We start from the raw sequence: 72,089 nt of genomic DNA, 5'->3' as shown, positions 1-72,089 counted from the left end.
TTATTTGAGATAGGGTCTTACAAACTGTGAAGTTGCCCACCTGGGCTCAAACTTCCTCCTCAGCCTCTCAGAGTGCTGGGATTGCAGCCATGTGCCACCCTACCCGGCCGCAATCCATTCCTTTTAAACGTTGCATGAAACAAGCATTTGCTTCAATTAACTTTTCCTTGAACCTCCCTACTCTGATAGCAATATTGTCAACTATTGTCCTTTCGGCATGCATTATTATCATGCATATTTTTGGGATGTGAGGGTGATCTGCCTGTGACATCTGCCACACCCTTGAGCACAGGGTTGACTCAGCTGATCTCACTTGCTAGGCAGGTGCCCCCTCTTTCTCCTTCAATGCTCTGTGTGTGTCCTTCCCAAAGCTGGGCTCTGGGCGGAAGAGGACAAACACTCTGACAGAGGAGGACATTCCTTGGTCAGGGGTATAGGAGTAGCTGTGTTTCCCTGCTAGAAATGCCAAATATGTATATTTTTGCCTGTCCCCTTCAAGAATTTATTGTCAAACTTTCTGTGTTACTTTAATTATGTCTCTCATAAAATATGGATCTTTTGAACTATATCTAAATATTTTTGTCTTTTGCAGCATTTAAAAATCATTAATAGTTGTGAAATTAATATTCCTATTCTCATCACTGTGTCAGTTTTTCTGTCACGCATGTGCTTGCGGTCTCTTCTAAATCACGATGTAGCATATTATAAACACTGAAATCTTAACCATTTCCAAGATTCATGGTTGTCCCCAGTGGACAAATTTCCTATCTTTGCTCAACTTTGGAGAAATACTGAGGCCAACTAATTCCAAGTGACATTGTGCTACTGCTTCACAAGCGTGCTGGAACAATAGCTACCATTAAGCTAACCTCATATGAAAAATAGAAAAAGCATAAAAAATGCATTAAAGTCATTTTCTCTCTGAGACTTGGTTTTGGTGAGATAAAAGGGGATATAGGGGCTGCAGAGCTAGTTTATATAAGAATTAAAATGTGCTTATTAATTTCTCTTTTTTTTTTTAATGGTACCAGGGATTGAACTCACGACTGCGTGCTTGCAAGGCAGGCACTTATGCCACTGAGCTAAATCCCCAGCCCCAAAATGTGCTTATTAATTTCTTATGCAAGAATTAGAGTATGCTTATAATGGTTTCAAATCAGTTTAACAAGTTTTCTCTGTCTAGGACTAGCATCTTTGATTACTTAATCACTTCTCTGTTACCAACCTTGACATGCACGATGGAACACCATTCAGGCACAAAGAAAGAGCAAATTGTGTCATTTGCAGAAAAACAGACTGAACTCGAGACCATGATACTACATGAAATGGGTTAGACACAGTAAGTATCATTTCTCTCAAATGAGAAACCTAAAATGCAAACAAATGAAAGAGTAAAGCAAATGAGAGATGATAGGAAACAAAAATGCATATTTGTTGGAGATGGGTAGGGGCTAGGAAGATAGACAGAGGGATAAAAGCTTGAAAATTATCAAATTATCGACATAATGCCAATTCCTCAAAATGATGCATTGTGAACACACACTAATAAAACAATAAAGTTCATTAGAAAAGTTTTTCCAAGTTACCACCATTGGTTTGCACACTTCTTGGATCAGCTATGAGCAGTTGAACTTTGGATGGTTTGAAGGATGTAGTCTGCCCAAGAAGGCTACAAAGACCTCCAACCTGTGCCTCCCATCCAGTCTGGCCATTGTCTCCTACCCCATTAGGCTAACTCCCTGATCCCTGGTCCTCGACCAGCTGCCGTGTCTGTTGTCCCCACTTGCATTACCATCTTAGGCAGCTGTGCACACTGTAGGTTTACAAGAAAAGCCAACACCAGGAGCACTGTGACATCGCAAAGCAATGACATTCTGCCCTGTCTGAAGGTTAAAGACCCTTTCCCCTCCTGGGGACAGAGCCTATAGGCAGACAGCGAAGGATCCTGGAACTGAGGACCTCTTCAGTTGTCTGATCAGATGCCAAACTACAGTTTTTAATTTAGAAATTCTGGTCGCCATCACAGTGAACCTGAATATTCAAAGGATAAAGACACTGCTCCTGTGTAAATGGGATTGGAAAATGGGTCGAGATGTTACCTGACTCAGTCGAGAAGATTTGTAACATGTTGGCTGGTTCACAGGAGAATTTGTAGGAAAGAGATATTGATAGGTAGTCAAAAATGCTGAAATAAATTTGCTAATCAATGAAAACCGGCTCAAACCTGAAATGGCAGTAAGACATAATGACCTGGGCTTACGTGTTCTGCCTGTGCTGGATAGAATACTTCCCTGGCTGTGGAGAAGAATCTTTTGCATTATTTTGTCAGGTTTTATACAAGTTAGAGTCTATCCTGATGGTTATAAAATAGCTTGCTAAACAGAAAGTCCATCAAAGCCCAGCATAATGGCTAATGCTTGTAATCCTGGCACTCCAGGAGGCTGAAGCAGGACTATCCCAAGTTTGAGCTCAGCCTGGGCAATTTAATGAATGAGTGAGATCCTGTCTTAAAGTAAAATATAAAAACACAAAAGGACATACAGTTCAATATGCAGACCCTGGGTTCAATTCATACTACAAAAAAAAAAAAAAAAAAAAAAAAGCCAATCTAAAGTAGCATATGGCTGACAAAAATACTCAAGTTACCTTTTCCTCTTTTGCCCATTAACTAATTTCCCTAATACATTTTTGTTTGGTTTTGGTTTTGGTTTTTTGAGGCAGGGTTTAACAATGTAATCCAGACTGGTTTTGAACTCATGATTCTCCCACCTGGGCCTCCCAAGTACTAGGATTACAGGCCCACACTACCAGGCCCAGATTCTTAACACCTCTTAAATCATGGAAAAATAATTCGACATGGTTTCCAACAAAGTGCTTACCTCTCTCGAGTGGATGAAATGCATGTGAGCCGACTCGAGCTCTTTGAATACGTGTCTCTGCTTCCCTGTCTGGATTTCTCTGATCCCTTGTGAATCCTGGAAAGGTCACCCGGCCTCACTCCTGCTATCAAGGGTAACACATTCAGCAAATTCTTCAGCCCTGTCCTCCCCCCAGCCTTCTGTGGTCCCCTGGCAGCCTGCTGGACAGTGTCCACCGGCACAGCTCTTTGTCGTTGGTCCCCTGCCAGCCCTGTCACTACCTTGTTCCCGAGGCGGCTGCTTTTGATGGGCCCTCTACCCTCTCTCTCCGTACGAGGGCGGCATTTGGAGAACTTTCTGGCACGGAGGATCCTGCTATTAGCTCAGTCCCACGGATCTGTTGAGAGCACTGTACAGACGTTCCAAAGATATCACAGCACTCTCCTCGCTGTGCAAGAGCTTGCCAAGGTGAGGAAATGGCCATGCGCAGGAAGCAAGGGGCAAAGGCCAAGAGGAAGCCCTGGAGAAAGACTGGTCCAAATCCTACTCTAAGTGCATGGTCCGGGGCAAGTCATTTGAACGTCCCTGCAAATGTAGCGTTAACATCACTATACAGTAAGCATGCTGTGAGCTCTACTCACTATGACTCTACAGCTAGCTCTTGTTAGGAGACATACAGAGCTGTGCAAACAGCACCTCAGTCCCATCTGAAGAAGTTTCAGTCACCTGTAAGTCCCTCCACAACGCCCTTCTTCTCATTTTAGCTCCTCAAAGCACAGACCTGCTTCCTGTTTCCAGAAGTGTCATGTAAATGGACACCTACAGTTCATACTCATCTGTGTCTGGCTTCTCTCACTTGGCGAGGCATTTTGGAGCTAATCCATGTTCATAGCGTGTATCAGCTTGAGCTCATTCCTTCTGAAGACTGAACTGTACTGCTACATATGCGTATAATTCCTTTTATTTTTATTTTTATTTTATTCTCCTCCTTTTCTTGCTCCTTCTCCATCTTCTTTTTTTTTAATATTGAGAGTTGAGCTCAGGGAATTTGCAGCTACACCCCTATTCTTTCTATTTTACTTTTTAAAATTTGAGACAGAATTTTACTAAGTTGCCCTGGTTGGGATCAAACCAGCAATCCTCCTGCCTCAGCCTCCCAGAGTCCGGGGATCATAATTGTGTACCACCACACCTGGCTTCACTACATGTCTTTATTTACCAGCTGATAGATATTTACACTGTTTCAGTTTGGGCCTTTCACGTGAACACATAAACTTCCGTGTGGACAAATGTTTTCATCTCTTGGGTGGATACTGAAGACTGATGTGTTGAGTTATACCTTGTCTAACTTTTAAGGAAATTGACAAACTCTTTCCCAGAGCAATATTATCATTTACCATTCCCACCAGCAGTACTGGTCTCTGCAGCCTCACCAACATTATCTATCATTTTCTGTCTTTTTTTATAGGAACTATTGTTCTGATCTGTACTGCTAGTGGTTGGTAATGAACACACTGTCATGTGCTAACTGGCCACCCATGCATATTCTTAGTTAAGATGTCTGTTCACATCCTGCACATTTTAAATGGGATTATCTGTCTTCTTCCTACTGAGTTGTAAGACTTGTTAATATGATCTGGATACCGGGTCTGCATGGGATACATGACTTGCAAATATTTTCTCCCAACCAGTGGCTTGCACTTTCTTAAAGAATATGTTATTTAAGTTTCTTGACTCTCACCTCAATTGTTGCATATACACAATAGGAAAATTGATAACACCTACTCTTATGATTATGGTAAGGACTAAAAGAGAATTATATGTTTAAAAAAAAACAAGATTTGGGAGATGCTTGGAGATTTATTGAGTACGCAAATGGAAGAAATTGCACAGAAAGTGTCAGGTTGTCGTTAGGCAACAGGGCGTCCCTTATGTGGGGGGGAAAGAAACTGAGCACGGACTGAAGACTACAGTAGGAACAAAACCCTGAGATGTGTGTGGAGAACTTCATAAAGCTGTATGTGAGATAGCAGGCAGCCCAAACAGGGAAAAGAGCCAATCAAGGTGGACAGGCCAGAGCACCCTGAGATGGAGAGGATAACGCGGAGGCAACGCCTTGTGACCTGCAGGGGTTACCTCCATGGTGCTCTCCATCCAGAGCCACACAGCACTCAAGCGGGACAGACTCCATGCAGAAAGCAGGCCTCTGCCCAGGGCTCCGGCTCTCAGGGTATAGAAAAGAGATCCATCCACTTTGAAAGTGATACAGGAGAAATACCACTCCTGACCCTTTAGATGTCAGATATGCCTAGTTCGTGTCTCACAACATCAGGAAAGAAGTCATGAACCAAACAGGAAGTTAGGAAAGTTGTATTAGATATAAGGAGAAGGAGAACAGCTCCTGAATTTCTGGAGGATCATGAATGGGTGGCCACAGAGTACCCTTGTTAGGGGTAATTTACAAAACAAAGTCACAATGTCGGTACCATATGGATTAAACTACATACAACCTGCAGGATTACAAATATAGGTCCTTAGCTAATACTGATCCAATATTGATATACTTAGCAAAAGTAGATGGAAAAAATAAAGGCATTTTTAGGAAGGACAGGGAGTATGGGTCCCCATGTTCTGGTCACCCCCCTATGGGTCTGATGCCCATCTGGGCCAACTGGACTAGGTGGCGTTATTTCCAGTATAATCTGAAACTGTTGTTTATCCCTGGGGAGGCAAGCAGGCCTTGTTATTGCTTCTCACCTTAAGGCCTAGTAGCCTCCAACCACAGTTTTTTTGTTTGTTTGTTTGTTTGGCTTTGTTTTTTTTTTGTTTTGTTTTGTTTGTTTTGGTGCTGGGGATCGAACTCAGGACCTCACACTTGCCAGGGCAGGCGCTTACACCACTAAGCTAAACCCCTGGCCCGCCATCCACAATTATGATGTTTTTATTTTCTGTGCTGACTTCCTTGAGGCCCTAGTCTTTCTGGGACTGTATAGTAATGGCTATCTAACTTAGCTGCCTATAATAAAAGGAAAAATCAATGAATTAGTGAAGATTCTAGCTGACATAAAAACATGTCACCAGTGCTGAAGAAAAGTACAAAGCCATCATTTAATATGAGGATCATTTAACATGGGGATAAGCATGGAGCCTGGCAAGCACAGGCAGCGTATAGAACCCAGCAGCACGCAAGGACTGGATGTGGCATTGTCAAGGTCGGCTATCCCACAGCATGGACCAGCTAGGGAGGTGGTGAGAGACACCGCCATGATGTCTCATAAGCTGCAACCAGTTTAAACCTGAGATCATTCACTCATGGAATGAGCTGCAAAACAGAGATTGAGAAATCAGGAGCACTAACCCAGGAAACCCTGGCTGTCATGAAAAGCAGGTATAAAGTTGGGTATGGTGGTGTATGCCAGTAATTCCAGTACTCTGGAAGGCTGATGCAGGAAGATCAGCTTGAACAACTTAGCCCTGACTCAAAAAGGGGAAAAAAAACCTAAATAAATGAAGACTAGGTGTGTACGTTCATGCAAAGACCCTGGGTTCAATTCCCAGTGCAACAGATTGTGAAAAGATAGAGACACAAGAAAAGAAGATAAGCCCAAATGATTAAAACACAATGCTACTAGTTGGTGTTTATCTGGCCTTACCACACACCAGTCACTGGGTCAAGCCTTTACATGAATTAGCTTATATAGTCTTTGTGGTTCCCAGTTAAATAGGTCCTATTATTTCTCCATTATATATGTGCAGGAACCACCTAGCTGCAGGGAGATTAAAACACTTGGTAGAGCTGGGGTGGAGCTGAGTGATTCAGCCTAGATCCTTGCTCTTAAGCACCACACCATGCTGGACTCAGTCCCGGCCTGGCTCATAGCAAAGGTGGGAACCATTGCCTCCTGCCCTCAAATCGGGCACAGGGCCTGGCTTACCAGAAATGTGGTCATCAAACGGCTGGGACCCAAGCTAAAGCAATACCTAGTGACACAGAAATAAGCCAGCCCTCTGTGTGAAGTATGATGGAGAGACCCAGTGGACATACTAGTTAGTCAGATTTTCCATAGCTGGAACACAGTACTGACACCCACATCCTAAAGCAGCAGAGGTTTAATTTGGTTCACAGTTTCAAAGGGTTCAGTCCATAGTCTGCCAGCTCTAAGACTGGAACATCATGGTAGAAGGCTGTGTTGAATGAAGAAACCTGTTTCTAGTGGTGAGGAGCAGAACAGGGGACTACAGCCAAAGAGGAAGGGATCAGGAACCAAGTATAAAACCCAAGGTCACTTCTCCATGACTCACCCAAACACACCTAGAAGTGTTCCACCTACCCCTCACAGATCCGAAGCAAATCATATCGAACCTCCACTCTAAGCACCACAAGTGCCATATTCAACCAGGCATGAATGACAGAATATCTGCATTAAGCTTTAAACAGAAGTTAGAGCAGATCCAGGCTTTTCCCAATGGAGGAGCAATTATCCACATGTCTTTGTTTTCCTGGATTCTGCTGAGTGAGTCCCTTGACTGGGCCTGTGCATGGGGCTGCGTGTACACCGACGAGCTCCAGGACAGGACCATCATGTCTGCACTGGTACGGAGTGGACTTGCTCTTCCCACCTGCATAACTCAAAATGCAGAGACACATCAGCTTCTTGGTAGGCGGGGAGGAAGTCGGACATGGTTTTTAACCTCTCTGGTCTCATGTAAAGTGTAAATAATAATTATTCCTGTAAAGTGTAAATAATAATTATTCCTACTCTATAAGAACCCCAAATAGACTCATAAGGAAGTTTAGTAAAATATTACCTTTAAAACCATGAGCAAAGGGCTGGCATTAGAAAAGGGTACCCAGTGGGGAATGGCTTGTCCCAAGATATCCTTGTCCTCAAACATGTCACTTCCTTCTTCCACTGTGCAAGCCCCGACAGGATACACAGGAGGCCAATAGGACTGAATCTTGTCATTCTCCTCCTATGCACAGAAAGACTACATCTCTCAAGATAAAACATCTCTAATTCCTTCCCTTCCTTTCTCATTCTCAACCTCCTATTTTCCCTCTTTCCAGCCTAATAGACACAGAATGAGAGTTTTGGCCTCTAGCCAAACTAGCAGGAAGTTATGAATGAGGATTGCAAAGGATAGCTGACTCTCCGAAGAGATAGGCTCCAAATGAATCCTGAAGCCTGGGCAGTGACCACAGGAAATGTGGAGCCATGCGTGTGCGGCCAGCACTTAACACTTACGTAACTCTGTCTGTCCAGAGTGTTAGGCAAACAATAGCATAATCCCCTAACAGCCTGCAGAAGGTATTATTAGCCATGGAATATTGCAGATCAACCTTTAGGGACACTCTGGCAAGGCCAGAATCTGGCATCTGGGGTCTCACTCTGAGACTAAGATCTCCACACCAATCTTGAGATTTTGAGGAATGTCACAACAGATTTCCCACAACTGGTTAGTGTCCACTGGAGCTTAGCAAATTAGACCTCTGTTGATGTGTCAGTGCCCCAGGCGCTGATTTAGAGAACTGCGTAATTAGGATCTTGCAACTCATCAAAGAGGCATTAAAGAGAAAAGTACTAGCTTCAGAGACTAAGGAATACACATAAGCACAGCTTGGTGGGAACCTCCTTTGGGACAGCAGCCATCCATTAAATTATCACGGGATCCTTTTGTGGGGCCAAGCCTAGTGCAACCTCTTCTGTCATGTCTGCTTTCTCCTTGTGTTCCCTTTTTTCCCTTCAGGTGTCTGAAACTAGCTGCTCAGCTGAAGGCTGGGAAGGACCCTGGACAAAAGAAAAGGCTAGGACAACCTGCCATGGAGAGGCTCTAGGAGTAAATTCCTAAGACAATTTGCTCCTCTAGTGATGGTTCTCTGCTTCTGTTGCCAGTATGTCTTAAATATACAATTGCCATTTGAAATCTCCTTAACAAGTAGGTGCAGTTTTCCGTATAGTCACATCTGGCCAATTCAAATCAGCCTTGCTGGTGACAATACGTTACCATAAATATTTTTACGTGGTTTAATCTCCAGCACCACCAACACATGCTCTGTGACATGGGGAATGATTTATCTCTTTACAGATGCCTTCCTCATCTGCAAAGAAGGGACACTGATGCTGCCTCTTGTCTTCTGGTGATGTTGAGAGATCCAAAATGCAGACCATACTACAGAGACACTTGATAACTGTGTTTATTGTAGCACAATTCCCAGTAGTCAAGACATGGCGCCAGCTGAGGGGTCATCAACAGATGAATGGTTAAAGAAAATGTGGTAAATGATGATATACACCATGGATATTATTCAGCTATAAAGAAGAATGAAACTATTTCATTCGGAGGAAAATGGGTGGATCTTGGAGATCATTACATTGAGTAAAATAAGCCAGAGTCAGAAAGACAAATATCACATGTTCTCTCTAATACGTGGAATGTAAAAAAAGTGACATGAAAGGTGTGAGAGGAAAGAAATAAGAGGGAAGAAAAGGGAGAGTATGGACAGGTAATGAGGGGATGGAAATAATCAAAATATATGCATTGAAACCCAATATTGTCTGAAGTTAATGGGCACTGAAAATAAAAAGAAAAAACAAAGACCTAGGGGAAGGTGGCTCAATGTTTGAAACTGTTTCTACCATCTACAAGGCCCAGGGTGTGATCTCCAGTCTTGAAAACAATGCATGCCAAGTCTGGTACATAAATAGATCTTGATGAGTATAATCACTGCACTTGTAATACTATACGAAAAGGATACCCAGGTGATCATGGGTATATAAGAGATAATGATGAACAGGTCTCTCCAGAAGCCCCTTGTCACAGTTCAGGTGCAGAATGCTTTTCAGAATATCAAGAAGCCTTAGGAGGCCTCAGATATGGAACATCTTACAGGCCCAGTGCAATCCTATGGTTAGCTAATAGTTTAAGTACTCATTTTGGTTGACATTGAAAAACATAATGTAAACATCACCAATCACCCATCACAAGTCACCATGGCTCTTTGGAGAAGGCTGATTTGAGGGCTGGGAGGAAGTGCACAGGGTAGCTCTAAAGCTTCTCATCATGACATCTGTCAAGTTTGCCAGGACCATCTATCGGCTAAACCCAAAGGAATCAAGAACACAGAGTCAAGCCATGAAAAATCATGGAGGAGCCTTAAGTGCACATGAGTAAGTTAAGGGTGCTCGGCTGAAAAGATTATTTCCTGTTTGGATCCCACTGTGTAACATTCTGGAAAAGACAAAGCTATGCAAACAGTAGGTCTCACAGCCCCATCAGCCCTTGGTATTGGTTGATTTCTTAATGATAGCCATTTTTTCTGAAATGAGATGAAATCTCTGTGTTTTAATTTGCAATTCTCTAATGACAAATGATGTTGAACATTTTTTCACGTATGTATTTGCCATTTGTATTTCTTCATCTGAGAAGTATGTATTCATCTCAGATGTTCATTATTGAATGGGGTCTTTGAATTAGGGGGCCTGATTTTTTTTCAATTCTTTATATGTTCTGGATATAGGGACAGTGACAAGTGGATAAGATTTTTTCCTACTCTGTGGTTTTCTTTTTACTCTATTAGTGATTTATTTTGTTGTGCAAAAGCTTTTTAATAAGACCCCAATTGTTGACTCTTTGAAGTATTTCCCAGGAAGTCTGCTTTATATTCATGAACTCTCTGCCTATTCCTATGCCTTCAAGATTTTTACCTATTTTTTCTTCCAGTAGATTTAGTGTTTCTGTTTTAATATTTAGATCTCTGAACCATTTTGACCTTAAATTAGTTCATGGCGATAAACATGGGTCTGGTTTTAGTCTTTAGCATGTAGAGAGCCAGTTCCTCCATCACTATTTATTAAGAGGCTATTTTTTCCCTCAGTGGACATGTTTGGCCCTTATGTCAAAGACAATGGTAGCTGCCTATATTTGTAGTTAAGTCTGCATCTTTTAGTCTATTCTGCTAGTCCTCCGATCTTTTTTTGGCCAGTACCATGCTGACTTTATCACAGTAGCTTTGTAATATAACTTCAAGTCAGGGATTGTGATGCCTTTTGCCTTGCTCTTTGTTGCCCAGGATTGCTTTTGCTATTTTAGATGTCTACTGTTTCCAAATGAATTTTAGGTCTATTTTCTCTAAATCTAATGGTATTTTGATGCAGATTGCATTAAATATATATAAGTATTGGGAGTATGGCCATTTTCACAGTGTTGGTTTTTCCTATCCATGAGCAAGGGATATCTTTCCATTTGCTGACATCCTCTTCAATCCCCTTTTCCAGAGTACTGTAATTTTCAATGTATAGATCTTTTATTTCCTTTGTTAGATTGACTCCTAAGTGTTTCAATTTTTCTGGATGCTATTGTGAAAGGTGTGGTTTCCCTAATTTCTCTCTCAGTGAGTTTGTTGTGTGTGCACAGGAATGCTATTATTTTTTAGTGTTACCTTTGTATCTAGCTACGTTACTAAATTTGGTTATTAATTTTAGAAGTCTTTTGGTGGAGATTTTGATGACTTGCATTTAGAGTGTCATGTAATCTGCAAATAATGATAGTTTGGATTCTTCCTTTTCTATGTTTATTCCTTTTATTTTTCTCTCTTGTCTAATTGCTCTGGCTAATGTTTCCAGAACTATATTGAACAGGAGTGGTGACAGTGAACTTCCTTGTCTTGTTCCAGATTTTAGAGTAAAAGCTTTCAGGTTTTGTCCATTTAGTATAATGTGAGTTGTTGATTTGTCATAGATGGCTTTTATCAGACTGAGGTAAAGGCCATCTATTCTGATTTTCTGTAGGATTTTTATCACGAAAGAGTGTTGAACTTTATTAAAAGCTTTTTATGCATCAATGAGATGATCACATGATTTTTGTCTTTGGCTTTTGTCTATATGGCTTTATGTTTATTGATTTGCAAATGTTGAACCATCCCTGCATTCCTGGGATGAATCTTACTTGGTCATGGTGTATAATCTTGATGATTTTCTGCATTCTGTTTGCCAATATTTTATTGAGAGTTTTTGCATCCATGTTCATTAGGGAGTTTGGCCTGTAGTTCTCTTTTTTGGCTGGTCTTTCTGGTGTTGGTATCAGGATAATATTTCCCTCCAGAAATGAGTTTGGGAGAATTGCTTCCCTTTTAATTTAATTAAATAGTTTGAGGAGTATTGGCATTAAAACTTCTCTAAATTTCTTGTAGAATTCAGCTGTAAATCCATCAGGACCTGGGCTTTTCTTTGTTGGTAAGTTTTTAAATAACGTTTTCAATCTCATTAACTGATATTAGATTATTCTGAATTTTTTTAACTTCTTGATTCATTGTTTTGTTTTGATTGGTTTTATTCAGTTTTTATATCTGATAGCATGGGCAGCTATTTCAAAGATAACAGGACATATTATGGTAGCCATTGTTCATTTCCTATTATCTTGTTTTGAAATCCTATATCACTTTCACTGTTTTTATTGGTTTTATTATGTTCTGTTTTATTTGATTTTATTAGGCCTGATGGTATGAGCAACTATTCTGAAGATAACAAGAGGCATTGTGGCAGCCATTGTTGATTTCTCATTATATTTTTTGAAGTCCTGTATTGCTTTCACTGTTTTGTTTTGACTGGCTTTACAGTGTTTTATTTTGTTTGGTTTTATTGTCTTAAAAATCAAAAACAGAAAAAAAGATTTATGATCTGAGTTTCTGCAGGATCTGTAGTGGTTTTACCCTTTTTATTCCTCAATGCATGAATTGGAGTCTTTCCTTTTTTATAAGATTGGCTAAGAGTTTACCAATTTTATTTATTCATTCAAAGAACCATCTCTTCAATTCATTCATTTTGTATTGCTTTCTTAGTCTCCATTGCATTTATTTCTGCTCTGATCTTTATTATTTGCTCCTTTGTATGGCCTCTGGGTTGTCCTGCTCTTTTTTGTCTAGAAATTTGAGGTGGAACATTAGGTTGTTTATTTGTGCTCCTTCTGTTTTCCTGATGTAAGAATTCACCACCATAAATTTCCCTCTTAGGACAACTTTCACTGTGTCCCATAAGTTTGGATATGTTGTATCTGCATTCTCATTTAGTTGTAGATATTGTTTAACTTCTTGTTTAATTTCATCCATGACCCATTGGTTGTTTTGGAGAGTGTCATTTAATTTCCATATGTTTATGGAGTTTTTGCAGTTTCTTTTGCCATTAATTTCCAGTTTCATTGCACTATGTCAGATAATATGCATGGGATAATTTCAATTCCTTTGCACTTATTTAAGCATGTTCTATGGGCTGGTATATGGTCTATTTTAGAGAATGCCCAATGTGCAACTGAGAATATTTATTTTGTTGATGTTAGGTGGACCACTCTGTGAACATTTGTTCACATATTTTGCTCAGTTCTCATGTTTCTTTGCTGAGTTTTTGTCTAGTTGATCTATCTCTTTGTGACAATTGTATTACAGCCTTCCATTACAATTGTGTTACTGCTTGTTTTATTTTTTGTATCTGTTAATAATTACCTTATATACTTGGGTGCGCACATATTTGGTGTATACATATTTATGATTGTTATCTCCTCCTCTTGAAGTTTTCCCCTTACGACTGTGTAGCAACCTTCTTTATCTCTTTTGATCATTCTTGGTTTGAAGTTCACATTGTCTGCACACAGAACAGCTACCCCTTCTTCTTTCTGGGTTCCTGTTGCATGAAGGATTATTTTCCAACATTTGACTTCAGTCTATGAATTTCTTTTTGAGTTAAATGTGTTTCTCACATACAGCATATTGTTGGATGTTTCTTGATCCATTCTGCAAGTCTGTTTCTTTTGATTGGTGAATTTACATTGAAGTTATAAGTGATATGTATTGGCTTGTCTTTGTCATGTTTTTTTCTGCTCTTGTTCCCTGCCTTCCCCCTCTGTTTAACTGCTTGCCTTGCCTGCTGGTTTCTTTCAATTGTTATTCTTGGAATTGTGGTCATTTTTATTTCCATGTAGAATATCTTTCAGTACTCTTTGTAGGGTTGACTTGGTGGTCATAAATTTCTTCAGTTGTTCTTTGTCATGGAAGTACTTACCTTATTTATCCATTAACGTTGAAAGATAGTTTTTCAGGGCACATCAATCTAGGTTGGAAGTTGCTTTGATTCAGGACTTGAAATACTTTACTACCAGCTCTTCTTGACTTGAGGGTTTGTATTGAGAAGTCTATTGTGATTCTGAAGGGCTTTCCTTTATAGATAATCTGTTTCTTTTCTCTAACAGTTTAATATTCTGTTTTTGTATTGGATTTCTTGAATCTCTACTATTATGTGTCTTGGTGTAATTTTATTTTGGTCATGGCTGTTTGAAGTTTTGTGTGCTTCATTTCTTTGTATGTCAAATTCTTTATCCATTCTTGGGAAGTTTTCTGTCATTATTTCTGAGAAGAGGATTTTTAATAGCATTTACACATTCTCCAGCTTTCTCATTGACCTCAATCAATTTTATGTTATTCTAGTAGCTGTTGGATTGGCTTTTCACAGTCTCTTCCTGTTTTCTTATCATTAGTCTCACTTCTGTCTTCAAGATCTGATAATCTGTCCTTGTCTTCATTCAATTTGTTGTGCACACTTTCAGTGGAGGTTGTAATCCCTTGAATTTCTGTTAGGATCTATTTCATAGATTCCATTTCTTTCCTGTGTTGTGAATTTTTTGTTTCCATAATTTTTCTAAGTTCATGTATACTTTATCTGTTTCTTCCCTAATGTGTTTGATTTCAAGCATCATTTCTTTTTGTACCACATAGACTATTTTCTCTATAGCTTTTTCCACTTGTTCTTTAACTTCTGTTGCTATCATTTCAGAAATTTGCAGTGTTTGACTTCCAATTTCATCTCTTTCATTGTGCTCTGGATTTGTCCTGGGGCTACTGGGGTCTGGGTCTTCTGCATCTTGTAATTTTCTATTTTATCTTTATTTTGTTGTCTATGTTGCTTGTTGAAATTTTCTTATAATAAATAGCTCTATCATCAGTATTGAGGCTTCCCTAGGAGATATCTGTTCTTCAGGGCTGTCTTCTACATGTGGATGATTCTTTATACTGATCCCAAGAACCTATCTTTCCAACTTGTAAAGGATGCAAAGTTACTATTTGGATCAGCACCCAGTCCTTTAGTACTACAGTGATGATTATGACCCCCTGTGGTAACTCCAGAACATATACCCTATACTTGTGTGCAGTGATTTTCCCCTTATTGGAGTGATTTTTACCTTTCTTCAGATGGTAGGGGACAGGATAAAATGATTAACGAAGTCAAATATAAGATTGACTCCCACACACGCCATGCTGGAGTTTAGGACTATGGGAATCCAAGCCAGCACCTCCCCTCCCTGGTAAGCGGCGGTAGTTTAGCCCACTGCAGCCCTTCCAGGGGGAGAACTAGCAGTGTCTCCTGAGATCCACGCCATGTTGGAGCTTATCTCAATCTCTCCCTTATTCTTTAAAAAAAATTATTTAGTTATTTCTTATGTTTGTTTTAATTAAGGGGAAAAATTTTTTAAAAATTAGAATATATAATAGTAACTCTCTTTGATTTCCTATTAACTTGTTTTGAAGTCCTGTAATACTCCCACGATCTTGTTTTGACTGATTAGACTCTGTTCCATTCTGTATGATAGTATCAAGTTTGAGGGTATAGGCAACTACTTTGAAGGCAATAAGATTCACTAAGATGCCCATTCTGGTTTGACTGTTGTCTCCTTTGGAAGTCCTGTAATGTTTACAATGCCTAAGTTTTATTGGTCTTGTTCTCTACTGTTTTGTACAACTTTATAATATCTAATGAGATAGACAATTCTTTTTAAGGAAACAAGAGACAACATTGATAACCATTGTTGATAACGTTGTACTCTGTTCTACACCATGTGCTATGTCTATCCTTGGTTTTGACTGACAGCTTTGTTTTCCATATTTGACTTTATTCTCTCCCCCCCGAAAAAGTAATAAGAACTAAGGAGTAATAAAATCCAAAATGTGTAAGTTTTGTTGTAAAAAAGAGAGGGGGAAAAAAAAGAACTCTAACGGATATAACAGCAAGTGTGTTTAGGGGTGTTAAATAGCTGACTATATTAATGTTTTTGGATCATTGAACACAGCTGTTTGCAGTCTGTCTGTTTGAATTTGCAGTCTGTCCACTTTGTATTCTTTGATACTGTGATTTGAGCAACTATTTCCAAGATGATAATATGTAATCTATTAGCAGGTGATTTCTTACTATTATGTTTTTTTTTTTTTTTGTAGTTCTGTATTACGTGTACCCTTACACCGCTTTGTTTTGTTTTGTGTTTTTCTCTTTTTCCTCTTAAATAAAATTAAAAAAAAAAAAAAAAGATTGACTCCCGCTTTGGGAGAAAAGCCTTTACAGGTCTTGTGATTCTCACAGTGCTGAAAGAATCTGCAGAGGGAATTAATACCTGCTGTCTCCAAGATTTACTCATTCCAAATAGAAAGAATGAATATAAACCAAATCCCGGACAGTTATGCATGTAACTTCTGGAGAGTAGAAACCTGCTTTGGGAGAAGTACCTTTACAGTTCTTGTGATTCTCACTGTGCTAAAGAGCTTGCAGTAGGAACGGATGCCTGCTGCTTCCTACAACCCGGATTTCCTCATTACAGATAAAAATTATAAACAGAAGACAACGTTAAGACATTTGTTCACATAAACTCTTAAGAGTAGAAAACTCGTTTATGTAAAATGCCTTAACCATTTTTATACAGGCATTTCTGCCAGAGCTGGTTTTCTACTCTTAAGAGTTTCCAAGCATAAGTGCCCTGCCATTGGCTTCCATTTATGATTTCAATGGGGTCTGAGGAAAACCAGTTTCTAGAAGAATGCAGGCATCCATTGCTACTGCAGGCTCTTTCAATATCGTGGCGTCGAGGCTGGAGGCCAAAGGATGATCACCCAAGTTTTGGGGAACTGGAGGACAAAGGATGGAAAGAATGAAATAGAATGTGAAGGAGTAATCAGAAAAGGAGGAGACAATACTCACTTGAAAGTTTAAATTTAAGAAGCAGTTGAGGGAAGAGTGAAAGAGGATCAGTAGAAGAAAACAAAAAAAAAAAGTTAAGAAACCTAAACAGTGAGAAAAAGAAAGAAGAAAGGAGAACAACAACAAAAAAGACCAGAAAACAGGAGGAAAAAGAAGAAAAAACTCACAAAATGCAAAACAAAACAAAAGGACATCCAACCAGACAGGAAAAGGATAGTCAACCAGACAAACAAGGGGAAATAAAAAAAGTAGTAAATACCACTGATGTTTACAGTTCTGTAATAGTGTCCATGTCAGATCCAAGAAACGTGCTGTGTACTACAATCAGTTTTGCCGTGGGAACTGTGCTGGGTATGGAGCTGATCTTGACCTCTGGACATGAGGGCTGGGCTGGTGTTTTGTTGGTGGAGCTTTCCAGAGCCCAGCTGCTAGCTCCTTGTTGCTGCTTCAGACACTTCCACGTTGCTGGTCTCACTGATCACTCCATCTTCCAAAGGTGTGTGTGCACCTGCACACCTGTGCCCCAGCTGTCCTAAGTCTCAGTGTTTCTTGATTTTTCTAGTAGAAGTAGCCCAATTTGGTACAATGAAAAAATCGGATTTTCAAGTTTGGGAGGATGTTGAAAGTGAATCATCAGATCACTTGTGCATGGATGATGGACACGATAATGTTTTTGGCATTGGTCATGTGACACTGAAATGGAGCAAGAATCAACTGATGAAGACACAGGGAATAAGGACCTCCTTGATTTACATGGTGAAGGGAATAGCATATTTGACTAGTAGAAATGGTGCAAAATGGTGATACAACCAAATGGAATGATCCAATGTTGGGACTAGGTCTGAAAATACAGCAAGGATCTTTGCAGGAGTGAAACCTATTGGATGGAATGTCAGCATTGCCATTCAATGTCAAAAATTGTTTGTGACAGACGAAATGCTACAAGATGTCGTGAAGTACACAAATGCTGAAATACAAGTGAAATGTTCTTTATGCACCAACATCTGCACTCAGAAATGTATTTATTATGACACTTTACTATCTGAACTGAAAGCATTCATAGGTCTGCTGTGCTTAGCAGAGTTTTCCATTAGTCATCACAGAAATATAAAAGACTTATGGGAAGGCAGTGGGTGTGGGCTTGAGCTTTGTAGAATAAAGATGACACTGAGATCTGGTTTCCTTTAAAATTGCCTGAGGTTTGATGACAAAAACACCTTCCAACAAAGAAAGAGAATTTATAATCTGACTGCTCATAATTTGAGAGATTTGTGGTAATTATCAAGCAATTGACATGCCATCTGAATACACAACTACTGATGAACATCTTGTAGTATTTCATGGTCCCTGTAGCCTCAGGCAGTATATTCCCCAAAACCTTCAATATATGAAGTAAAAATTTTTGCCCTTGTAGGTGTGAAGATACATCATACTTTCAATTTAGAAATTTATTCTGGAGCTCAGCCACCAGCATCACAAAGACCTACTATGATAACAGAAAAACTAAAAAGATGTCAACTGTGTTCTACAAAAAAGGATAGGAAAACAAAACACACGTTATCAGTGTGATACTTGTATATGGAACATGCAGTTTTCCTGTATGAACACTGCCTTGGGGGTGACAGTTGAAGCAAAGATTGTTTCCATGGTGGAGTTTTGTTTGTCTTAACATGGTAGTTCACATAGCCTTTTTAAAAATTTGTTTTTATTTTAAAGAGATTAAGACAAAAGAGGACATAACAAAGCAGATCAGAACAGAACAATGTAAGCAACACAGTATTTCACTACAAGACAACCCGTAATTAATGGTAACTACCATAATGTCTCTTTGAATGTCTCTTTGAAAGAGTTGAGCATAACTTCATATACAATAGTATCAAACATAATAAAATAGTATAAAACCATTCAAGAGAACGAAAGTATTACAGGGCATTCAGAACCAAATAATAGAGAATGAACAATGGCTATTATATTATCTCATTTTCCATAGAAAAGTTGTTTATACTATCACACATAATAAAATCCAATAAGATACAATATGATAGAACTAATGGAAACAGAAGAACAAAAGCATGGTAGGATTCAGAGTAAAATGATATTAAATCAGCACTGGCTATTATAATGTCTTGTTTTCTTCAAAATAGCTGTTCATACTATCACAGATAATAAAATCAAACAAGCCAGGAGAAAACCATTCCAACTAATGAATGCAAACAATATAAGGCTTCAAAGCAATGTAATGGGGAATCATGATTACCATAAACTCTTATGTACTCTTACCATTTTTTTACACAAGGGAGACTATACGGTATTTATACATGTGAGTTTGATTTATTTTGCTTATGAGTATGGTCTCAAGTTGCGCCCATTTATCTATAAATATCTCAATGTAATCATTCTTTATAGCTTAGTAGTACTCCATTGTCTAAAAATACTACAACTTTTTTATTCATTCCTCAGTTGATGGACACTTAGGTTGTTTCGAAGATCTGGCTATTACAAACTGTGCTGCTATAAACATGGATGCACATATATCACTGTGGTATGTTTTCAGTTCTTCTGGGAATATGCCTAGACTTTTATTTCTGATGTTATCTTTTAGGTTTTGCAAGTAAGTAAACAGCTGATGTCAAAATGTTGATGTCTATCCTAAGTACTCATTACATATTTGATATTTTATTTTGTGTCTCTTTTTTTGTACTGAGGAGGAATTCACAACTTTGCACTTGCCAGGAAGGCACTTATGCCACTGAGCTATAACCCCAGCCTTTATTATATCTTATGTGACATATTAGATATCTTATTTCCTGCTAAGTGCACCTTGTATGATATAGTAGAAAGTTCTCTCAGAATAGGAAGATAAGAGAGGTGACAAGAATGGCCTGCCACATAGGAAAGGAAAGCTAAGCTCATGTGATGTCAGTGTGAGTGAGATGTATGTGTGGAGCACACAGTTGTCATGTGTGAAGATGCCTTGGGTGTGACAATTAGAGCAAAGATTATTTTTGTTGTAGAGTTCTATTGGCATTTTCATTGTAATTCATATAGGAATTTATTTCTGATGTTATCTTTTAGGTTCTGTAAGGAAGTGTGCAACTGATGTAAAAATGCTGACAGTTATCCTAAATGTGCAATACTTATTAAGAATTAATATTTTATTTTATTGATATTTTATGTTCCTGTTGACTACCCATTGTATAATATGATAAACATCAAGACCTGAAGAAACAACAAGACCAATAAGATATCAAGTGTATTCTTAAAAGAAGTTCAGAAAAAGAAAAACGTGTGCTGTCAGTGTAAGCCATATGTGAGTATGACATCTGCTGTTGTCATGTAATCAAAGTAAAGATTATTTTTATAGAGTTCTATTGGTATATTCATTATAGTTCATATAGCAATTTAGTTCTGTTGTTATTTTTAGACTTTGCACCAAAGTGCAAAGACTGTGCACCAAAAAATATTCAATACTTTGTTTTTGTGGTTCTTACTGTTAAGTACTCATTTTTCACTATAATAAAACTCATAAAATTAAAATTAATAATTCATCAATAGAAATTTTCAACAAATAGACATGTATTATACACCCACAATAATGCACCTTTCTGACAAAATTGGTATTATGTCATGCAACTTAAAACAATCTACGTGAAAATTCAACCAAGTAGTGTATCAGGCCTTATTTAGCTCTGTTTTGAACAAGCTCTCTAGATCTAGGTCTGAGAGAAATGTCTGGGGGAAGAACTGACTACATATTAAATAATATTAAGAAGTTATTGTAATAATTTTTGGAGATGATAACTTACTGTGGTTATGTTTGGGAAAATAGTTCCTCTCTTTTAGAGCTACATATAGAAATATTTATATAATAATAAGTTTGTGATTTACTTTAAAATATTCTCATATGGAAAGCAAGTGAGTCAAGACATAGATAAAACCAGAGTGGCTGGATCGTGGCTCACAAGGTTCATTACAGCATTCTGTGTCTATTGTCTATGTTTGACATTTTCCACAACAGGAAATCAAAAAGGCAGCACCAACCAGGATACCAAGGCCAACCTCAAGACACCATACCTGACTTCATGGACAAAACTCTGGAAAATTAAGTAAGGAGACTGTCTCTTGACAGTGGCCTCACAGGGGAAGGGGAGGATCATACACTAAGTCTCATCCAAATGTCAGCCATGAGGGTTGCTTTGTCTCCCTTAAACACAGAGGAGCTAAAACAGGGCAGGGAGAGGGGTTAATACCTTCCCATTTTGAGCTGGCAATACTCAAGCCTAGAGATGTTGATTGACCTGCTCCATGTCACTGAGCTAACAAGTGGCTGAATTCTGAATCTCGGCCATCTAAGTATAGTGTACAGAGTTTTAATCTCCATTCCATATTCTTTATAGTCTGTGGAGTTGCTATGGACTGGATATGGCTTGAGTGCTCTCAACACTTCAAGTGTTAAAATTTCATTCCCCATCATGAGGTACCAAGAGGGTGAAAAACTTCATCTGACTCTGATGTGCAGACATGGGTCCTCTGAGAGGCGATTAGGATTCGATAGGGTCATCAGTGTGGCCCCCCATGGTGAAATACTGTTGTTGACTTGTATTCCTCTCTCTCACCATCACATCACCTTCTTTCTTCAAGGTTCTGCCAGCAAAAAGACCACTACAGGGGTCACCACCAGAGGCAGCCAGCCCTTAGATCCTGCACTGCCAGAAGTTGGAGCAAAATGACCACTTTTCTTCATAAAGGAGCCTGGCTCAAATACTTCATTACAGTCACAAAAAATGGACTAATGCAGGAGTAAATCAAGATTGAATTTTAAGCATGACTTAAGAATATGATAAGTCCTACCTTTGTTAGGTGCTAATTCTTGCCCTCTGTCTGTGTTGTGCTATGGTAGAGTCTGGAATGGGACTAGAGGGATGGGTGTGCAAATGAAGGGCAGGTGTGGCCAGTTGGCCAGAGGCAGGCCGATCAACCATACAAAGCAGAGAGTTAGTGACCAGGGGTCAGATAAAAACCCTGCACTTAGTACCCATTCAAGGGCTGTGCAAGAGCTGGTGCAGGGCCATCTCCCCGGAAAACAGAGCTTGAGGAAGGAGAGTAGAGGGGTCTGAGCTGATCCTCTGAGCCAGCTGACACAGCATCACAGGGTCCCCTGGCATCCTGGCTGGAGGCTTTGTGGGCCTCATGTTTGGTAGTGCTATACCCCCACTCCGCTACTTTTTCACGATGCCAACTGCACCACAACTCTCCTGAGAGGAAAAACTTAGAAGGTGAAGGGGTTTGGTTGCAAGGCCACAGTTATTAAATATCTTCCTATATTTTAAACCTCGGAGGCAAGTATGATTAGAATTTCAGACCTATAGAAATGTGTTTTGTCTATTGCCTAAAGGGATAGACATTTTACAGAATCTGAGTGTAAGATATGTCTAAAAGAATGCTTTGTGCATTTGCTCCTAAATGTTCTAAAATAATTTCTGGAAACTCTCAAAGCTAATTTTATACACAATCACAAGCGGTGTATATCATTTTCCAGGTTGGATAAATTAAACATTTTGATTCCATCAAGTGAATTTGGGTGGAGCAATGTCTGCTGGGGTTGTTATTTTTGCACCTGAGGATCTCTGAGATAGCAGCATGCTGGGATGTCCCCACAAAAACAGCACTAAGAGGAAGATGGACTGGTATCTGCTGTGGTTTGGATAGGAGTGTCCTCTGCAGGTCCTCCGTTGAAGCCACTGGGAGGAGGTGATGCCTTTAAGAGGTGGAGCTAAATGGGAAGTCTTTAGGTCATTGGATGTGCTGCCACTTCCCTGACCCACAGCAACAAAACCAACCAATCATAGCCTAAAGCTGCCAAGACTCTGAGCCCAAATGAAACTTTCACAGTTCTCAGGTATTAGACATAGGAGTAGACAATTGATTAACATCATATCCACCCTAGAGTAACTGAAGTCTAACTTACAGGTGACAGGAGCCCCAGGCAAGACTCAAGAACCCCACAGCTAGGTCTGTCAAGGCTCATATTAGGTCTTGATTAGACTCAGAAATCAAGTTCATCTCTTCTTTGAGTTTAAACCCCATCTGCTTGCATGAAAAGCATAGATTGCCTGGTCTGAAAGATTCATTGTCTAATTCTGCTGGGGAGGATACAGATTGGAAAAGTGAGGAGATTTGTCTAAGGTTACGGCAAGACTAGACAGGCAGTCAGGACCCCAGCAAAGTTCAGAGCCATCCCTCTTCCCCATTTCTATGTTCACTTTTACCCTCTGGTTTTCTCACTCCTTTTCCTTTCTCTGGGTGCCGTGTCTATGTGTAAGGCGTCCTGTGACTCCAAGGATGAGCTCAGACATATTTTGATCCTTCTCTTCTTCCCTCTCCTCTCTTTTTATCCCATCTCTGACCATGTAGCTGCTAGGATGGGGGTGCATAAAAACTGCCAGACAGAGACAAAAGATGACAGCAGCATGAAAGCTGTGTTAGATCCTGTATTGGTCACCAAATTCTCAGCACATCCCTTTAAAAGAAGCATCCCATACTGGAAAGGAAATCCAGGCACAGTCACAGAACCAGGAGACTGTAGGACAAGGCTTCAAACCCAGCTCCAAATCCAGAACCCAAGTTCTAAACACTAGGACTGAGAAGGAACCAGAAACCACTTTACCTCCTTCCTATGTTCCTTTCCATCCCCACGTCCATTTATAGGGGCATGTAGGCTCAGTGGAACAGCCTGGAGCCTTCTCAACAAAGCCTTACCCTGGGCACCCCCCAGCCACTGTGTGGCGCCCTTCTCAGGAGCGGGGAGCCCGGGCTGTCAACCCAACTAAGTAAGGCCGGGCTTCAGGGACTACACTGAAATCCTATTTCACAGCTTCAGGGCTGCCACTGTGGACGCAGAACAGGTGATGAATGTGCCAGCACTTCACCACCCTACACTGATATTTGCAGGATTTCTACCCTTGGGCAGACCCCGTGGTGTAGTGTTACCTTCTCCTGGCCCTTGGAGACTGGAGCTGATGCAGGTGGACCACCCACCTGCATCTCTCTCCACCTACCTGATGCTGTCTCCTCTGTCTCTCACAGTAGCCCCAGGTGCATGCAGGACTGTAGCCCTTCCCACTTTACAGACAAGGCAACTTAGGCACAGACATGTTATACTATTTATACAGGTCCTAGAGCTAGTAGATAACAGAACCGAGACCCTCCCTTTGGACTTCCTCCCACTGCTCATTAAAGCAAGAGAAACAGTCCTTATTGTAACTCACGGTTCTTTGTCTTCTTATGGGACCGGGGGCTTCTTAAGGAATCCCCATTAAAACATGACTGAGCCATAGCAACAGGGTCATTCTCCCATGGGAAAGTCAGCTGCTAATAATTCCCCTTTTCTCCAGGTTGCTCCCTTTTTGGCCCCTGCTCTTGCCCCAGTTCCTACTCATCCATTCCATGGCCTGCTTTGGCCACTACTCCCTGAGACAGGTCCCAGTGTCCTCCCTCCCTGCGTCCCCAGAAGGAAAGCATCTTGGAGAGGCCCCCTGGGACACAGCTGTCAAAGTAGGAGAACCTGGGAAAGAGGAGGAATGGGGAGATGCGGGGAGCAGCTATCCTCTCTTCCACGGAGCTGGGGAGAGATGCTTCCTGCTCCTGCAGACACCCAGCTCTGGGGGAGGTTTCTTTTACATCCACTAGGCAGGGACAACTTAAGTAAGCCTTGACGACTCTCTTTCCCTGGAGACTAGACTAAAAGTATTGTTTAGAAATCTAATATATGGTTTATTTACTCAATTTGTGCTGAGCTCCACAGTTCCTTCAGGCCAGCTTCACTTGCCCATTACTCTATTAATGCTCCATTACTGAAATTAGTGCTGTAATTGGAGGGGGAAGGGCCGCGGAAGGGGGCGCTCCTTAAAGGCACAGGTCTCACATAATCACATCACTGGCAGAGGTATGGAGAAACCAGCACGGGGGTCCCACAAATGTGGGGCTAAAGAGATGCCTTCAAAGCCAGGGACAGTGATGAGGCTTCAGCAGCCAACTGGTGGTTTGGAGACTAGTGGGCACAGTCTAGCCCTACGCAAGTACAGCACACACGTGCACACTTGTCCTCAAGGGGCGGAGCGTGCAGGTGCACACTTGTGTCCAGACTGCAGAATGCCCAGGTGTGCATCTTCCCTGGTGAGGAGAACGAGGGAATCAATGTCACTGTCCTCCCTACAGCTGGACAGACTTGCAAGCTCTGACCCCATGGAAACACTCACACCATATTTACCTTACCCAAACTCACCCCAACTGCTGCCAAGCTCACCTCCAATCATGCAGCCTTGAGATATGTGGTCACGCCATGTGTCCTCAGCCTCCCTGGCTGCCCTCTGCCTTGTTTCTTCCCTGTGCCTCTCACTCCTTTCTCTTTGCTTTCAGCCTAAATGGAACCACAGTCCACTAAGGATGCCCCATCATCCTGCCATCCCCACTCCCTCTCTGGATCCTTCTTCTCCACATTCTGACTTGGCACCTATCAGCTAAAAGGAGGCTGGTTTCTCCCTCCCTGAGCATTGGTTCCTCAATTCCTCTTGTCCCCAGCACTCACCACCCACTGATTCTCTATTCTTTGGGGGTCTGAGTCACACCTTTTCCCATCTAGGAGAAAGCCAGGCTTGTGGCTTGTCCAATCCAATGGCCGTCTCTCCGTTCTTATTCTCCATCAAGTGAATGTCCCATCCCCACCTTTACAAAGTGTTTTCTTCCTCTTCTCTCTGACAGAATATTCACTTTCTACCACTGTTTTTTTGTTAACATTTTAAAGTTGTCAGAGTGTTTGAGAACCTAATGAAACACACCTACATGCAAGCACACACCATTCATGACCTTCTAGGAATCCGCAAATCTTGAATTAAACACCTCTGCTTCTTCCTTTCCTCGTATACCAGTGAATTTCTAATTTTAAAACCATGTGTATTTGGACAACTCTCATATCCAAACTTCCAGCCAGGACCTTTTTAGCAGTACCTATTGTTGTCATCTACTTGATGACCATGTCACAAGCACATCAAATATACCTTCCCCTTACCTTGTTTAGCTCTGTCAGGAACTTGGTGACACCTTGCAAGTTAGAAAACTTGAGATCATCATCTCACCCTTCTGGTTTCCTTAACCAGTCTCCCCTAGATCTATTAGATACCACATTCTGTGATTCTTCCCTTCCCTGTGACCCTCAAAACCATCTCTGTCTCACTGGAACTATCTCAGTTGGGCTCCTCCTCTTAGTTGGTTCCCTGGCCTCCAGGTTCAGTCTGCCAACCTATTCATGTCACATCACTGCTGTACTATGGAGATTCAGGGAAAGCAGAATCCAAAGCTTGCAGCTTGGCAAGGTCTCACTCCATTCACTGTCTAATGACTGGTTTCCTTCACAATGCATCTGATCAGTGGCTGCCCAACACCTGCTACGACGTCTCTACGGAAGAAACACCGACTTCCTGCTCTTCACTGCCTCTCTCTGCCCTCAGAAAGCCCACAGCTCCCTGCTACAAGGATCAGCTTGACGAATGTCTGGGCAGCTTCATGCCAACATTTTCCAGGCCACCTGCAGCCAGCTGGATCTGGTAAAAAGGAGCAAAAAAAACCTTTTTTTTTTTTCAATTCTGAGTGGAGTTTTCACTGGCTGGGCATCCATTTCTCAGGTTTCGTGCCCTCCTCTCTGAAGCTGGCACTGCAGCTTCAGAGTCCTGAAGATAGGAGCCACATGTTAGAGATGACATGCAACAGTGGCAGGAGACGCCGTCCGTGAGCCACCACACAGAACAGGACAACATGATCACTCACCTCAGGCCTTCATGTGAGACAAGGGTGAGCTGTTACATTCCTTAAACTGCCATCCTTTTTAAAAGCCTTTTTAAATCTTTAAACAATCTCTTACCAACTGCCCTCAGTTTATTTCACAAGCACTGAGCTTCCTGCCCATCCAAATATGAATCCTGCACTGTCTTTCCCTGCCCTCTCTGTATGGTGACCTCTGCTCATCCTTCAAGACCTTCAAGCTGTCACCTCTTCTTTTCAGCCAGTCTTCCATCCCTAAAGCTCTCCCAGAGATTTAGGGATTAAAGCCATTTCCTTGGGGCCAGAGGTTTAGCTCAGCAGCCTAAGTGCTTACTTGGCAAGTACAGGGTCATGAGTTGGATCCCTGGTACAAAATAAATAAATAAAATAAAACCATTTCCTCGTTTTTAACAATTAGGAATATTTTTGACTGTAGATAACCAAAAATTCAACATAACCATGGCTCTAACCATGGCTCAACCTGAACAAGAAGTCAGAGGCTAATATCTCTCTGTTTTGTAATCCCTGCTTGCTATCTATGGCTTACCTCTGAGTCACAAAGTGGCTTTTGTAATATTTATGCATCACATAATTTATACAGCACCATCCGAGCAGGAAGAATGGATGAGAAACAAAAGCTCTTCTTCCTATAGTACCTTTGATTAGGAAGAAATGCCCTGTTTGGTTGTTATCTTCCACCTGTACCCCAAAATGTCACAGCCTTGTCTGGATCCCATGCCACTTCTAGGATAGTCCCTAGAAAAGGGCACCAGTCTTGCAGTGACTGATTGAGACCAGCCCTAACTGAGCCACTATTAGTGGAAATAAAACAGGAGCACTGTTTGCAAAAGAAGGGAGAGAACAGTTATCAACATAACTAACTGTAACATTCACATAGCCATTCTATGTATTAGCCATAGTATTGTAATTCACCACTGTAGTGTTCCATAAAAGAATACAGACTCTGTCTACTTCAATTGGAAACACTTTTTTGGTCTAGCACATGAAGGTATTTAAAGGACATTTTTAAAGGATAAATGAAGAAGTCCACATCTCCTGATTCTTTTCTTGACTTCCCAAGAGCTTAGCACTCTTGTCAGAGCCAAAAATTGGCTTGATGGCCCTGCACAGGAAAGGAAACACTGAGGGGACCCAACACTACTTCACCTCGGCATGAAACTTCAACAGAATGAACCCTGATCAATCTCAGGAGGCCAATCTTATTCTAAGGGTGTGCAGGTGAAACACTATTAGTGTCTCACATCTCTTTACCCTTGGGTGCTGCTGCCGAAGCCAGAGGCAGAAGTGCTAAAATCGAGTTGGAAAAGCTGGTCTCGGGACACTTCTGTACAGATCAAAGTTGGAAGGATGAGAAATCCCACAGGGTTGTTTCTGTGTGGCTAAAGGCTGGGTCTTGGGCTGACCTGGTGAAGTGGCTGTCCTTCAGGGTGCCCTCTGGGTCCTCGGACAGCTGCAAAGTCACACCTTTTTGAGGAAGAAAGACTGATGTCTTCCACTGCAGGAAGAAGGCTCTGCTAATGATTTTCCAAAACTTGCACTTGTACGTGGCCTGTGCTATCCTATGGCAGGAGCAAGCATCGGCAGACAGAGAACTGCAGTGATGACTGAATAACATCACTGTGTCCAAGATGCCCGAGGAAAACAGATTTGCAAGTTGAGTCCCCAGCATGGTGTGGACTCCACGGTAGAATCAGCAACTGTCAACTGCTTGCTGTAGAATCAAACAATCCTTCACACTCTAAACCTGGCAATCAAGGTAGTGATAGGCAGCCCACTCTGAATACAGTCTAAATGTTTGGTCTCAATGTATATATTCATGTAGCTCAGCATCACAGCACCTGCCTGGCCAGTGTGAGTTATGAGTTTGATTCATGGTACAAAAAATATATATATTCACCAAGGTGTAAGATGTAAACTGTGACAGATAAATTTGACTGTATCAACTTCATTGGCTTGGGAGCCACCCCAAGACTGGTGGCATACACTTCTGGTTGTGCCTATGTGGGCCATGGAGGTGTGACCTCAGGTACCATACCACCCTATATTTGCAGATACCAGATACTTTGTGCCGGCAACTGAAAAGCTGACTGATACAGAAGGCACGGCTTCTTGTTTAATTAAGAAAGCGTTTATGGCTTTACAATAGCACAGATAATGTCCTCAGATCCATAATGGAGATAACTATGGGACAGTCTGGGGACAAAACCACACAGATCTGGGAGTCTGAAAACCAGATCCTTACTCTGAAAGACTTGGATCTTTGAGTCTTTCTCCTAATTACTTAGGGCCCCTGTTATGTAATCTACTGGATTACATAACATTTTAGAACTAAAGTTCTATATTACTTTAATCAGCTTTATTCTATTCACTGGTTCACTGGTCAGTGAATCACTGACCAAGAAGTGGAACAGAATACTCTCTGTTTTAACTGTCTCTTGGTTAATTGACCTCTTGATAGCAGAGAAAACTCACAAAATTCAAGGTCATCCCACTGGCATTCTCATCGCATAAGATTTTAAGAAGCTCTAAAGTTTGTGTATTATTCCCATTCTGGGACACAATACTCAACATTCCTAACTTGAAGAAAGGATTGATTTTTCAACTGGCTCCAAAGAAGGAACATCATGACAAAAGGGCATGACAGAGAAAGATGCTTAGTTCGTGGTGGCTGGAAAGCAGAACAGAACAGTACTAGGGAGGACGTGGCCAAAGACAAAAGATAGCCTGCAAGACTGTATGCCCACAACCCACTCCCTTCAGGTGGATCCACCTCCTCAGAACCCATTCAGCTGTGAGCTCAACAGCAGGTGAGGTCTGTGCTGTTGCAATCCAATCTCCCCTCTGGGAGTCTTTATCCAGTCAACTGGCCAATCACAACTCACCAGCGTGTACTCCTAAGGGAAGCCCTTCGAAGTCTGCCATCACTTACACGAGGTCCTTTATTTATTTATTTTATTTTTATCGGTACCAGGGATCGAACTCACAACCGCCTGCTTGCAAGGCAGGTGCTTATGCCGCTGAGCTAAATCCCAGCCCTTTAACATGAGGTTCTTTAAAGCTGTATCAGCATCTGCACCGGCTCATGTGTTCCAGCGGAAGACGTGAGTGCATGCCTGTAGCAGTAGGTAGTGCAACCAAACGTAAAGACCTTACCAGCAGTGCTGGTGGCCCGAGCTTTCCCAAACTCACAGCATGCATGACATTGGAGGGCTCAAACCTACTCACCAGGGTCTTACTTTTGATACATTTCATTGAGAGAACAGCAAAACCCTGGTTAGCTACTAGGGACCAAGGATGTCCAAAATAGCATTCATCACTGGACTTGAACAATATCTTCTTCTCTTCAAGCCTCTGCAGCTTGGAGATGTGGATATCTGTATCCTAGATGCCCTTATTATCTACCACACTGATAATTACTAAGACCTCATATGTAACAAGGTCAACACTGAGCCAGGGATACAGAAATGGTTAGGTCATGGCTTCTGCCCTGGAAAAGATGTCCTACAGTTTAGAGGCACCTTGATATAGTTTGTTCTCCTCCAAAGAGGCTGTGTGATGCTGTCCACTCTCTGCTTTAGTGATATGGCCTTGGTGTGGAACAGCATGTGCAAAGGCACAGAAGCATGCAAGAGCAGCGAGGTGCTTGGACTAAGCCCATCCAGTTCTCTCTGCCCATATCTCATATATCTTGAGATTCTCTGAAAGAAATGAAGCCTCTGCAGAGTCCTAGGTTTATGCATCCCAGATTGTAGTACCTTTCTGTCTACCCCACACCATCAACTCATGGGAACAGAATACAGTGAGAGAGTCAACCTTGATCCAAGTAGAAAGTGAGTAATGGCTTAAGTTTGTCTCTTTGATCTGCATTTCTGGCTCCCTTCTCCAGCCTCCACATGCAAGGGAAGTGCTTCTTCCCTGTCTCCCCTTCCTCTAACACCAGCTGGTGACAAGCCAATGTGCATTTAGGCCAGTTTGTTCCTCTATTCAGAGCTATTTCTCTGTGCAATGAAAGCCTGCATCTGCTGCTGCATGGGTCTTTGGGAATGAGAGACGTAAGTATGAGGAACATCCTAGGTGAGTGTCATCCGGTGGCCCCAATTCACTTCCCTAAAAGAGCTGCCGACCCACTGAGTTTGGATGGCAAAGTGGATAGAAGCTTTGAACTGTATCACTGCCAGGAAGAACCCCAAAGAGAGACAGGCAAGCTCCTGAGAAATGCAAAGGCCATGCTCCTTGGGGATGAGGAAGGACAAGGAGTATTTTTCACATTTCTTTAGGTGGTTGCTGGTTGGCCTAAAATTATATAGTACTAATTGCAAAACATCAAGCATACTAAAAAATTAAATTCCACCATAAGAACCCGTTTTAAAAAATTGGCAGAATATATGTGTATATGCAATACAAAAAATCTGGCTGCTTTTGAAACCAAAGAGTATTGAATTTAATTAAAGATATTTGAGTACATATTGAAATGATTAAATTGTTCCTTATTGTTAATTTGCTAATTAATTGCTAAATTACATTTATTATGAATTTTAAAATAGCATTAAACCATGCCTAAATTAAATGTTATTGTTATGATAGATAATTTAAATATTCTGTCAAATCTAAATGCCTGGCATTTTAATTTGGATGTTTGTATCTCATTTTGGAGTGGAAACCCCTAATTTGGAGATAAGCTGTGTGTTTCTACCTCCAGAATAATTTTAAGGTTTACTGTATATTCTCAAAGCTTAATATCTATCACTGTTTCCATTTTTAAAGCATTTGTCTCTAGATTGAAGAAAGTTTTCTTAAATTTTTCTTCCACGTTTCTGGTGCAATATTTTGCAAAGCCCACTACTTTCCTTTCTGTCCTCAGCTAGATTTAATCTTACTACTGAATTTTAGGATTTCCTTCCATTCTTTTCTTGTTTGAACTAACAAGTTTTACAAATGGGATTTCTCTCAGCTCGTTCTGGTTTTGAAGCTTACTGTTGTTGTTTCGTGGAGGCCGTGATGACCTCCTAATAATTGCAGACAGCAACTCCACAGTATTTTTGCTGGAAAAATAATAGTTAAAAAAAAAAAAACTCCCTTTCCTATAGGTTTCAGGATTTTCCCCAGGTCCTTTATTGATCTTTTCTATCCATTCATTCATTCTCTTTTCCATGAGGAAAGAGTCCTACATGAGCCTTGGTTTCTAGCAGCGCCCATCACTACATACTCTGGTGCTAGAATCTGCCATTCCGAGGTACAGAGTTCACAGCCAGCCACTCTATGTAGGGCCCTAGCACACTGAGGTTAATGCTACAGGATTGAACTTAGATACTCCTTGCTCCAACTATCTGACTTCATGGAGAAGAGGGAGGTTTTTACCATCTTGTGTTCACAGTAGAACATGAAGGATGACGTTCTTAAACCAGAACTGTGTCCGGAGCTCTCACTATTCCCCTGGCCTCTGCTGCTTCTCTTTGAATACCTGTTCCAACGTGCTGTGGCCACCTGGGTCCCCCTTGCTCTGTGGGGACTGCTACTTTGGAGCAGATGCAGATCAGGCGGTCTGAAGGCAGTCATGTGACAGACAGGCAGAGGATAGCAATGTCCAGGAAAGGACAAGACTCCAGTGTCTCTGGTGCCTCAGAAGATGGTGGTAAGGGAAACAGGTTGCATTTCTAGGCCTTGTCCTGTGATTTGGAGAGAGGGACATCAGGAGGAACACGTCCCAGTCGTTCTCTGTCATGGCTCATGTCTCATATGATCACAGGTGGGACTTTCCAGAGGTGGCTGGGCCTACAGTGTGTGATGCTGGGATTAAGGGTATGATGTTGGGATCAAGGGTGTGTGGTTACTAAATGGGTCCACTGATTGGTTTGGCATAGTTCTGGGAGTGAATAATGGAAAGTTCCACCCTAGGTGTGAGTGCTAGCCGGGTAGCCGGGATAAAATACGAGAGACAAAAAGAGGGCTGGGGTGGTTGCATGTTGCTTGCTTATACTTTATTTACTACCTCACGGCTTTACTGCCTTCTGCTCACCATGAACTGGGTCTCCTATGTGATACCCCTCTGCCATGCTGCCCCGTCTCTGAGCCAGCCAACTATGGAGTGAAACCTCTACAAACTGTGACCCAAATAAACCCTTCCTCCTGTAACCTTGGGTGTCAAGTATTTTGTCTCAGCAATAAGAAAAGTAACCAAGACACTCTCCTTGGGTCCAAGCTGTTGTACAGTGCATGCTCAAAACTATTACTCAGTCCCATACTGTTGTCTGAGTATCAAGAATAGTTTAACAATAGTTCTCCCCAGAATTGACCATAAGATCGTCTCTCTTTCTGTCTCTCTGTCTCTCTGTCTTTCTCTCTCTGTCTTTGAGTCTGGTCACCTGCTTTTGTGTTTTCATGAGCTTCATATTTGTATTTGGGGGATGCATATCAAGGTTCATAACATCAAGCTAAATCAGAATTCTTTACTTCTAAAGTTTAATTTTCATTGACTTTTATTTGTAACTTTTCTTCTCAACTCAGTGGTCATTATAAACACACACAATTATCTACACACTTAACATAGCGACCATGTCTTTGGCTACCGATGTGCAGAAGACAGTGTTCCTACACCAAATGGTCCCTATTTGTTGCACCTTTAAAATCAAAATCCCTTTGGTTCTTTTTTCTCTCTCCTCTGCATCTTCCCCCGCTCCGAGTACTAGATACTGAAGCCACGACCTTAGCATTAAGCAACTACCCAGCGTTTTTGTTTATTTGCTTTCATTTTGAGACAGAGTCTCACTAATTTAAGGTGCTGGGGTTGGATTTGAACTAGTAATTTTCCTGTCTCGGCTTCCCAGAGTGCGAGGATTGCTGGCATGCACACCATGCCCACCTCCTTCCTCACCCTTAAGTGGAGTAACCATTTCTCATGGGTTCTCTCCAGAGCCAATCTGCCCCTCACCTTAAAGGCTAACATGAAGCCTTTTTAAAAACTGACTCTACTTGTTTCTGGTAAAGGAAAAATAAAATCTCAACTGGGAAGAAAATTGACAAAGAGGTCTAATGCATTTCCACTGCTAGGTTTACTCACCAAGTGGTGCTTTGTCCTGTTTAGACTCCTCTAGTTACAGGGAACTCACTACTGGGGTATTAAATTCTATGATGGCAAATCTGATTGCCAGAGTTACTTCCTATACTGATCTGATTTCACCTTTGCATTCCCTCTTGCTGTTCCTGGTTAAACCATATATGGAGTCAAATCTGTTCTGTCCCCACATGAGCACCTGCCAGATACCGAGCACAGGTTCTGTGCTCCTTCCCGCCCCAGATTCTTCTGTGGCATAAACAGGCATGGCTCCTCCCATTACGCCTGAAACTTCCTGTGATGAAAGAGTGGCCCCAGGAGCTGTTACTTCAGCTAATGCAAAGCAGGAACAAGACTGAGTGCCAGGGGAGAGCGGCCGTCAGCCAGTCCCAGGGTCGTCAGGAGATGACTCTCACCAAGGACATGAGATGGCCACTTACATGGAATAAGTAGAGGAGCCTAAAAAAGAAGCTAATTCTGAGGCTGGGGATTTAGCTCAGTGGCATAAGCACTGTCCAGCAAGCACGAGGTTGTGAGTTTGATCCCTGACATTCATTTGGGCATTAGTTTGTGAGATGTGGAAGGAACCCAGCAAAGGACGTGATCACTATCCCTAAGCTTGAGTGTCTGTGTGTGGGGTTTACAGCAGAACTCCATGCTGAGTTTATTATTGCTCAGATATTTCTATTACTTTCATTAGAAAATATGAGCATTGGCCAGGTATAGTAGTGGACAACTGTAACTCCTAGAAGGCTGAGACAGGAAGATTAAAAGTTTGAGGCTAGCCTGCCTTACATAGAGACCCAGTCTCAAAAAAAAAAAGAAACAAAGATAAAAATCACCTGACTTGTATTTTGGACACTTGTATTTAGTTATGAACTGGCATCTGTTGAACTGCTAAGAATTCGGTGGTTTTAATTAAGCATGGACAGAAGAATAAATCAAGTTAAAAAAAGCACTGGAGCTGGAAGCGGAGGGAAACACATTTTGGGACTTACGTTAAAGGATCCTGTGAACAAGTGCCCAACGTCCCTACCTCAAGGTGGCCATTACAGCTTCCTGTTAGGCCCAGGGCTGCAGCCCAGCCCTGCGAGGAAGCAGCTTGCCCTGTCCCTGGCACCATGCATGCCTTCCCCGCGGGAGGGCCTCCCTTCCAGCAGGTCATGGGGTCCAAGTTGTCACCTTGAGCTTCAGAAGCTGATGGGGGGGAGCAGTGTCGGCTGGGCAGGCGGCTGCGGAGCGCTGACCCCCCCAGGCGCCGTATGGATAAGCTTGCAGACAGCCGCCAGGCCCTGCTGATAGCAGGCACATAATTGGCACATGTTTAAAAAAAAATTAAAAACCTCTTGGATGGGAGTTTTTCCTAACAGCATCTGGCGGGAGTGCCGGGGAGGAATTTAATCAGCAGGAGTTGTTTAATCGGGGCTCCGTGCAGAGCTGGGGATGAACTCCGCCTCGAGCCACCCCTGTCTGGGGAGGACATTCAATTTGTTAATTCTGCAGCCGGTGAGAGAGGTCAGATAGGAAAGTGACGATTGTTTTCTGATGCTCCAACCCCTGCCCACATCTTTCTAATTAATCCTTTTAGGAGCTGTGGAGAGAAGAGGGGAGGAAGCCAGCAGGAGAGAAATGGATGGGAAGAGAATGCCCCACTCCTGTCCTCAAATAGGAGGATGTGGGGGCTGGTAGGGACCAGAAAAGGAAGGGGAGGCCCGCCCTGCTCTCTCCAACACAAAGAAAAACAGATGCTGGAGGAGATGGTGACCATGAGGGCCCCCACCCCAGGCGATGTCTGTTTAAACAAGGAGGAGGATGGAGCCGAGGAGGATGGAGCACTCCATCCATCCATCCATCCATTGCTGGTCTTGGGCGGCCATCGGGAGCCAGGAGATGGGAGACCTTCTTCTGATGGACAGGGCCAGCCAGAGTGAGTGTGACTAGCAGTTAAAGACCACTGGTCACTGACTTGAAGAATGTCCCGCAGAGCCAGGGGCCTAGGTGGGTGTCTGCCTCACTGCAGGCCTTGTGGCTACTGGTGCCTGGAAGCTGTCACTGGTGTGTAGCTATCCTCTGTCCCTTGGTCTTTCTACATCACTTTCCCTTCTTCTCCTCCCCATGACCCTCAGCTGCAGACTTCCCTGCCCCCCCCTGGATCAATGGCAGTCCCATTGGCGGGGAGGTCATAGTGGGCGGGCCTCACCTATGGACATTCTCCTTGCTGCTGGCCCGGCTTCCTGCATCCCCTCTACCCGCCTGCCACCTGGTCACTAGTGTCTTTGTGCACTAATACCCCTCAGGGTATCCCCACTGAGAATGTTCCTTCCTGTTACAAAATCACTACCCATGCCCAATGGACAAGGCAAACCCGAGCTTGCAGCTGGCCCTGTTCATGGCAAGGACACAAGGAAGCTACCTAACCTGTGAAATAACCCAAACCAGACACCTAGTAGTTGCTTAGTTAATACCAACTTCTTTGCTTATAAGATCCTTAAGGTGGGAGAGACACAGAAATCAGTGTAGTATGAAATGAAGGGATGCAATGGGCAATTGAATCATTATGAAACTGAAGATCTGGGGACATTTTTCCTGCCACAGTGACTCCTCTATCTGAGCGCTGTCTGTCCATAGCCGGCCTTGGGCACAGGTGTGTGTACCGTCTACACACTGTGGCCACTCAGCTTTTTATTACAGTCACTCAAGGCCTAAATGTCTTCATCCTGAAAACATTGTTGGATGCTCTGATGGGTGCCAGGACTGTGCGTTACTCCAGAGATCTAGAGATGACTCAGACATAGCTCAAGATCTCAGGTACCCCCATCACCTGGGGAGGTGGGCCCTGAATATGGAACTCTGGTCCAACAATGTCAAGCACCAAGTTGGCTGGGATTCCTTCCACAATTGTGGGTGCATGTGTGTCAGGGGAGGAGGATCTGGGAAGGCAGACTGTATCATGCCACCCCTACACCTCCAAGGAGCAAATCAGACCACCAGGGCCCACACAGGAAAGTCTGGAGGGCTTTCAAAGATGGGCATCCCAGAAAATAGGGGTGAGCCTCTGGAAATCTGCTGACAGTGTACAGTGGCTGTCACATCAGGCTTCAGGTATTGACAACAGGGTGATTCCACTGGAAATAAGGACTTTGAACAAGAAAGAGATCTGAAAACCTGAGAATTTTAGCGTTGATTCTGGTGGCAAAAGACAAGAATCAGGAATTTTGCATTTTAAGTAGAAAATGCTGTGTGTGTGTGTGTGTGTGTGTGTGTGTGTGTGTGGTAATTGCCCCTGTCCCAACAGTAGAGCCTTCCTTCTCCCCACCTCCCAGTGAGATAGGGCCTTGTTTGGGGAACTTGAATGATACAAATCCAGGGGCCTTCCCGCTACCCCCAGGGGCTTCAGGGGAGGGTTGTCACTGTCTGTGCAACTCAATAGCAAGGGGCCTCTCCCCAAGTTGAAAGGGGCATCTTTTATCTTTCCTTGACCCTTTGGATCCTTCTCCTCTCTTCCTTCCTCCTGTACACACAGCCTAATCCACTTTTAAAAAATACAAGAGAAATTATAGTCTCTCAGCTGTTTTTATTTACACATGGTCCTGCAGAAATGCCCAGGACAAGGAAATTCTAAGGGTTTGATGACTTGGTCAGAAAGCAGAGAAGTCAGGGAAAGAAAGCACAAATAGATGCATCATCCATGAGATATCCTGCCCAGCACCTGTAGAAGGCCCTGATATTATAATAAAATAGGGCAATCCACATGCGGAGTATGTCGATTGAGGAAATTATATGTGCTTTTGGCAAAAGCGTCCAACGAACTGAAATGATAATAGGACTTTTAAACTTGAAATTAAGAAGGAATTAATGACCTAAAATAGCATCTACCAGACAATATACTTCCTAAGAGCACAAATTAGCTGCTTGTTGTAATGTCTTAGACTTTAAGAGTTTGCATTTCATCTCTGAGTGCTATCACCTTGGAAATTCTTTTAAAGATTTCCTGAGCCTTAGTTTCCTTGGCTAAAATGGGGTTCTCCTTTAGCCTTGTGACAATCAGTTCATAAAAGGGCTGGGCAGAAAATATGCATTGAAGAAATCCTGTCCAGGGAGATAGAGCGACAACAGGACAGGCTGACAGGAGCACAGGCCCCTTGATTTGCTTGATGGACTAATGTCAAATGCTTCAAAAGCTTGTATGGTTAAATGTATGTTTTCCTTGACATCACTGTGAGAGTTTGCACTTTGGAATGGCGTTTAAGCCTTTCATGAGCTCTCAGTCAAGTGTAACTTCTACACTAGGGTCTCAACCGAGGTCTCTGCCCTGCATCTACAAAGACCGAGGGCAGGGAGAGAAGGACAGGGTCAACTGCCTCACTATCAAGGGTAAGGGCAGCACATTCTTCCCTTCATTAGCACCCACTTGTGCCTGCCAGGACAAGGCCAATCAGCTGCCTCTGCCATCTCCAGCAGAAAAGGTGGCCCCAGAGACAGGCAGCTGGGCTCCCACAGAGAAGGAATGGACTTGCAGCTTCCAGGAAAGGCCAGCTCTCCTGGCCTCAGGCCTTCCCTTAAAGTGCAAAGATCCAGCCTGAGGGCCCAGGCAGAGAAGTCTGGAGGAGCAGTAGGGCCACTACTGATCATAAGAAAATTGCTCCTCAGGGCAGCAGAGGCCTCCGAAGTGGCAGGAAAGCAAACCTCCCAGTGTAGTGGTCAGCAAGGGAGGTAACTATACTGAACCAGGAACAGCAACCTGTGGGCTCATAGTAGAGGGACAGAGAGGGGTCCACCAACTGCAGCCTAAACACTGTGTGTGAGAGGGCACTGGATTCACCAGTTTCCAAAAGAAGTTTGACATTTAAATATTCACATGAAAATATGTGCAATACATGAGATTTCCCATTTAAATGTTCACACATTTAATGGTGATGATCTCCATATTTTTGAAGCGCTGTGTAGGTCAAACAAAGCACACTTAAAGGGTCATTTCCAGCTCTCAGATTGCCACTGTCTCAGTCAAATGCAAACCAAATCCAGGCCACGAAGCCAAGGTGATACTGAGTCAAAGATATAGTCAGTGGCGAAAATCACAGAGGAAAATGCTGTGTTTCCAACAGAAAGAGCACCGGAATCTGGAGGCAAGTACAGAATTACCAATGCACACAGGCCAGTAAGTGAACGAGGGATGTTTTAACGCTGACAGATTCTGTCTTCTGGACATGCAGCTATGTTCCAGGCATTCCTCCTAGTCACCCTGTAGACTGAGTCAAAGCCACCCACCGCCCTGTGTGCAGAAGAGGCCAATGAATTACCATTTTGTAGATGGTACTAATGAGGTTATAGAGTGGTGATCATTTTCATGTATTCAGGTTGTATCATACTTTAATTTCCTAGGTTATGAATGCAGAAGTAAAATTATTCTTGCATTTGACTTAGGCTGTGCATCAACGTCCACCAAAGACTGTGCCAGGTGTCAGGTAGTGTTCATACAATTCTTCCTCTGCTCTCATACATTTAAACCCTTTTGTAATTAGTTTAGGGTCACGTGACTCTGGCCAGTGGGCTGTGAGAAGAAATGGCACACTCGAAGGATACACAAGAGACATAAGTTTCCTGTGTCTCTTTGCTACGTACCAAGGCAATGCTGAGAGTCAAGCACTGAGATAGTATGTGGATCAACCATAAACAGCCACTGGATTTGCATGAATGAGACATAAGCTTTGTGTAACGTTGCTGAAATTTTCAAATTACTCATTATAACAACAGAGCCTAGCTTAGCCTCATTAATGCATACCATTTTATAATGCTATCAAAAATAAACATCAATATCATTTGTATTTGTTTCTCTAGCATTTGTCACTGCCATTTAAATATTTATTTAACATATTAAGGGATGATATATTATTCCTCAATTTTGTTTAACATTGTTGAGTCATTTGTAAGGTTATTTTTCATGCCTATTAATTAGTTCTAATTGTCATTTTATAAATTATCAATTGTTATTTCATTAAAGATTCTATTGAATTCTAATATTTCTCTTTTTAAAAGTATTAAACCTTTCTATGATAAAAAAATATTTAAATCTTTGTCAATAGAGTAAAAATATTTCCAGTATTTGTTGCTCCTTTGTTTGGTTCATTTTAATGGCAGTAAAACTGTGTGCGTAAATCAGTTACGCTTTTCACCTGTAAACATTTCAGATCATTTTTAAAGTTAAAAATTCACCCTCAACAAAAGTCTGAGATATTTAAGTTTTCTAAACTGGTTTTAAATTTGGATTTGGATTTATTTTGGTTTATAATAAAAATGATGGTCTAAAATAGTATTTTATTATAAAGTACTAATCAATTATTCCATACATTTAAATATATTATCTTTCTGCCAGATTAACTAAGACCTATTTCACAAAGTACTTAATTTAAAAATAAAATATTACTTCCATGCTATCTATTCTACTGACAGAGCTACAGTATCATTGAGGCAGTGCCTTGAAATTTAAATTACTGTAACGTTTCAATGTGACAATGTCAGGAAGAGCTAGAAGGGTTTTTTCCTACTTTCATGCTTGTCTTCTTTATATAATGTCTTATTTTCCTGGTTTACCTTCTCTGTCAGGTGAGATTTTAAGTTATTTTATCATGATCCCTGCAAAACATCCTGTATATAGTTCACTGGGATTGCATCTTGCTAATATATTAATGGGAGAGAAGACATTCATGATATTTGATTTTTCATTTAAGGCTATTGCCATTTTTATATGTTATCTCCCAGGTAACAACAAAGAAAGTTGTTATAGAGTACAAATGAAAGAAAGTGAGAAGAAGATCAAATTGTGTCACTGCAAACAGTGAACTAACCATGAAAGACAACAAGGGGGAAATAAAGAACAAAAAATTATAAGACACATAGAAAATAGATAAATGCAAAAGTAAGTCCTTTCTTACTGGCAACTACTTTAAATATAAAAGACACCAATTAGCAGAATGGAAAAAACTGAATGCTGCCCACAAGATATTGACTTTAAATCTAATGAAACAGTTTGGTGAATGTAAAAGCATGGATAAAGCTATTCTATGCAAACACAGATTAAGGCAACAATATAAAATTTTGAAATCTAAAATGTTCCAAATCAGAAACTTATGGCTATTTACTCTATGTAATAAGAACCAACATTGTACTACAAGTGGAAAAGTTCACACTATGAAACTAATGAACAAATTGTTAAACATATTCTACGAAATTACTTTTAGGTTACATAAATTTTGTATTTTGATGGATGTCCCATCCTCAAGATATCTTATTATGTATGTGCAAATATTCTAAAATCTTCAAGAAAGAAATCCCAAATCTGAACAAGCTTTTTGGATAAAAGAAACACAAACTAGTAGTTTAAATGGAGATGAGGTGACTAATATCAGATGGACTTTAAGTTTAAAAAGTTGCAAATCAATTCTCCATGCAATACAACAATTATAAAAATAAATGTGCCAAGTATCATAGCTCCAAAATACATATATAATATAATACCTATTCCTAGAACTAAAAGAAGTTGAGTGTTATAGTTGGAGATCTTAATACTATTGTAACTCCACTTTTGCTACTCATGTAGAACATCAGACAGAAAAGCATTAAGGAGACAGAAGTCCTGAACAAAGCCTCATGCAGAATTCATAAGCAAAAACAAAATTTTGCCAAATGCTTCCGTTTGTGACCCAAACTGTTTGCCAACAAAAGCATTCATGAACTGAGGTACCACTGTATATGATGTTTTCATGATTGAAGAAAATGCCAATCTTGAGGTTAATGTTCTTGACAAATTACTTATTTGAGCCTGGTTTCTTCTGGTATGAAACGTATGCAAGACCAATACAAGGCAGTGAAAAAAAATTGAGGGTGAAATCATTGAGGGTGATCAATTGAGGGTGTTGAGGGTGAAAAAAAGTGAAGGATTAATAACAGTGCGGTAAAAGTTCTTATGTCTCACAGAAGAAAATAAAAACTACATTGTATGAGATAAAGCCATCATCATGCCCATCTGGGCAGCTGCCTGCGGAAGTCCTGACAGTGGGTGTGTGGCAGCCCCCAAAGCCAAGGGACCCATCTGGCCCCTGCCAGGAAAGCTGGAGTGGTCAGCCTGAGGCTCACATTTCTGAGCCAAATTAGGAAGCACAACTAGTCTCTTTGTCAAGATGATGATACCCAAGAAGTGGAAACCAAAGTTGGTGGACAAAAGTGGTTTCAGAGGCTTTAGTAAACACTCAGGCTGTGGAGTTAGAGGGAGGTTAGCTCCATCGTAGCCAAACCAAGCCTCATGGATTAAATGCATGGCCAGGATAGTCACCACAGAACAGTGCCCACCAGCTTTGTACCTTGTGCTCAGGTCCAGATTCTGAGGGAACCTTGAAAAGGAGCCACACAGATAAAGACCTATTCCCATGACAGGGATGACATGGAAATGATGCCCAACTTTCTGGCAGAAAATCAACCTGTGATTTTCAATATCTGGGTTAAGGAATGCCCAAAAACCTGGAAAAGGTGCTTTGTTTCTAAAAAAAAGAGCAGCATGTGAGTCCAAGCTGAGGAGAGAGGATAATCAGTGCTCTGCATCATGGTGTCACTGCCATCCCAGGTCCCCAGCATGTGGCCAGCCTGCAGCCAGCCTGCAGTGGCTTCCTCAGCCTGCAGAGTGGCCTCAGTTGGCCCTGATGAATCTCCTGTCATCCAGCCCTTGGCTGTGTCCTTCTGGGGAATATGACTGATTCACAATCCATCTTTCTCTTCCCCTCCCTTCCCATTCTCTTCTCCTCTTTTCTTTTTCTCCTTTACTTCACTTTTTCTTCCTTTCATCCACTCATTCCTTCGACAAATATTTCTTACATACCTACTATAAATCCAAGAATGCCCTGGGCCCTCATCATAGAATAAGACAAAATCTCTCACCATCCCATCAAACTTACATTCCAGACAGGAATCACAAACAGACAGATCATCAACAAATACTGTGTGACTTTATGTGGGGCAGTGATAGATTATGTAAAGAAAAATAAAGCAAAGTAACGGGAATGGATAGGGCAGCAGGCGCTTTTAGATGAGAAACTCAGGAAAGGCCTCTCTAAGGAGAAACGGTGGCAGGAGACACAGGTGCAAAGGCCCTGAAGCCAGGGAATTCTTGCCACATGGGAGATGTAGAAAAGTGGCAGTGTGTTTGAAGCCCATCAGGGAGCAGGGAGCTGGGCTGCTGGAATAGAGGAGTAGCTTCCTGCAGGAGCTTGTACTCCGTGGGGTTTTGCCTTATGGTAAAGCAAAAAATCCAGGATAAAGAAAGCCCTGGAGGTTATGAGCAGAGGAATGAGATGATCTGACTCTTGTTTTACAAACTTATTCTGAATCAGGTATAGTATGCACACCTGTAATCCCAGAACTCAGGAGGCTGAGGCAGGAGGATTGCAAGTTCAAAACCAGCCTGGGCTACATAATGAGTCTCTGTCTCAAAAAAAAATTATTTCATATATACACTCAAGTGTATGGGGAAAGAATGCTAATTTCCACAACTTATTTTGAAATCAAACAAAAAATAAGACAATGGAAGGATGGATGGAGGAGCAGACAGATGGAGAGAGCTAGGAAGATAAGAATGTTCAGGACTGACTGTAGGCTGTAGTGGGAGCAGGGGCCAGCATGGTGGCTAGAAATGGGACTCACCATTCACCAGCAGCATGGCGGCACACATCTGTAATCCTAAGCCTGTGGGAGGCTGAGGCAGGGAGATCATGGGTCCTAGTCCAACCTGAACAATTTTAGGACTTAGCAAGTCTCTGTCTCAAAAATAAAAAAAAATAAAAAGAAGGTTAGGGAGGTAGGTCTGTGTGAAGGTCTTGGGTTCCACCCTATTGTCACAAAAACAAAGAGAAAGAAAGAATCAGGATCTGCAGCCTACCATCGTAGCCTGAGCACTCTGTGATCCTCCTAATGACTTTCCTGTGTCTTGAAACTTTCAAATTTTGGCTAAACCCAGGAGTAAAAAATGCCAAAATACTATGAATGAGATATCCTTTTACAGTGATGCTGGGAAATCCATACAATACGTCCAGTAAATTGGAATTTCTCTGCCAAAGCTGCTGAATCAATTGATTGCTCCCGTGAACATCCTCTCAGTGCTCTGCCTTCATGTCCTCTGTCACTCCTGGCCGCCCCCTCCCTCCAGTACCCCCCTGCAGTCGCCCACTCTCCTGGAACCTCTGAGTCACTGTATAAATAACAAAGAAAACTAACCAGAAGTCAGAAGGTCACAGTCCCAAATGCCGCTTGGAAAATCTGCCCTTTTCCCACTAGCACGTGGCATCTTTAGTTTCCTGGTGGAGTAAGTTTTGTGAATCCCAGTGATGAAATGGCCCCAGGGTGGTATTTTGGGCTCCGCAGGAATCCTGGTCCAAACTCCAGCCAGGACGATGCTGAAGGCAGGGTGGCTCCTCTGCTATATATCACTGAGGGGCCACAGGACCCGGGCGTCCCCAGGGCCTCTCACTGGGATGTGTGCTTCGCCTGCTCTCTCCATGCAGTGGTGGCTTTGAACATGCTTCTTGACCTCAGAGCCACCTAGTGAGTGTGTGCGCCAGGTGCCAATCCAGCACTTCCCCTGTAATGATGCATTCAGTACTGACACCAGCATCAGCTCTCTTTGGTAAATAAACAGAGGTACAGAAGGGTGAAGTGACTTCTCCAAGGTCATGAACCCGTAAACGGAAGGGTCAGATTTGAACACAGACCATCCAGACCTTCAGCACTGCGTGGCACCTCTTGACCCAATCCAGGCTCCTGTCTCAGTGCTACTAACCCATGTTAGCTCCATTGATGTCCTCCTGGCCAGGCCTGTCAGCTGGACTGGCCATGGATCTGATGCTCCAGCTCGATGTGCCCACCCAGGGCTCAGTGAGTCTTCTGACTTGTACAGGTGCTGAACACCACAAGGAAAAATGCAATAAGCAAAATGGGTTTGGATCCTGCCAGAATTAAAGTGAATATAGACTTTGACAGCATGAGATGGCCCCAGTGGAGGGACAGTGGGCAGGACAACAGAATCACTAAGCAAAGTTCACCACAAGGGGCAGAGACAATGACACTGTGGCCTGGCCCAAACCATAGAGCCCCAGACCAGTAGTATGTGAGGTTCTGGACCCAGAACACTGCCACATGCCTGATGTACAAGGTGTGATCAAACGCCCTGTGAATTTTTAAATAAAACTTTTAAATCAGTCAAGGTGGTGCACACCTACGATCCCAGTATTCGGGAAGCTAAGGCTGGAGGATTGCTGTGAGTTCAAGGTTAGCGTAGGCTACACAATGAGTTCAAGTTCAGCCTGAGTGACACAGTGAAACTCTGTCTCAAAAAAATTAAAAATTATTACAGTAAAAGACACATTGCCATGAATTCCCCCCAAGTCCCCCACCCCGCTACCTTTGAACACAATCATTCCACTGTTCTTACCACCTTCTGAAGCAATTCTGGGGGTCTTTACGAGGTGGGATTAAACCATGGTGAAGCCTGCATGCTTTCACTATGGTGAAAGGCAGCTTGGAGAAACATCATATCCTCAGGGCACTGAGGCAACCACAATAGCACAATTAAAGAAGCTTATGAGAGAGGACTTTAAGAACTGCTTCAGAAAGTGCCAAGAATGATAGAACAAATGTGTTTAGAGTAGGGGAAAGATTTTGAGGGCGATCCACGGCAATGTGTCTTTTACTGTAACTTATTTTTTAAATTTAACATTCGCTATATTTTTTGGCCACCTATCTGCATGCCCCGGGAGAAAAGAGCTGTGTGCATGGATGACTGACAGGGCTGCCTCCCTGGAGACTCAAGCTTTGCCCAGCTACCATCTGGTTCAAACGCCAAGGTGGGTGGCGGTAAGTGCACGGTGGTCTCACCTCTAGGAGAGCAGCATGGATTCCAAGTGCACCAGGGCAGGCAGAGTCCAGCTCCCTGATGCTGACCCTCCAGTGGCCTTCAAGCTGGAGGCCTAGAAAGAGATCCTGTGCCCATGACCCTGAATCTTGGAGCTTCCAGCAGCCCAGGTGCCCTGCCCTGGTGCTGCAGCTGGGTGGCATAGCACAGTTCAGCTCAGAGGGCTCATCCAGGGCCAACTCCCTACCAGTGATGATACCAAGCAAGCAGAGCTGGTCCTCAGGCGCACACACAAGCACCCCAAAGCTGCCTGGAAGCATCGCGGGCTGGGGAGGCAAGTCTTCCAAAGAATGGAATATTTGCAAAGAGCGTGGCTGGAGCTCATAGCCTTCAAGGGTCAACTTACTGCAGTCGCTTCTGTACTCTGCCTTGTGATGCAAGTGTAGTCAGAACGTGGACTGTTTGAAGGTGGGGAATTCTGACACTGGTATCAAGTGGATGCTAAAAATATAAACAGCAAAGTGTGCACGTCTCTGGATTGTATCGCTGGTCAGTTTCCACTCCCATCATTGCCTACATGATGCAACATAAGAACAACAGCATTCAAGTGCTGTGGGAAAAATGTGCCTCAAGACCCTGCCTTTCTCTGAGAGCCCCTCAGGCACCACCCACACTAGCATACCACAGCCCCGCCCCCTTCTGGCCCTCTAAATTTTGCCCTCCCTGGATAAATGATCTTCTACCCTGGACCCTAACTGCACCCAGTGTGTGCACCACCAGTACAGAGTGGTCACTACATGTGAGATGCTCCAATCCAGCCATTGCTGCAGCCTCAGGGGAAAGGAAAAAGAGCACGCAGGGCCCCGTAGATCTTCAGCATTTTAGACCAATCAGGATTACAGAGCAAACTTTTGCACTTACCTTAGAAATACCAAAGTCTGCCCACCCCAACCCCCGTGACGCCAGTGAAGCTGCTGGCTCTAGAGGACACATGTGTGACCCAAGCTTCATACAGGGACCATGACAAAGGAGCTGACTGGTTTCCACATGCCTGAACATTGGCTCACACCAGGCTACTCTGAGGACTGCATGGCAAGTGAGATTCGCAGAGCTAACCCCACAACTTGAGCACAGAAGAGTCCAAAGGAGAACTCAGGTCTCTCAGCTTTTATGAACAGCTGTATTTATTTCTCTGCTCACTGTTCCCAAGCTTTGAGAGATCACAAAGCTAGGGGCTCTTCCTAGGACATGATGTGCTGTGCCTGGGAGGTGAACTGACAGCCTACAGATCTTATCTTTATGGGACCCCAGAGGCAGGGTGAAATCAACTTATTTTGGACCCTTGACATTTTGTGGCAGCTTTGGCATCACTCATAGATCCTGTTTTCTTATGTATTCATGCTCATGTTTGACGGGATCATTTTCAATAACAGGGAATCCTAAAATGTAATATCTCATAGTGAGTCACACTAGGACTCTGTTTGAAATCTTTATTAGCTGCATCACAAATTCTTGATTCATTTACCACACGAAGTAAATTAATATCAGATTTGATCATGGCATGATGAACTCTAAGTCATCCACAGCTACATAAAGTCTATCACTTGCCAAGTTCCAGTAGCTGTGTTGGTAAAACGACTGTCAGACCTTGACATCTACCAACCCTGAACATTCCAATTGCTGGCACTGCCATGAGGGAGACCATCCTTCCAAAGCATGCATACTTAGACACTTCTCCCTGCTACTTCACCGAGTAGGAAGAGGACAAAGTCAGGTCTCCCTCTCTGCTGTCCTATAGCAGAAAAGGGCCCCCCCCCTTCTTCTTCCCCATATACTTTAGTTTGTTAGTTGCCCAGGTAACAGTTCTGGTTACAGTTCCTGTTGCTTTTGTTTCTTGAAAACAGCAGGTCATTAGCATGCATAGCTGGTTGCTATGGTGCATATTGTAAGAACCAGTCAAAGACAGCCCAGTACTCTGCCTTTGTACTTCCCCTTGCAGACTCCATAAAAACCTCACTCTCCAAGCCTTCAGGGTCTGATATGTTGGGAATAATCCCGATCAGTGCCTGCCAGTGTGAAATAAATCTGCCTCCATATCCGGGGTGTTGCTTCCATGTTTCTGCAGGCCATGTCAGTCTCAGTGACCTGTACAGTCGGCTCCCTTCTGCAGGCAAGAAAGTCACAAAGTGAACACAACACCTTGGAAATTGTACAGTGCCCTGGACTGAGGACGTCTGGTTTTCTGTGATTCTCCTGGAGGTTCAGTAAGCATTTTCTCACTTTGACCTTGAACTTTTCTCCAAAGGGAGCCAGCAGGCTCCAGAGTCGAAGCTCCAGATTCATGATGAGCACACTGCGGGTTCCTGACTTTATGCCGCAGTGTATTGGTGCTCACTTTTAGGGGCCTAGACCCCCCCAGCACCGAGCTCCCACAGCCTTTAACCTCCTGCTACAGATTCCAAATCACTGACGTGACCGGGCCTCCAGAACAAAGCGTGCGGCTGCCTCAGACCACAAGAGAACCAGGCCTGGAAGGAGGCCCTTCTCTGGCAAGGGGAAGTAGAAATCACTGAGTCTTTCTGGGGCTTGGCTGTTCCAAGCCTCCCTCACAGATTGCAGCACCTACTCAGAATCTTCTAGCATTTGAATCACAGCTGATCCCTTGGTGCCCAGGGTGGCTGTGCCTCTTCGCTTTGCCGTGTGACTGTGAGCAACCCTCTGAGAGGTTCTACTATAAACTAGGTACTTACCACTGAGTCTCTGGCTGTACTCACTTGTCAGCTTGTCATGATCATACTTACGAAATGTTTGTCACTTGACTGCCGGCGCATTAGAAAGGCCGGGCATCTCCAAGATAGCTCGGACTTTGAACCTGAAAGTATTTTTTGAATTGCACTAATTTAATTTTCTACAAAGGACTGAAAGCTTCTGATAAATCTAACTAAGAGGAACTCCTATCTCACTATGTATTTATAATGGTATAACTTAGCCCATAGTTAATTTCCTACTTTTTTTGTTTAGGTAAAGAAAATATCTTTGTTTCCTAAAAACTATCTAATCATTGAAAGGTTCATTTGTATGTTTCCTGACAAATATCTTTTGGGTATGAGACTTTCATTACTCATTTTTCTGCAGTCAAAAAATTTGATATTCCTTCTCGATACATCATCTTCGTTTTGAGGTGCAATATATTTCTTTAACTGTGAAACAGGAATACTAATACTGACCTCCAATGGAATTTGAAAGAATTCATTGAGATCATGGACACACATCACTTGCCAAAAGCTTGTGCCATACATATAAGCGGTCCCCTGCTTTGAGTACTTCCTGTAACAAGAATATAGTCCACCTACTCCTTTCCAATGTCTGTTAAATTACCTGGGGATGCAAGAGAGAGTAAAAGCCGTCCTTTGAAAACCAAGACTGACAAGGATTGAACCCCTACCAATAGCGAGATTGGAGTTTGGACAAAGTGGGCACATTAATCACTCACGGGCTCATAGATGAGGAGATGTCACCATTATCCCCATTATCTGCAGAGACAGAAATATAACTCAAGCAAAATGCACTCCATGTGTTTGATGTGAAACATTAAGTCTGGTTCAATTTCCCCATGATAAAGATGAGTACATTTTAAAATAGACCATTATGGGAAGCAGGAAGAAAATGTTTGAGACCACAGGACAGGAACCATCGTAATACACAGAAGGAGGAAAAACGTACCTCCGAAAGGAACAAATAGGAGCTCGACCTCTTCAAATCTATGTAAGAAAATAGAATCCGTGTGTAGGAAAGAAAGAAAATGGGAGGATAGGCTGAGATTTAAAACAAACAAGATGAGAACTTGAAAAGAAGTTGAGAAAGATCACAGAGAAAAGAATAAAAAACAAAAGTGCAAACACAATTAAATCCTCATGGTAAGCAGCAGAGAGTAGAATCAGGGCTGCAAAATCACACTCAGGAAGGCCAAGAAGGATTTGTGAAACTGTCAGAATGCAGAGAACCAGGATGCAAAGCTAAAAGTGACACCAATCCCATAGGCGTCTCTGAAGTGCAAGAGATGCCTGTGTTATTACTAAGGATGTAAGTGCCGAAGATGCTCCGCGGGGAAAGAGGAAATTTGGCTGCTCAGAATGTCAGCATTGCCACCTGCTCTAGTAAGATCCATGAAAATCAGTCCTCACCTATGTATTTTGGGGGAAATGTTTGAATCTCAATAATAAATTTTAAAAGTACTCCTTACAGCTAAGTTATAGGCAAGGGAGTAACAAGGAGGCTGGCCTCCGGAAGCTAAGGAATACTGACAGTGAGAATTAAGATTTCCCTACAAAATTCCAAAGAGGGAAAAGGTGATGTGCACAGGCTGGGGCCATAGCTTAGTGGCAGAGCGTTGCCAGCATGTGAGAGGCCCTGGGTGGACCCATCCCCAGTGCTGCACAATGAGGGGAAGGAGGGAGGTCAAGGGCAGTCCAGCATCTTTTACATGGGGAAGTAACTCACAGAGCACCCCAGTTTCCAGAGCATCGATGTGACCTCACTGAGCAAAATGACTGAGAGTAATCAAATTAACAACCTGAAATAACTGTGCTGTCCTCCGTTCTTCCGTGTTGTGGGTGAGTCCTGCACTCCAGCTAGGCTCAACCCTGTGGATCTCCTCACTTCTGTCCAAGAACAGGAAATATCTTCACTTTGTTTAGAGGAAAACTCCTTGCAGCCAATGACCATGGGTGCCACACCTATCCGTCTCTTGCTCACAGTGACAAAATGTTTCTCACAGTTGGAACGCTTTGTCAGGAAAATGTTCAAATACACGCTTCGAAGCGGCTCTGTGTGGCAACACAGGGGATCAATGCTCATTGCACATGGACTGGAGCGATTTTGCATCTTGCAAAGTTGTGCCCTTAATTAACCAGATCATTAACCTAATTGATAAAGATCAGAGGCAGATATTCTTTCTGTGTCATCTTCCTTCCAGAACCTATGAATCTCCTTCATTGAGTACGCTTAAAAATCAAACAGGCAATATGATCTTGATACAGAAAAAAAGCTGTCAGGACCTATGCCAAATTACTGGCTATTATCCATAACTAGTAAGTGATCGAAAATCTCTTCTACTTTTAGGACACACAATAGATTTTATTGTGTATCTCTTGCAGTGTTGTATTTATCATCTGATCATGACCATACAAGAACACATGTAACTCAGAAGGATTATCAGCAAATCCTTTAACAAACTCACAGCAGTGATGTCTAGATGATAACATGCAGAATGTGACAGGAGGTGATAGCGTGTGAAGGTAACACGATTTCCATATTTCAAATTTTTCTCTTATAAGCCCCCAAAATGTTGAGAACATCAAGAATGAAGACGCTATGGAAAGCTTCACTTTTCATGGTCTTGTGAAAGACCCTGCCCAGATGATGGTGAAGCCTCCTCCACCCAGCCTGGGAGGTCCCTCCAGAAGCTGCCTCTCCCTCTGGTCTCCTGTGAGGTCAAGATGACATCCCAGATCTCTTGGCCAGCAACTTCCAGGAGCACCGTGGAAGTGCTCACAAGCTCTGAGAGGCTTCCTCTGAGGCTCCAGAGGAGCCTTTCCTGGCCCCACATGGCTGTCCCCCTCCACAAAGGGCACCCAAACTTCAAGATGTGAGGGGTCAGCACTGGAGTCCATGGCCTGACTGTGTTTTCATAAGCGGGGAATGGCTGCCTTGCAGACAGAAAGGTGAAATGTGAACTAAAAATAGTGTCACTAGCCCAGGCCACAGGGGGCTAAGGCAGACACAACAGAGGGGCGGAGGAGCTGAGGACAGACAGCCCTCACTGCCCCCACATCTGCTCTCCATCAGGGCTGACCCGGACCCAGCACCCCCACCCTGGGGCTGGAATCTGCCAGCATGGCAAGATCATTCGAGCAGGTTCACTCAGCACAGAGAGGCCATGCCCTCCGTGGCTCTTGATGGCCTCTTGGAAAATTCATTCCCACTTGAAAAATGTAAAAATCCAAAGCAGAACAAAATTGTGGCTAGAAATGTCCAGAGGAAGTCAAGAAAAATGTGCCCCTCGTAAGTGTCTGTCCCTTCGCCTCCCCTCTTCAAGGACAATAATGCCCAAGCCACTGCGACTTCTGGGTGATTTAGGAGGACCCAATCTTTGAGCATATTTATTTTCTCTTTTTAAAAGCAAGCTGCAGTCTGATACAAATAAGAGATTGGCTTTCAGTTAAAGCTCCTTTTGAAAGAACTGCTTTTCACCAAGCCACCAAAGCCCTGGCAGGAAAGGCAACTCCATCTGGGGGGTCAGTTGAGGAGGTGGGGGAGGTGAGGAGAACCCCTAAACAGGTTTTTATGACAGTCAGGGACTGACAATGCTGGAATCGTGAGCCATCATCAGCTCTAGGCTGAAGGGATAAGAAACATTGCTATTGACAAGTGATAACAAGAGCTCAGGAGGGATTCAGACCCTGTCAATGCCTCGAAAGCCAGGATCACGACCTCCCTATGCCACTTGGTAAGGGTGATGTTAGCAGGCACCACGGCTAGCCTGAGAGGCCGCCCAGCCCAAGTCCCTATCTACATGTCACTAAGACTTCAGCATCTAGTGAAGCTATTTGGAAGGTGCGGATCTGTACACCTATCATCTGGGTGTCAATGCACCTCCCCTTCCTCAGGCCACTCTGATTTCCAGCCCCAAGCAGAACCTGGACCACTGGCTACTCCCCAGACCACAGAGCAGTTTCCAGTTTCTTGACACTTCCAGCCCCCAGAATTTCAGGATAAGGGATTATGGACTTAGATTATGATCGCAAAACCCAAGAATATCTGAGCTCCACTCTGCAGCTCACATTTTCCCCTTCAAATTTCCATCAGGTGGAGAGCAGAAGACGGGTTCTGTGAATATCTGCCTGGGGTCTTCATCTCCCCAAGGCAGAGATCTTCAGTAAGAGCAGGAAGAGCTGAGACCCAAGGCCCTGCCTTCAGTTCCCATCACTGTTCTCGGACATGAAGCATGGCCAGGGTTGTCTCTCCCAGAAAGTTGCATGGCAAGCAGGGGAGGAGGGACAGAAAGAAGAACATCTGGGCCTCCTGGGGGCAGCAGGGGCCTGGCAGTGAGGTGGAAGATTGGCTGGGGGGAAGCCACAGAGCTGGCCTCTAAGGCTCAATACCCTGACCAGGGTCAGGTTGGCAATCAGGTCTCAGACAACTCAATCAACCCTCTTCCAGGGCAAGACAGAGTTACCAGAAAGTGGACACGGGGGAAATCTCAGTGTTCTAAAATTATATTTGACTGCAGTAAGAACACTTAGTATGACCCCTACTACCATGACAGATTTGTAAGTGCGCCACACGGTGTCATTGACCAGAAACCAAAGGACGACAGATGGCCAGAACCTACTCATCTCATGTCATGGCCACGAGGGGCGACTGAAAGACAGGGGTGAAGACTTAATTTGAAAAGTGAAACTTACTGTAGTAAGAAGACACATTGCTAAGAATGATAGAAGAATTGAGTTCAAAGTGAAGGAGAGTATTCTGAGGTAGGTTAATGTGTTTTTACTGTAATAAAACTTTTTATTTAAATATTCACCGTAATTTTGGTCAGGCTTCACTCATCAAACATTTACAGTAATTTCTGTCAAATAAGAACCTCACCCACCTTATTCACTGGAACTGGCAAACATGGTACTTCTGGCTGTTCCCTAAAGTCAAAATGATCGTGAAAAGTAAAGTTCTTGAAAGGATTCAGAGCACAAGGCAGCCACAACAGCACAATGAACAACACTCACGAAAGAGGATGTCCAGAAATGCTTCAGAAAGTGGAAAGAACTATGAGATAAGTGTTCAAAGAGAATATGAGTATCCTAGGGGATGTGCTCGTGGCAGTGTGGCTTTCAGTATAACACATTTTTCATTTCAATACCCACTATTTTTTCAGCACATCGGGCAGGCAGGCTCGCACAGCATTTGCTCTGTTGTGTCTGGTGTGTCTGGTTTATCCCAGTGTCCTCCAGATTCTTCCTGCTGCTGCAGCTTGAAAGAATTCCTCCTATATCGAAAGTCTTTCCCAGGGAGGCAACTTCCTGCCCAACCTCTGGCCACATGCTGGGAAGGAGGACAGGGGAGCCCCAGTGTGGAACAAAGGAGAAGAGAGCCCACCCTTCCAACCAGATGTCTGACCTCAGGTTGCCATTTATGGTCTCTGGGTGTCAGTTTGTTCTTCTGTAAAATTAAGTGCTCGTATTAATGCCATGGAGGTCTCTACTTTCGTGTAGTTACAAATTCTGTGTGGATCAGGTAAGGTGACAAGCGCGTCCAGGGGGACAAGTGGATGCACATTTGCATGTGAATGTTTAGGCACCTGTTTCCTCCCTGAGGTCCTTGCTGTTTGGAAGAGAAGTCTGTTTAATGGTAATTTCCACACTGAACTTCAACAAGAGTACAAAGTGCTGTTTCCAGCATCTTTCTCCAGGTTGCTTTTGGCTTCTCTTTTTTTTTTTTTTCCTTAGAAAATGCCTTAATGTAAATGTTCAGATCATTATAGAAAAAGAATCCCTCCTGATGAGCTGGGGGTCCTATAGTAATTACATTAAACCAGTCCTTTTATTACTGGTTAATGAAATTCTTTTAAAATTGAACCAGCTCCTGGTAAGCAGATTTGCATTGATTTGGGAAAGTATGGAGCTCAAGCCTCTCTATCTATAAGCAAATTAAAAGCTTCAAGCCTGGAAGTCCTAGTTAGTAGAATGGCATAGTCCAGGCTGGAAAATTGATCTCAGCATTCCCTTTAGGGGCACCTCACTTCGGGGTTGGTGTTGTTTAAAGGGACATGGTCAATTTCTTTGGCAGAATGTAAAATTAATTAGAAGGAAAGAAAAACAGGTCTGGGGCTGAACTAAACTTTTTGCCAAGTCACCAAAGACAATTTTTATAATTGAAAAATCATCTTGGATGCCTTTGGTGTCCATCTTACACCCTTGAAACGACACATGGAGGAGAGGTCCCCATTCTAACTGTGAATCCTACATGGTTCCTTGGTGCTCAGCTGGGGTCCCACCAGCTGCAGGCCATACCATTCATTTTCCCCACCACTCCCAGGTGTGGGCCCAGCACCCTAGGGGGCTGCTCTCAGGGGTGGAAATATCAGTCCCACCATGTGGGGACAATGTGAAGGGGGACCATTTCTGCTTCAACTACTTCACTTTTAGCCTAGGAGCAGCAGAGTATCCACCTGATAGAGTCATGCAGAGGGCCATACCTGAAATCCCTGAATGTTCAACTAAGTGCCCGGAAACCCTCAGTCATGATCATCAACCTTACTGTCACTGCCATGCTATGGAGAACAAATTCACACCCTCTTGCAGTCCCCAACTGCTGTGCAGAAACCCTTCCAGTTTCAGACTCTGTGGCTGCTCACTGGAAGGTGAGCATCAGCCACCCAGGGCCATGATTGGAGACAAACATCCAGGGGACATCACAGACCTTTTCCTGAGGTGAGGCTCACATCCAGCAAATATCTCCCAATCACACCTAGTAGTCTATGAGCGAGGGTAGAGGGTGCTCCCTGAGAATGTCTGAGGAAGGGTAGCACCCCCCTCCAGCTTTCCATGGTGAGGAGTGTGACATAGAGGTGGCCAAAGAGGGCACAAAGGGGAGGCCAGAAAGGTACCCCACTGGCAGACTCTACCATGCCATGCAAAGGATCAAAAGCCCTTATGGGTTCTGTCTTGTGGCTCCACCATCAGAAAACCCAACTTTTACTAGCTCTGCAGCAGAAGGAAGAGAGCTGGGTAGTCCCTCAGCAGCTTCTCCTGCCTTGCTTGGAAGTGATCCACGCAGGCTGAAGCAGGAAATGAGGGTGGGATAAACCAGCTGCACAAGTGAACATCACCTGCCAATCACAGAGCCACAGGACTCACTAGAGGAACGTGGTTCCCAAGCCCTGTACCTGGGACCAATCAGAAAGTGCTACCTTCAGTTCTTCTGACTCCAAATCAAGCAGGTAGGACGGCCTAGATCTGATATCAGCCTGAATGAGAGCTATCCACCATTAACTTTATGCCCACCATGAGCTCTCTCCACAGACTGCTCTCACTCTGCAGAGTATACTCCTTTTCCTACCTTAAATAAATGTAAAATCTTGCTACCTTTTCTGTGTGCCATCCAAGTCTTTGTTCAGAACAGAAGGACCTAAAAAGAGTGTACAGAACTCCAGAATCTGGTAACAGTATCACTTTTGCTCACAGTCACATGGCCTTACCCAACCACCAGGTTAACTGGAAAGTGCAGAGGAACCCAGAGGTATTTGGCAGCATAAAATGTCCCCAGCTTTGCCAGGCAGAGCACTGTGTTGGCCTTCTGTGTTTGCTAAAACCCTTGCTTGTCCCTGTAAATCTCCAGAAGGATGCCATGCCAGAGTTATGCCCACCCACTTTCTTTTGGCTTAAACATTCTTAAACATTCATATAATTAGTATTAAAATTAATATTTTATTAAGTAGACTATTACCGTATGCCGTAGTATGAATGATATAGTATTATAATCTACACATTTATGGGAGTGCTATAACATTTAGAAGTAAAATAAATGCTGAAGGAATATTAATTCAATTACTATATTGAATACTAATATCTAATTACTAATCTACAAAATAGACATAGTGTAATTCTAGAAAGTGTTCCAATTATAAATTATTGCATTGTACATAGCTAAATCTCAGAGTGGGGTCACCGAATTGGATCTAAAATTAAGCTGATTATACCCTACGGCCAATAAATAACTCTGTTCAGTTTCCTCCTCTGAATGCTTCTATTGACAAAGGTTTACAAACTCACTTGACAGAGATGTCACACTAGAACTGTTGAGAAAATTTCAAGGACAGATAAACTCATTTTTGGATAAAAAGATCAAGGGATACAGGCTAAATGCCTTCCCGACCCTCACACACAGTGGCCAAGTCAGCCTGCAGCCACCATGCCCAGGTCCAAGGACCTCCAGCACCTCTCTGGACCTGAGAACTGGGCCCACAGAACCCACTTGGTGGGGACATTACAGTGCTACTTACGTATTAGGACTTCTGGTGAACTCTGGTATTTTATCTTTAAAAAATACTTTTTTATATTCTATTCCATCATAATGTACTATAATATAATTAATTGCATGGATGATCTAAGGAACATTGCACATTTATTTATTCTGTGGTCGCTGACGCCTTTGGTAGTCTCTATGGAATACTCCAGCCACACACCCTGACCTACGCTGGGAAGCAATTGTAAACCTCAGATCGAAAGCATCCCTTACCTTTACTCAAAAAAATTTCACTTTTGGGGCTCAACAAACACTTCCTAAAGACCAGTTGTGAGGCACTGCTGAGCTGAGCCTTGAATACATCGTGTCTCATACTAGCTTCGTGGCTTCATGAGGATGTTGTTTCTCAGTAACAGGTTTAGGGAATCCCAGCAAGTCATCCAGGTTCCTGTAGCCAGTCAACAGGTGGCAAACTGGACTCTGAACCCAGGTCTGGGTATATAATCCTTGTGTAAATCAAAACTCACTTGTTTTCAATTGATATGGAGCCTAGAAAGTTCAAGTCATGTTACTGGGGAGTTCTTGGAAAAAGCTAGACTCAGTGATACATTTCCACCCGGGACTCCACTTCTCCCTGAGTGCAACCTTTTCCTGTAGCATCCTCCATCTTGTGGGACGAGGGGGATGTGGGTAGGGTGGCATCCCAGTGGAAGTGGAGGCCAGGAAGCACTGTAAGATGTGGATTGGCCTGCATCAGGCCTGTACCCATGTTACACTCATCATGGTTCCTGGGGACTGGATAATTACAGCTGGACAGTCACAGCCAAAAGGGCAGGAAGGAAGGGAGCCTCCCACAGAGTGCACACCTGCCCAGGTCACCCTCCCATCTTGTGGCTGGAGTAAGGGTTAGTGGAGAAGGTTCTGATGATCAGCAGCCCTGTGCATGGCAGGACCATGCACCCGATAGGAAGAGATTCCTGGCAGAATGAAAGGAAGGTAATGGGAGGGAAAAGAGAAGAGAAGAAAAAGGAGGGAGGAAAGAAGAGAGGAGAAAAAAAAAGAGAAGAAGACGGGAAAAAGATGTCCTCCTCAACCACCCAAGGACAACTAGAGAGCTGGTCTAAAAACTAACACTCAAAACAAAAATGAATGCATTGGTCCTCAGTGCTCTTCCACTGCTGACTCAGGAGCAGGATTGTCTGGCACACGCCCCACACCCCGCATTTCACAGTCAGTGTTGAAGGATTTGGACAGGAAAGAAGGTGGCCTCCTGCAGAGAGCAAAAAAGGCTGAGACCTTTAACCACCTCGCAGAGCCAAAGCCCAGTCAGTGGTCAAAGTCCCCAGCTAATTCTCTTCACATGAAAACCGGAAGAAAGCTTGCTTCGTTCCCCATAACCTCTCCCAAAGGGTGCTGCTGTCAGGTGCCTGCCCTAGCCCTCGGTGCCCCTGGCTCCAGTGGTTCCCCTGCAGGGAAGCTCAACCCGGCTTTCAAATGTGCAGACAGAAGCAGGTAGCAGTTTGGCACCACTGAAGTCCATTCCACAAGCCAAACTCCACACTTGCCAATAACTATTTTCATTACTGCAGCCAAGACAAAGCCCGGGGCCCCGTTGGGACCATGCAGCTGAGCAAAGGCCTTAATGAGCCCGAGAACGATGGCCGTCCTGGCTGAACCATGGCTCAGGGTCAGTACTGCCAGGAGCCCGGAGAAGACTGTGTTTTGCCTGAAAGATCAAAGCAAGAGGTATTTTTGATCAGAATTGTCCAAGCAAATGTTTTCACCTCCAATTTATTCTGATTATGCAGAATAGACCTGAGAGGGTCACAGCCATTAGAGAGACAGTCACTCAGCCCACCCAGGTCAGAGGGACACCAGCCCTTCCTGCAGAGTCTTGACAGGGTCAAATATCCCACCGGCTGGGCTGTGGGAGGTGACGGAAGAGCAGAGCCTTGTGCCCCTGCTGCTGGGCTTGTCATCCTAGGATGAGGCAGAAAGGATAGAGCTGGAAGGGACCATGGAGAATTTCCTCCAGGTCACTCTCCAGCACATGCCACAGCCAGTGAGTGACCAAGAGGCCATTACCCCTGCTCCACCACCTGCCTGCCCCCCTCCCCAGTGCTCCCCACAAACATGCTTATGGAGAGAAGTCCCAAGGAGAAGTCCACAGGGCCTGAGGCCACCCTGAGAAGCTAGGGTAAGCCTGTCTCTTGTCTCTGTGGCAGCTCTGAGGGTCACAAACAGCTTCAAGAAAGTTTAGGGAAGAGCAGTTCTCCGAGCAGCAGAGGCGACAGGACTGAAGCTGTCCAGGTCAATGCAGGAGAGGCAATATGTCCCTTTAAAGGTCCCTATGGGCACTTGATCCTGGGACACTCCTTGGGGACTTTACTGACATTGCAGGTACCTCAGGAATACTTACTGTGTAGCAGGAACTGGGCTCCTATAAAAAGTTCACTGGTGGATTTCTTATAACAAGCCTGCAATGTTGTTGTCATTTTATAAGTAGGAACCCAGTGCTATAGCAGAATCAGCTGAAGGCAAACTGCCTACTATGTAGCAGAGGCAGGATTAAAATCCAGACCTCTCTAATCTTCAGTGCTTCTGCAGAACCACAGTGTTGTCCTGACTTCAGTGCATGAATAGAGAGTGTGCATCAGAAGACTCTAGCTAGTAAGTGGGGAAGACAGGAGAGGTTTAGATTATCACTGCACTGCAACTCCTAATGGAGATGTAATTCCGGCAGTAATCACCGAAGACTGGACAAATCTTTACCTGAAGAAAAACCTGAAAGAGAGGCATGCACTCTATGGGCCAATCTAACTTTACAAAAAAGAGGGGACCAGATATAACAGGCCTCCCAATGCAACACAGTAGGAACTGGGAAAATTCAACTCAGTAAGGAGAAAAGAAGCCCCTGAAGGGAGGTATAACATAATGAGATAAAACCTGGCTCTAGCTTGACGGGGTACTAAATGCTGGGATTTGACGTAAGTCACCAGGTAAGGGAATTAGTGATGAGTTTGCATAGGTAAACAGCATATGTGGGGTTATGCACTGAAACCCAACTCCCCATTTCCGAATGACCTCATTTATCATGTCTTCTAAACTTGATCAGAAAGTGCTAGAAGGCTTGTGACTAATAACACTTTTGCCAACAGCAGCCCTCAGAAAGGGAGAGTAGGGTGCTGTGGGGTGGGGGTTCTGAGATCTCGTAAGCTCCCCTCTCTTTCTGTGTCTACATATTTTGTAGAAGCATGTACTCATCTCGAAAAAGAAATAACCAAAGTGGCAAATACATTGCCGTGTCAACAGATTGTCAGAGCTGCTGTTTGCAATCCTAGCCAAATAAACTTATCTTTCTAAGTATGGCCTAAGCTTGGTGAGAACCAGGTCACTGTTTGGAAAGGTAGAAGCGACTTATATTTTTCCTTGTTTATTTTGACATTTTTGCAGGGTCAACAGTGGCTTTGAGAAGGCTGGATTTGTGTCAGTCCTTTGGGAAATGAAGAATGTAAAATATTTCTCTTCAAAAAATACCTTTTGTATGTCCAAGGAGAATCCTGAAGGCCCAGAATATTTCACAATGCTTTGCCTCTGTGAACCCAGAGTTCAGCGTTAAACAATAAAGTTTGCTATAAGTAAATAAAAGAAGGCAGGACATACACAGACATTCACACACATATGTGCAGAGTTTTATCCAAATGACAAGGACCACACTTTTTTTTTAATGAGTTTCATTGCATCTAAGACACTCCTAAGATACACCATTAATTATAACGTACTCTTGATATATGCATCATAATTTCTAAGATATTAAATATCAAGTGATGAAATATAGTATTCTTCTCTACTACAGAGTTCAACTACACCTTCCATAAATCCTGCTGAGTCGTGAGCATGCGTGGGAACACAGCTGTCACCACTGTGGCCATAGCCAGGCGCATACCCCAAATAGCTGAGCAAGAAATCACACAGTAAAACACTGATTTTGGAGTTGGAAAACTGGCTCAGAAACCAACACTGTCACTTCCTACTGTGCACACAGAGCCAGGCTGGTAAAACTTCCCCACCCTGGGGCTTCCTAATCTGTTCAGTGGAAGTTATGATACCTATGAAGCCAGATCACTGTAAAATTAGATTGCAGATTCATATAAATATCTCTAGTCCTGAGTCTGTCATAGATCAAGGAACAAGGTGATAGTTGAATCCAAATCCACGATTCTGCACTGCACCAACTGTATGCCACACACCATGGAAGGTATAAAGAGGGAACAAATTATATGCAAAGTGAATCTACTGAGATCCTCCATGCTTTGCAGCACATTAGTGCTGACTACATGCACTAACTTGAATGTGCATTAGAATCCTCGAAGGGAGTTGTTACTGCACAAGTGACCCGGCCCATCCCCAGACCTCCTGATGTGTGAGCGGAAGTTTGCATTTCCAAGATCCTGCCCCAGCCGGACTCTGCTGTTTCCGGTATCACACTGTGGGAACCACCATGGAGACCCAGAGCAAAGAGTTCATAGTTTAATAGAGGAAATAAAGAAAAGATCTCGTAAACAGCAATGGATATGTCTGTGTCACTGCGATGGCAGAATAGGGTTTGAAGCCCTAGAAGGTGACAGCATCCTGAGTGGCTGAGTGCCCATGCCCTGAGTAGCATACTTTGCCCCTTGATAGATGTGTGACAAGCCATCCGGATAACAGCAGCAGAGAAAAGGGAATGAGGGTGTGGATGGTGGGACAGCCAGCCTGTCTGGGGGAAGGTAACACAGGCAGAGGTGCCCAAGGGAAGAGGAGGGATGTGAGGGGTGGTGTAATGGGGTGGGGTCCTGAGAGATGCCTGGGGAGTGGGGCTCAGTAAGGGGTGCATATGGCAATGGACATCTGGAACAGGGTCTAGGCAGCAGGACCCAAGAAATCAAGATGGACAGCAACCAGGTTTAAAAAGGGACTTCCACAGGACTCTGAGGACAGCCACAATGGACTCCAGTAAGAAAACTGCCCAAATAAGATGAAACAAATAACTTCAATCATGGTGGAAGCTTCTGGGGGAACCAGCCAGTGTGAGGCGGAAGAGGTGAGTGGAGGAAGGGGATGCATGCAGTCTGAGACAGCGCACGGGGTGCTGAGCATTCAGCAGGATCCTTGCAGCCTCCCTCATGTGTGTGGTCAAGCTCAGGGAGAGAGGAGATTCCAGGTGAGTGACCCTGGGGAGTGGAAGGGTCTGAGGGGGCCATGGTCAGGAGAAAACCAGGCTGATCTTTGGCAAGAACCCAAAGCTGCAAAGGGACACCAGGAACAGCCTGCTTTATTGAGCAAACCACACACACAGAGCCTGCTGCATGTGTGTCAGAACCAAGAAGTTGACAGTCCCGAGGAGGGTGGACAGGTGGCACTCACAGTGAGATCAGAGGTGGTGGGCTGCAGCAGGAAGCAGATGACACTGAACTTGTGTGTCCATCGTGGTGGAGCTGGGGCGAGGGGTGGTCCTGGGAAGATTCCTGGAGGAGGTGACACCTCCCTGAGAATGGAAGGACCATCAGGAGCCAGCACATGAAGGCCAGTGAGAGGATGGCGTTCTGCTCAGCAGGGGACAGTTCTCGAAGGAGCAGAAACAACCCTGTCTAGTTTTAAATGATAGCCATTTGTTATCACCTCCTTTCTCCCCTCAAAATAGAAAGAAAACCAAGATGTCCAACAGCCAAGGAGAAGGGGAGGACACCGGGCTGAGACACTGCCAACCCCGAATGCCCCCTGGTGCCACTTCACCAAGCTCCAGGAAAAGGAAGTGCATTGAGCTATGAGGGCGTCGATGGCACCTTAAAGCAGAGGGCATCATTAGAGACAAAAGTGTCCAGCACTCTAGGAGGCTGAGGCAGGAGGATCGGGAGTTGAACCCCAGCCTGGACAACTTAGCAAAACTCTGTTTCGAAACTGAGCAAAAAATTTAAAAGGACCAAAGTGCACTCAGTGCGAAGGCCCTGAGTTCAAGTCCTGGTACCGAGAGAAAAGGGAAGAAAGAAAAGAAACAAAGACAGGAACAAGTGAAGGAACAAAAGAAAGGAAAGAAGGGGCCATGACATAATGACAAAAGGAACAATTTTGTCAGGAAAATATAATGATCCTGACCTGCATGGTTGTGATATTCTAGTATCAGGTCAGAACCAAGCAAAATCTGACCTGATTACAGAAAGCAAATACCACATGCACCATCAGAATAGGAAGTTTTAACACAATTGTTATAGAAATGAATACAACAAGTAGACAAAAATCAGCACATATAGAAGATTCAATGTCCTAACAAACGAACAAAAAAGTAGGATGTGTATAAACTGTACCCAACAACTACAGAATGCATATTACTGTCACTTGTGCATAAAATATGCACATTGTATGTCATATCATGTACCAACCTGCAGGGCAGGTAACTCTATGAACTTTCAGTGCAGTAGAGAGATACAAGATATGATGGCGATGCTTAAATACAGATAAAAATGCATTCAAGAAAATACATACTGCCATTAATCCCCCTTAAAATGTTCTCACTCACTTTGAATGTATTGTTCAATCAGTAGAATCATTGTGGGGAATCAGTATCTGTGTGTACCACATTGGATCCTTTTTATTCCCCCACCTCCTGTCTGCACCCATCTCCTGTCCCCGGTCCCATCTCCACAGAGTCCTCCTTTATGAGTATTTTTATAAGATGTGCTCAAAGATGCAATGAGTGCTGCTGCCAAGTACCATTGGACTTAAAGGCAGGCAGGTCAAAACATGGCAGTGTGCCCTCATCCTCCTCATGCACCAGGCTGGCATCATGCAGCTTCTGGCTCTTCTACCAAGTCAAAATGAACATGAAAAGTCAATGTTTTGAACTGATTCAGAACACTGAGGAATGCATGGTGGTTCAGCCAAAGACACCAAAAAGAGAAGCCGTACAGATCTACTTCAGAAAACAGCAAGTATTATAAGGCAAGTACCTTTGAGGTGAGAGGAAGAATTTTAATAGGGATTAATAGCAATGTATCTTTTACCGCGGTGTTTTTAAATTTAAACATTAATCACATTTTTGGTCAGACCACATATGTCACTGATGGTCCGTTCAACATGGTCATCTGTTCTCTGGTGAAACTTCAGGAATAAGAAACCAAAATAAATGAAATTGGCACAGTTGTTTTCACAAGTCCTGGAAAGCCCTCCCTGGCCCAGTGATGGCTGCTCTGTCTCCTCCTCTGTCACTTCCAGCTGGAGCAGCTGTCCCAAGCTCAAGTCCTGAACAGAGAAGCTGCAGCTGAGTGGACCCTACAGAACTCAGGTCTGTGAGAAAAAAAAAACCTGGAGCAGAAAAAAAAGTCACCAAGATATTGGAAGAAAATGAACTTAAGCACAATTACAGATTTTGAATATTCTGATTTCTTTTTACTTTCTTAAAATGGGGCCAGGAAATTTTCTCTTTCCTGACTAAATCTTGCGCAATAAGAGTCTGCTAACCACACATGATAGAAACATTTCCCAAAAGATTTTAGTGAACGCTCTCTCAGACAAGGGACTCTTGTCTAAAACATATAAAGAATTTTAAAAACTCAGACCCCCAAAATTCAAAGATCCAATCCAAAAATGGGCATCTGAGATGAATACACACTTCTCAGAAGAAGAAATGCAAATGGCAAATAAATACATTAAAAAATGTTCATCATCATTGGTCATTAGAGAAATGTAAATTAAAACCACATTGAGATACCATCTCACTCCTGAAAGAATGGCCAGGATCAAGAAAACCAACAACAACAAATGCTGGAGAGGCTGTGGGGAAAAAGGAACTCTCCTACACTGTTGGTGGGAGTGTAGACTGGTACAGCCTTTGTGGAGGTCAGTCTGGAGATTTCTCAAAAAGCTGGGATTGAAAGTCCCATTTATTCCAGCTATTCCACTTCTAGGCATATTCCCGGAAGAACTGAAAGCATCATACCGCAGTGATATATGTGCACCTATGTTTATAGCAGCACAATTTGTAATCGCCAGATCTTGGAAACAACCCAAGTGTCCATCAACTGAGGAATGGATAAAAAAGTTGTGGTATTTCTATACACTGGAGTATTATTCAGCTATAAAGAAGGATCACATTGAGATATTTATCAATAAATGGGCGCAGCTTGAGACCATACTCATAAGTGAAATAAATCAATCTCGCATGTGTGAATACCGAATAGTTTCCCTAATGTAAGTAATGATTCAAATATATAAAAATATGTGGTAATCATGATTCCCCATTATGTGGCTTTGAAGCCCTATAGAGTTTTCACTTATTAATTGGAAAGGCTTTATTCTGGGCTTCTTGATATGGAAATATTTGAAGCTATAGTATATGAAGTTTTATTCAAATATTTCAAGGAAAAAGACAGACACTATGGTAACTACTATTGTCGGGTTATTTGGTGGTGAAGCACTAGGTTGCTGAAACAGTCATGCTTTGACCTGTATTGTTATATTGTTATGTCCTCTTTTATCTCAATCTCTCCCTTATTCATTAAAAAATTATTTAGTTTTTTATGGTTTTTTTAATTAAGGGGAAAAATTTAAAAAATTAGCAGGATATATAACAGTAACTTTTTTTGATCTCCTATTAACTTGTTTTGAAGTCCTGTAATACTCCCACGATCTTGTTTTGACTGATTAGACTCTGTTCCATTCTATATGATAGTATCAAGTTTGAAGACATAGGCAACTACTTTGAAGGCAATAAGATTCACTAAGATGCCCATTCTGGTTTGACTATTGTCTCCTTTGGAAGTCGTGTAATGTTTACAATGCTTAAGTTTTATTGGTCTTGTTCTCCACTGTTTTGTTCAACTTTATAATATCTAATGAGATAGACAATTCTTTTTAAGGAAACAAGAGACATTGTTGATAACCTTGTACTCTGTTTTACATTATGTGCTATGTCTATCCTTGGTTTTGACTGACAGCTTTGTTTTGCCATATTTGACTTTATTCTCTCCCCCCCCAAAAAAAAGTAATAAGAACTAAGGAGTAATGAAACCCAAAATGTGTGGATTTTGTTGTAAAAAAGAGAGGGGAAAAAAGAGCTCTAAAGCATACAACAGCAAGTGTGTTTAGGAGTGTTAAATAGCTGACCACGTTAATGTTTTTGGTTGGATCATTGAACACAACTGTTTGCAGTCTCACTGTTTGAATGTCCACTTTGTATGCTTTGATACTGTGATTTGAGCAACTATCTCTAAGATGATAATATGTAATCTATTAACCGGTGATTTCTTACTGTTTTTTTTTTTTTTTTTTTGTAGTTCTGTATTACTTGTACCCTTACACCGCTTTGTTTTGTTTTGTGTTTTTCTCTTTTTCCTTTTAAATAAAATTTAAAAAAAAAAGAAACATTTCCCAAACTTAACATCACTTTTGTTTGGTGTTTCTACCAACATCTTGGAGAAGCTTTTCCTGAAAAGCAGTTTGGGGAAACAGCAGACTGGAGGAAAGGGTTTCTCAAACTTCTGCCTAATGACAAGCATGGTGTACTGGTCAGTTTTCGCTGGGACACAATACCCAACACCGAGAACTTAAAGGAAGACAGGTTAATTTGTCTCAGTTTTGGGAGATTCAGTCCATGGTAAACTGGCTCCCAGACAAGAATGGCATGGCAGAAGTGTGGTAGGGGAAAGCTGTTCAACCCATGACCACCAGGAAGGAGAGAGAGGGTAGGAGCTAGGGGCAAGAATACACCCTTCCAAGAAATCCTTGGGTCTCACCTGCAGTCAGACCCCACCTTCTATCAGCACATTCAGCTATGAGTTCATCAATGGACTAATACATTGATAAGTAGAATCCTCCATCACTTGACCCCTTCTCAAAGCCCTCCCCCCCACTGAACACATAAGAATTTAGGGGGACTTTCTAGGCCTAAACCATAACAACTGGTTTGTAACCATGGCCTGGATGCCCCAGCACAGATAGGAAAATCAGAAAATTCCCCAACCGAATCCAGTGCAAGCCTTCCCAAGTCCAGTTTCCCCAGATCTTCTGGTACAAGCAGGTTAGAAACATAGAAAGGAGGCACCAAGGTTGGGGCTGTTGATTTTCCTTCCTTGAGTGAACTTGGCCTTAAAATCAATACTTGTTACCCTACATGATTGGATGCTGTTTGATTATTGTTGTTACTGTCCACATTTCTCTCCCTAGAGAAAATGCTACAAATAAATGGATCCTAACATGGTAAGGATTCACAGTACTTGCAAACATCTCTCCTTACTAAGAACTTGCTGGTGATGTGTTCCCGGCTGTTATGGTTTGCATCTAGCTGTTCCTCAAAGCCTCATGCAGTCATAGCGTGAGGCTCTTCAGTGGTGGCTGGATGTAGGGTGTGTGCTGCTGGGATTGAGGGTGGGAATACTGGGATTGATTCATGGTGCGATGCTAGGTTTAAGGGTCCCCACCCTAGGTGTGAGTGCCACCTGCCCTGAGAGTGGGCAGTATGAGTAGGATATAAGGGACAGTAAAAGGGTTGCTGCTTGTCACTTGTAGCTTGCTGCCTTGCTGTCTTCTGCCAATCATGAACTGTTTCTCTTCTTCCATGTCACCCTGCCTTGGAGCCAACAGATTATGGACTAAAACCTCTACAAACTGTGAGCTGAAATAGACCTTTCCCCGTTTACCTTTAGGGTTGGGCATTTTGTCTCAGCAACAGAAAAGTAACTAAGATAATGGCCATGCCACTCACACAAGGCCATGGTCTGTTGGAGGGTCCCTTGCTGTCATGGCAGTGGAGAAAAGACACTGTCATCCAGGGGGCTCTCAAGTCACAGAATGCTGTTGGACAGCCCTGGTGAAACACACATCACTATACTTTGTGTCAACATGGGATGCCTACTCTTGGTGTTGGGTTTCCCATGGAAACCAGACCAGAGCAGGAGTGGGCATTTCCCCCTGATATGCCTATGCCAACCAGGAAGAGGTGCCAATCCTTCACAGCAGTGAATCTGACTGATGGTGACTGAGCAGATCCTGGCCAGGTGAATGATAGGAGACTATGGTAACACACAGTAGCAGGGATCCTTGAGCTTAATCAGCAGAGAGACTGAGGCCTTCAAGTTTGTGCCTTTGAGCTCCAGGGAAGCCTCAGGATATCAGCACCCTGGTGCACGATGCATGGGGTGTGCTGGCCAGCTAAGCGTTAACGATGATTTAGAGCAAATGGGATTCATTTGTGGTTAGATGGATCGCTTTAAGTGTCCAGTCACCAGCTCTGATGGGTCTTCAAAAATCTATTGAGACTGGACCAAAGCCAGGTCCTTGCAAAACTGTGCATTTGATTTTAGCTTCCCACTTCCTGCCCCTTCCAATGTTCACCTCTTTCTTGCTGCCCCTACCTTCAGGCCCTAGATATGCTTGGCTTGTTCCAACCGCTCCCCACCAGGGTAACAGAACAAAATGGTAGACACCATTAACTGAGAACCAGTAACTAGACATAGCCTCCATGGTCTCACATATGCACACACACATTGCCACAAAAATCCTGCTGTGTGTATCTTGTGTGTGAGTGTGTGTATGTGTGCATGTGTATGTTACTAGGTCCTGAACTCAGGACCACACTGATCCTTTTCATCTTTTACATTTTTTGTTCTGAGACAGGGTATCACCTAAGTGGCTAAGTTGCTCAGGCTGGGCTTGTGGTGCTCATGTCTCAGTCTACCAAAGTGCTGGAGTTACTACCACACCCAGCTATAATCCTGCATTTTTATAGAAGAGGAAATTATGTTGCATGTCTCCAGATCACAGCAGTGGTGAGACAAATGGTGTTGGAATCCAGGTTGGTCCAATAACCCTTATTCCTCCATGGGCACCATGATTGCCTATTATCTTCCTTAAGGGCTTCTCTGCCTCCACTTGTGTTTTATTCTTTCTCAGCTATAAAACCACTCACAAGAGCAGAGAGTCTCATAGTGTGGCCCCAGGCCCAAGATAACACACCTGGATCTACAGTCTTGGGCCCTGCCCTGGCCCCAGGTGAGTGAGCAATTTTGCAGGTGTTGTCTAGCAACCTGTGTCATAGCAAAGCCTTCTAGATGAGCTCAGTTGGGAAACCATTAGGCTAAAGCATTGAAGCCACCATGTGGTCAAAATTACCAAACTGTGAAACCAATCTCTCTGCTTTGTATGAGAAAATACTCAAGACTCTGGAAGATTATCACTGCCTAGAAATCCAACTGAGCTTAGCTTTTGTCTTCAGTATTTTATCTTCTAGATCATATGTACCTCTTCCCAACGTCAGAAGCATAAACTTGGGCAGCAGCATGGGCCTCTTCTGGTCAGTTGGCATGTTCTGTTGGAGGCAGACATGGGGAAAGAATGGGAGGAGAAAGATTGGCTTCAGTAAGAAAGCTATAGGAAAATTATTGTTAATTATTATTGTGATAAGATAAGCATAATGTAAATTTTACCATCTTAATCTTAACTACCCTTCAGGGTGCAATGCAGTGGCATTAAATATATCTGTATTGTTGGGCCACCACCACTACCAGCCATTTCTGAAAGTTTCATCTTACAAATCTGAACTCCCTTCCCATGAAACTGAAGGAGTAAGTTCATGGATGCACCTGAGTTTTGCCTATAGCCTAATGTCAAAGCTAAAGCAAACCCTTGTTTTTTGGTGATTCTCATTCAGGAATCCATTACAAGTGATTCTTACAGTTCACTATCAGTAGAATCACAGAGAGGTCTGCTTAAGCCACAAGTCTCTGGGCCCCTGCCCCAGAATTTATTTCATGGCTCTGGGATGGGACCAGAGAATTTGCATTTCAAACAAGTTCCCAGATGCTAATGTTACTGGTCCAGGAACCTCACTTCTTGAGCCAGTTGCCTGGGAGAAACTTGTCAATGACCAGAATTACAATTATATCTACAACTTGTTCTTTTGTACATCAAAATTCAACATGGCCTCTGCAAACTCAATCTCCCAGAGCTTCTGCATCACCTCTGCAGTACAGTGTTGACACTTTGAGAACCCCTGCTCTATATCAAGTGACCTCAAATTCTGTGTTTTAATTCATCCACATAAACTCATGCAGAGTTGCTACTGAATTCAAAATCAATCTCTTTCCTTCTCCATTCCTTGCAATTAGATATGTTAGAAGCATGTTAGTTGAATTCAACCATCTTTCAGTACCAATCGGCATGCAGATATGCAGATACAAAGATCACAGAAAGCAATCTTTCCTTTCCGGAGCTCCTGCATTATTAGCTGGATGTCCCAGGAAATAATGCGCCATCAGAATCGGGACAAACCATGAAAGGTTACAGGATGTGAAATGGCTTAATCATCTTTTTATATCCAGATGGATGGTATTCTCTTCCTGAGTGGCTGTGAAGGGGTGGTTGACACAACTTAGACACTAAATGTTAAAATCTCATCAAGAACATGACAGCTACTTGGAGACTATAGATTTAATTCATGGAGATCTACTGACCATGGACTTTGGGAACAAATACAAATCCATGCACATAGGGATCTTGTCCAACCCTTGGCCCCAGCCTGTGGTGCTATTGGGAGGTGGTGGACCTTTAGGAGGTGGACCCTGTGAAGGAAGTTCATCCTCCAGGCGAGCCCTTGAAGGAGAAGTGGGATTATGGTCCCTTCTTGTTGCTCTCTTTGCTTCCTGGCTGCTGGGAGGTGAGCTGATATCTTCTGCAATGTGCTTCAGCCACGACGGTCTGTGCCACCCCAGGCCCAAATCAAGAACCAAAGGAAGATGAGCTGAAACTATAAGCCCAAATCAACTTTTCTTCAAACTGATTATTTCAGGTATTTGTCACAGTACCCAAAAACCAACACATCATATGTCCATTTAGGCTTTCACTTCTGGGTCATAGAGAAAAACACATTGGCTTCATTCACGTGGATGTGGCCAGGGTCAGCGTGGAAAACCTCACAGCGGAACGCAGGTGGAGAAAGCAGGAGGTGCAAGTGCAGGGACACTGAGGGACAAGAGGAAAGGGGGATACTGAGGAGAGGCAGCAGTTCCCTGTTACGGCTTTGGGGTCTTTGCGGTACCATCTTTCTAGTTTTTCAAGAGGGAGACAGAAATTTAAATTTTTGTGTAAAATCTCCAAACCCTCCACTGAAAGTTTTCCTCTTTTTTTTTTTTAAATCTGTGTGGGCCAAATTGGATTTTCTAAGAGTGAAGACCCTCCAAGGTCACCCATTTTCAAGCTTCCAGTTAAGGGAAGGGCACAGTCAAAGCCAACATGGAACAATTCCTAGGATGGGAAATCCATCAATAAACACAAAGCATACAAGAAGGATCCCATTAGGGAGGAGCGAGGAGGTCTGGAGAAGAAAAATAGTGGGAAGGAGGAGGGGGTTGTTTGGCTGAGAGGTGGACAAATTATCAGTGTAGCCTGTCTACCTTAATTGAGTTTGCCAGATAATTGTGCGGCCTACTTCACAGAGCCTGCTGAGTGCTCACGTTCACAATTGCAGCCTAAATATTGCAGCCTAAATATAGCTCTGACTTCTGATAGCCGGAGACCTGGCTTCGGGGCTGTGCTCTGACCTGGCTCTGGTGAGCATCCAAGGTTCCAGTCCATGGGGCGGTGAAAAGAGACCACCTGAGCGTTGGTCTCTAGAGCTGACCACCAGCCCCGAGGCTGCAGAGCCCAGTATGGCATGAAGATGCCAGCACCACTTGTGCGAGCCTGCCGGAGACACCAACAACTGACTCCTGCACTAGGTGGACACTTTGGGGGCCTCTTATGTGCACTGAGTCTAGGCCTTTAGTTCTAATTTAATCGTCTACAAGTAATTCCTATTTTATGAAGGAGATCAAAAAACTTGCCATGGCCACATAGCCAAGTGGTGATTCTGGATTTTTAACCTGGGTCTCCTGATGTTTCTTGTTTATGTCTCAACTAGCTATTGAGCTGAATCAATTCAAATTAGCTCCTTAAGTAACATTACTTGATATAGTGTTTTCAAAACAAAATGAAGTAGGGGCATTTGAGGCTGATGGATTAAGTATTTATCCCTCCACTTGATTATAAACTCAAGAAAGTCTTCTTCCTCTATTTACTGATCTTCTCCCATGGTGTAGGGATCCTGTCTACCCAGAAAATTCCATGATGAATTCAATAGTAATGCACAGAAGGAACCCAGCCCTGTGCCTGGCCTACACATTCACTAACTTGGATTTTCCTTCTTGGGAGAGTTGGACGATTTCTACAAAATATGCCAGGCAATCTCACACAGACTGTCTCTGGAGATACTCAGCCACTTGGCAGGACAGCAAAGGTGAGCCATGTCTGCAGCATCTTCCCTTCACCCCAGAAAAAAAAACCAAAAGACTCACCCACCCTCCAATGCCATGTAGATGTCACCTCCTGGATTTTATATTAGTATGTCCTGA

At 43.2% G+C, this 72,089-nt stretch overlaps 1 long non-coding RNA gene across 3 annotated transcripts; it reads right to left on the bottom strand.

The window, feature by feature from the left end:
- Positions 1–37,261: 37,261 nt before the first annotated feature.
- Positions 37,262–46,331, bottom strand: LOC134472471 (uncharacterized). Of its 3 annotated transcripts, none has more exons than XR_010042290.1 (4): positions 45,672–46,331; positions 44,016–44,697; positions 43,446–43,558; positions 37,265–39,027 (listed from the first exon to the last, which is right to left on the bottom strand). It is a non-coding gene; the product is annotated as an uncharacterized LOC134472471 (long non-coding RNA). The 3 variants fall into 3 exon arrangements; XR_010042291.1 differs by having other exon boundaries at positions 46,055–46,331; XR_010042289.1 differs by having other exon boundaries at positions 37,262–39,027; positions 44,016–46,331.
- Positions 46,332–72,089: the final 25,758 nt, after the last annotated feature.

This window comes from Cavia porcellus, unplaced genomic scaffold (assembly GCF_034190915.1).
Source record: "Cavia porcellus strain 051 isolate PalLab524CR breed Dunkin Hartley unplaced genomic scaffold, mCavPor4.1 scaffold_23, whole genome shotgun sequence".
Classification (NCBI taxonomy): Eukaryota; Metazoa; Chordata; class Mammalia; order Rodentia; family Caviidae; genus Cavia; species Cavia porcellus.
Note: the sequence above shows the minus strand (reverse complement) of the source record. Positions and strands in the feature narration are given on the sequence as shown.